A 72089-nucleotide genomic window follows, 5' to 3' on the forward strand; every position below is an offset into this window, starting at 1 on the left:
TAGGCGAGTGTGTACTTTATCGCACTCGACCTAAATAACTGTGCAATTTTCAAGGATTTAATGATTGAAATGTTACTTGCGCATGAATGTAAGCCTTTTGGGCTGAACTGGCCATTGCCCCTTGTTACCGGTCGTCTCGAGCCAGAAGCGGACTCGGTCGGTCGATTAGGGACTTGGGTGAACGTTTGGTATACTCGAGTATTACCCTGTAGGTTGGTGGAGACTGGCCAACGGCCAGGACGGGGGTGAATGAATGAATGAACGAACGAACGAACGAACGAGGGTTTATTGATAAACGAAAAATGCCTTTTCAAATGATTGGAGGAATAAGGGGAAATGTTAGGAGAACGAATGAATGAACGAACGAATTGCTCCTTGTGAGCCATATCCTTTTAATGAATGTTACTATTGCTTTCCATTATAAATGTTTCTTGAATTATTGATACTCCATGTTTAATGTATTGAATTGATTGTTTGATTGTTTGATTATCTGTTTGGAACCTCACTGAGCTTTTAGCTCACCCCTTTAGATTTGTTTTCCTTAACAGGGGACGGCGAGCAGGATGAGAGCATAGACTAGCCTAGTCAAGGTCTTTTGTTTCTTTTGTGATGGTTCTCGCCCTAGTGCTTGGCACGGGCTAGTTGTATGGCGAAGTGAGAACCTTTGTACATTTGATGGTTGTACTTTCTTTTGAGATAGCAATGTATATAAGTTCCACTTTAAGTTTGGATTGCTGCCCTATTTATTCTTGTGATTTGTTCTGGATTTGATTAAAGAACGACTGAGTCCCGGCGAGAGCTGGGCAGACGGCCCGCCGAACCCTCTGGTACGCCTTAGGGGGAGGTGGGGTCGTTACAAGTGGTATCAGAGCTTAGGCTTCAGATCTCTGTAGTGTATCCTAGATTAAAGATTAAGATACCGGACTGTGGGATTTGATTGGACTTGAAAGTTAAGCGATTGAGGGATAAAATTTATAGTTGCTTCGCGTGGTTTCTACGTGGAGTGACCCTGGACTAAGTGGTGAATAAGTATGAGGGACTACGTGAAGCTATGAATTGCGAATGTTATAGGCCTTAAATCTTTCTAATGGTATCTGAGGACCATAGATAGGTATGTCAGGTAGGAATTCCGATTGTAGATAGTTTACTCTTGGGACTGCAGCTCGAGATGTGAATTATCTTATTTCGGATTCTCGTGCCTGAGTACTCTATAGTTGAGGTGCTGCTAAATACTTGAGACTTACATTTTGGGAACATGAACAGGCTTTGTCTGACTAGAATGAGCATAAGAGATCAGGGACATCTAGTTTGGATAGTAAGTGACGTGAGAGACCGGACGGGCTGATACTGGGACGACTTCACCTTTTCCTTTTGATTTACCTGTATATTGTTACTACATGACGTTAGTATACCTGTATGTACATGGTTATCTGTCCAACTTGATATGTATTTGTGTATTTGCTTATCCGTCATCTTGGTATGGCGTGTTATGTGGGTATATGTTTATTTGAATATTTGGTGCCCTCAATAGTTACTTTAGTAACCTTATCGTGTTTATTTACTAAATTACCTTTTGGGGGAAAAGAAAAGAGAGGGAAAACATATATATGGACGGGAGACGTAGCCGTGGACGTGGACGTGGCCGTGGGAATGAACGAGCTCAAGAGCCAAGAGAGGAAAGAGAAACAACATCTGCACAAGAGTAAGGAACGAGGGTTGAAGCCGAAGACCAAATGGCAACGGTAATGCAACAAATGACAGATATCTTGGCAAGACTGGTGGATCAACAAGGCCAAATGGCCGTGAATCAACCCCGGAACCCTGAAATCGGAGAAGATAAGACTCTTGAGAGGTTTCAGAAGTTTACTCCTCCGAAATTTCTTGGAGGATCTGATCCGGATATAGCCGAACAATGGTTAGAGGCCATGATTAATATTTTCACCGTCTTGAACTACACCGAGCAAAGACAAGTAAACTTTGCGGTGTTCCAATTTGAAGGATCGGCCCGAGCGTGGTGGAACGTTATTAAAGCAAAATGGGAAAGAGAACAGACCGTATGGACATGGACGAATTTCATAAGGGAATTTAACGAGAAATACCTCCCTCCTTTAGTTCTAGAGAGGAGAGAGGAAGAGTTTATTGGACTACGCCAGGGAACGCTAAGTGTGGCCGAATATGAAACGAAATTTACGAAACTATCCAAGTTTGCTTCTGAATTGGTGGCCACAGAACGGCGAAGAGTAAGACGGTTTATACAGGGATTAAATTTGGAACTCCAAGAAGCATTAGCGGCAGTACAAGTGAATACGTTTACGGAGGCCCTTGAGAAAGCTCAAAGAATCGAGACTGCAAAGGCACAGATAAAAGCTTCCCAAACCTAGAAAAGGAGTGCATCGAGTAGTGTAGCGGAGGAATTAAGTGAAGCGAGAGTCCCTTCCAAAGTGCAAAAAGTGAACTTTTTGTCCCACCCACCATGGACATTAGGGACGATAGGTGAAGGATCTACAAAAGAAAGCCAAATCAGATTTGGGAAAAGTTTTCAAGAAAGCCAAAAGATGGCTTCTCACGTGGTCTGTGGGTACTGTGGAAAGGCAAATCATGTCGAAAGCGATTGTTGCAGAAAGGGGCGGAAATGTTTAATCTGTGGAAGTGGCGATCATCAAGTTAGCAACTGTCCGAGGAGACAGTCACGTGAAAGCAATACTCTGCAATTGGATGGAGCTAAATCACAAGTGAATGAAGGAGGGAAACGAACTAGCGGACCGGCAAAGGTTTATGCTTTAGACAACCGACAGGTTCCAGACTCGTCTGAGGCAACTGAAGGTAAAATTTCGAGGACGAAATTTTTTTAAGGGGGAGAGAATGTGAGGACTCGTAAATTTCTTGTATTTTTCTCAAAAATACCCTTTTATTTGAAAATTATTATTTGTCAAAGCCCACTACCCAATTATTTCACAATAAGTGTAAGTAAACCTAGAAAATAGGGTTTTACGCTTCGGTTTCAAGTTTGGAGCAAAATTAGGGTTTTCGCGATTTTTCGCCGGATGAATTTTCGGTACAGAGTAAGGATTAAATTTGAGGATTAAAAGTGACTTTTAAGTGAGAAATAATATGTGATTGGTAGCAATGATATAAGGTTAGTGAATGGGAAGTAAAAACCCTAGTACGTGAGTTTTTAAGAAAAACGGCGCGAACCGGCGGGTCCCGCGCACTACCGATTGAACGCACCACTTGACCACCACTTTCTTACCCTACAAGTTCATTGATACTTGAGCAAAATATCTTCTTATATTACAGCTAAGGCTGACCAAAACTAGTGGCTAGAAAAGAAGGAAAAGAAAGAGAAAAAAAAGAAAGGTGGTGGTGGCGACAAGTGTCGCCACCTAAGAGCATCTTGACCAAGACACTTTGGCATCTTACTTAACCAATTTTTTCACCTTTCCTCTCCATATTTCTGCTGCTGGCCGAACCAAAGAGTGTGAGAAAGTGAGAGCAAGAAAAAAAAACATTCCATCTTCTTGATTTGCTACAACTAAGTGAGGAATTCCAATTCCAAACCGATTAAAGTGGAGGTTGTGAGTTGGGAAGCTTGAGGAACCAAGAAATTTCAAAGGGAGTGAACTATCACTCATCCAAGTCTTCCTTTAGAGGTACAAATCTGGTCATGATCCTTGTTGCTTAAATTTTGGGTTTAAGATGATTTTTAGCTTAAGTTTTGGCTTAATTTCATGATTATGCAAGTGGTTGTGATGAATTTTGGGATGAATAAGCAAGCTAGGGTTTCATAGCTCTCTGCCTAAACTTGTTGTATGATTATAAATGTTGTAATTAAGGTTATATAAGGTTGTTTGGTGGTGATTAGAACCAGAAATTTGAGAAAATTCCACTAGAAACTGAAAATTTCAGAATTCTGGAAAATTGTTCTTCTATTCTGTCCGGTTTTGTAGCCCTATGTTAGAGGCTGAATTGGCCTTAGATCAAAGAATGAAAGTTGTAGCGAATGGTATTTTATAGGTGCAAACAAAATTTCAGCTCAATCGGAGCAATGTAGGGCATAAAAAGTTCAAAATACCCTTACTGTTTTAAGTATTTCCCAAGCAGTCCGTGTGATCAGTTAAGTCCAGTTTATCACATTTTTCGACTAGGATCCATTCTGATTTAGCATTTTTACAAAACATGAAAGTTGTAGTATTCTGAATTATCTTTCAAATGCCTCTAAGAACACCTGATTTGGACTTGTGTACTCTGAGATATGTCCATTACAGTGTTCTGCGTTTAAACAGCTGACGAATTGGTTTTTGGTTTAGTAATTTGAGAATTTGACTAAGTTATATTAGGAACTGGACTAAGTGACCTTCATGAATGTTGTAGCTCTGTGTCTTAGCTTCGAAACGGAATTGGTTTCGTCTCAATCCGATAAGCGTAGCTTCGGATATGTTATTTCCGTATTCGTACGTCAAATCTGTCTTGTGCTAAGTTGAATTTCTGTACTTGTGATTGTTGTAATTCTTATTCTTATGATATTGTGAGCCTATGGAATGGCTCTTGACTTGAATTGCTTATGTGTGATGTTGGGTTGTGGTTGAGAAAAATAATGAAGCCAAAATGGCTGGAAAATTAGGTAAACACAAAGGGCGTGCTGCCCAAATTTTCGCTCGAGGGCTAGGTTTCTATTTGAACTTGTATACTTTTGTTAGGCCAATACCATGACCGATTTTCCATTTTAAAACATGATTTTTCATCCTTGGGTTCAAATAACCCTCTTCTTATTTGAAAGTCATCTTTACACGTTTTACTCCTAATTAGTCGGGTTTCTTTGTTTCCCTTAAATGTTTTGCTCGATAAACTGTAATATGTTCTCTTGTTCAACCTTAGGTTTCATTGGTGACTAAGGGTAATATCCGGAAGGATTTTGCACGTTATTTTGCATATCTAGGTGAGTGTTCCTTATTTGACTTTATGGCTTGTTGTTATCATTTGCTAATGTGTTAATTGCTTTTAATGATTTTCAAAACGAGCTTTCTAGGCGAGTGTGTACTTTATCGCACTCGACCTAAATAACTGTGCAATTTTCAAGGATTTAATGATTGAAATGTTACTTGCGCATGAATGTAAGCCTTTTGGGCTGAACTGGCCATTGCCCCTTGTTACCGGTCGTCTCGAGCCAGAAGCGGACTCGGTCGGGCGATTAGGGACTTGGGTGAACGTTTGGTATACTCGAGTATTACCCAGTAGGTTGGTGGAGACTGGCCAACGGCCAGGACGGGGGTGAATGAATGAATGAACGAACGAACGAACGAACGAGGGTTTATTGATAGACGAAAAATGCCTTTTCAAATGATTGGAGGAATAAGGGGAAATGTCAGGAGAACGAATGAACGAACGAACGAATTGCTCCTTGTGAGCCGTATCCTTTTAATGAATGTTACTATTGCTTTCCATTATAAATGTTTCTTGAATTATTGATACTCCATGTTTAATGTATTGAATTGATTGTTTGATTATCTGTTTGGAACCTCACTGAGCTTTTAGCTCACCCCTTTAGATTTGCTTTCCTTAACAGGGGACGGCGAGCAGGATGAGAGCATAGACTAGCCTAGTCTAGGTCTTTTGTTTCTTTTGTGATGGTTCTCGTCCTAGTGCTTGGCACGGGCTAGTTGTATGGCGAAGTGAGAAACTTTGTACATTTGATGGTTGTACTTTCTTTTGAGATAGCAATGTATATAAGTTCCACTTTAAGTTTGGATTGCTGCCCTATTTATTCTTGTGATTTGTTCTGGATTTGATTAAAGAACGACTGAGTCCCGGCGAGAGCTGGGCAGACGGCCCGCCGAACTCTCTGGTACGCCTTAGGGGGAGGTGGGGTCGTTACAAGTGGTATCAGAGCTTAGGCTTCAGATCTCTGTAGTGTATCCTAGATTAAAGATTAAGATACCGGACTGTGGGATTTGATTGGACTTGAAAGTTAAGCGATTGAGGGATAAAATTTATAGTTGTTTCGCGTGGTTTCTACGTGGAGTGACCCTGGACTAAGTGGTGAATAAGTATGAGGGACTACGTAAAGCTATGAATTGCGAATGTTATAGGCCTTAAATCTTTCTAATGGTATCTGAGGACCATAGATAGGTATGTCAGGTAGGAATTCCGATTGTAGATAGTTTACTCTTGGGACTGCAGCTCGAGATGTGAATTATCTTATTTCGGATTCTCGTGCCTGAGTACTCTATAGTTGAGGTGCTGCTAAATACTTGAGACTTACATTTTGGGAACATGAACAGGCTTTGTCTGACTAGAATGAGCATAAGAGATCAGGGACATCTAGTTTGGATAGTAAGTGACGTGAGAGACCGGACGGGCTGATACTGGGACGACTTCACCTTTTCCTTTTGATTTACCTGTATATTGTTACTACATGACGTTAGTATACCTGTATGTACATGGTTATCTGTCCAACTTGATATGTATTTGTGTATTTGCTTATCCGTCATCTTGGTATGGCGTGTTATGTGGGTATATGTTTATTTGAATATTTGGTGCCCTCAATAGTTACTTTAGTAACCTTATCGTGTTTATTTACTAAATTACCTTTTGGGGGAAAAGAAAAGAGAGGGAAAACATATATATGGACGGGAGACGTAGCCGTGGACGTGGACGTGGCCGTGGGAATGAACGAGCTCAAGAGCCAAGAGAGGAAAGAGAAACAACATCTGCACAAGAGTAAGGAACGAGGGTTGAAGCCGAAGACCAAATGGCAACGGTAATGCAACAAATGACAGATATCTTGGCAAGACTGGTGGATCAACAAGGCCAAATGGCCGTGAATCAACCCCGGAACCCTGAAATCGGAGAAGATAAGACTCTTGAGAGGTTTCAGAAGTTTACTCCTCCGAAATTTCTTGGAGGATCTGATCCGGATATAGCCGAACAATGGTTAGAGGCCATGATTAATATTTTCACCGTCTTGAACTACACCGAGCAAAGACAAGTAAACTTTGCGGTGTTCCAATTTGAAGGATCGGCCCGAGCGTGGTGGAACGTTATTAAAGCAAAATGGGAAAGAGAACAGACCGTATGGACATGGACGAATTTCATAAGGGAATTTAACGAGAAATACCTCCCTCCTTTAGTTCTAGAGAGGAGAGAGGAAGAGTTTATTGGACTACGCCAGGGAACGCTAAGTGTGGCCGAATATGAAACGAAATTTACGAAACTATCCAAGTTTGCTTCTGAATTGGTGGCCACAGAACGGCGAAGAGTAAGACGGTTTATACAGGGATTAAATTTGGAACTCCAAGAAGCATTAGCGGCAGTACAAGTGAATACGTTTACGGAGGCCCTTGAGAAAGCTCAAAGAATCGAGACTGCAAAGGCACAGATAAAAGCTTCCCAAACCCAGAAAAGGAGTGCATCGAGTAGTGTAGCGGAGGAATTAAGTGAAGCGAGAGTCCCTTCCAAAGTGCAAAAAGTGAACTTTTTGTCCCACCCACCATGGACATTAGGGACGATAGGTGAAGGATCTACAAAAGAAAGCCAAATCAGATTTGGGAAAAGTTTTCAAGAAAGCCAAAAGATGGCTTCTCACGTGGTCTGTGGGTACTGTGGAAAGGCAAATCATGTCGAAAGCGATTGTTGCAGAAAGGGGCGGAAATGTTTAATCTGCGGAAGTGGCGATCATCAAGTTAGCAACTGTCCGAGGAGACAGTCACGTGAAAGCAATACTCTGCAATTGGATGGAGCTAAATCACAAGTGAATGAAGGAGGGAAACGAACTAGCGGACCGGCAAAGGTTTATGCTTTAGACAACCGACAGGTTCCAGACTCGTCTGAGGCAACTGAAGGTAAAATTTCGAGGACGAAATTTTTTTAAGGGGGAGAGAATGTGAGGACTCGTAAATTTCATGTATTTTTCTCAAAAATACCCTTTTATTTGAAAATTATTATTTGTCAAAGCCCACTACCCAATTATTTCACAATAAGTGTAAGTAAACCTAGAAAATAGGGTTTTACGCTTCGGTTTCAAGTTTGGAGCAAAATTAGGGTTTTCGCGATTTTTCGCCGGATGAATTTTCAGTACAGAGTAAGGATTAAATTTGAGGATTAAAAGTGACTTTTAAGTGAGAAATAATATGTGATTGGTAGCAATGATATAAGGTTAGTGAATGGGAAGTAAAAACCCTAGTACGTGAGTTTTTAAGAAAAACGGCGCGAACCGGCGGGTCCCGCGCACTACCGATTGAACGTACCACTTGACCACCACTTTCTTACCCTACAAGTTCATTGATACTTGAGCAAAATATCTTCTTATATTACAGCTAAGGCTGACCAAAACTAGTGGCTAGAAAAGAAGGAAAAGAAAGAGAAAAAAAAGAAAGGTGGTGGTGGCGACAAGTGTCGCCACCTAAGAGCATCTTGACCAAGACACTTTGGCATCTTACTTAACCAATTTTTTCACCTTTCCTCTCCATATTTCTGCTGCTGGCCGAACCAAAGAGTGTGAGAAAGTGAGAGCAAGAAAAAAAAACATTCCATCTTCTTGATTTGCTACAACTAAGTGAGGAATTCCAATTCCAAACCGATTAAAGTGGAGGTTGTGAGTTGGGAAGCTTGAGGAACCAAGAAATTTCAAAGGGAGTGAACTATCACTCATCCAAGTCTTCCTTTAGAGGTACAAATCTGGTCATGATCCTTGTTGCTTAAATTTTGGGTTTAAGATGATTTTTAGCTTAAGTTTTGGCTTAATTTCATGATTATGCAAGTGGTTGTGATGAATTTTGGGATGAATAAGCAAGCTAGGGTTTCATAGCTCTCTGCCTAAACTTGTTGTATGATTATAAATGTTGTAATTAAGGTTATATAAGGTTGTTTGGTGGTGATTAGAACCAGAAATTTGAGAAAATTCCACTAGAAACTGAAAATTTCAGAATTCTGGAAAATTGTTCTTCTATTCTGTCCGGTTTTGTAGCCCTATGTTAGAGGCTGAATTGGCCTTAGGTCAAAGAAGGAAAGTTGTAGAGAATGGTATTTTATAGGTGCATACAAAATTTCAGCTCAATCGGAGCAATGTAGGACATAAAAAGTTCAAAATACCCTTACTGTTTTAAGTATTTCCCAAGCAGTCCGTGTGATCAGTTAAGTCCAGTTTATCACATTTTGCGACTAGGATCCATTCTGATTTAGCATTTTGCCAAAACATGAAAGTTGTAGTATTCTGAATTAGCTTTCAAATGCCTCTAAGAACACCTGATTTGGACTTGTGTACTCTGAGATATGTCCATTACAGTGTTCTGCGTTTAAACAGCTGACGAATTGGTTTCTGGTTTAGTAATTTGAGAATTTGACTAAGTTATATTAGGAACTGGACTAAGTAACCTTCATGAATGTTGTAGCTCTGTGTCTTAGCTTCGAAACGGCATAGGTTTCGTCTCAATCCGATAAGCGTAGCTTCGGATATGTTATTTCCGTATTCGTACGTCAAATCTGTCTTGTGCTAAGTTGAATTTCTGTACTTGTGATTGTTGTAATTCTTATTCTTATGATATTGTGAGCCTATGGAACGGCTCTTGACTTGAATTGCTTATGTGTGATGTTGGGTTGTGGTTGAGAAAAAATAATGAAGCCAAAATGGCTGGAAAATTAGGTAAACACAAAGGGCGTGCTGCCCAAATTTTCGCTCGAGGGCTAGGTTTCTATTTGAACTTGTATACTTTTGTTAGGCAAATACCATGACCGATTTTCCATTTTAAAACATGATTTTTCATCCTTGGGTTCAAATAACCCTCTTCTTATTTGAAAGTCATCTTTACACGTTTTACGCCTAATTAGTCGGGTTTCTTTGTTTCCCTTAAATGTTTTGCTCGATAAACTGTAATATGTTCTCTTGTTCAACCTTAGGTTTCATTGGTGACTAAGGGTAATATCCGGAAGGATTTTGCACGTTATTTTGCATATCTAGGTGAGTGTTCCTTATTTGACTTTATGGCTTGTTGTTATCATTTGCTAATGTGTTAATTGCTTTTAATGATTTCCAAAACGAGCTTTCTAGGCGAGTGTGTACTTTATCGCACTCGACCTAAATAACTGTGCAATTTTCAAGGATTTAATGATTGAAATGTTACTTGCGCATGAATGTAAGCCTTTTGGGCTGAACTGGTCATTGCCCCTTGTTACCGGTCGTCTCGAGCCAGAAGCGGACTCGGTCGGGCGATTAGGGACTTGGGTGAACGTTTGGTATACTCGAGTATTACCCAGTAGGTTGGTGGAGACTGGCCAACGGCCAGGACGGGGGTGAATGAATGAATGAACGAACGAACGAACGAACGGGGGTTTATTGATAAACGAAAAATGCCTTTTCAAATGATTGGAGGAATAAGGGGAAATGTCAGGAGAACGAATGAACGAACGAACGAATTGCTCCTTGTGAGCCGTATCCTTTTAATGAATGTTACTATTGCTTTCCATTATAAATGTTTCTTGAATTATTGATACTCCATGTTTAATGTATTGAATTGATTGTTTGATTATCTGTTTGGAACCTCACTGAGCTTTTAGCTCACCCCTTTAGATTTGCTTTCCTTAACAGGGGACGGCGAGCAGGATGAGAGCATAGACTAGCCTAGTCTAGGTCTTTTGTTTCTTTTGTGATGGTTCTCGCCCTAGTGCTTGGCACGGGCTAGTTGTATGGCGAAGTGAGAACCTTTGTACATTTGATGGTTGTACTTTCTTTTGAGATAGCAATGTATATAAGTTCCACTTTAAGTTTGGATTGCTGCCCTATTTATTCTTGTGATTTGTTCTGGATTTGATTAAAGAACGACTGAGTCCCGGCGAGAGCTGGGCAGACGGCCCGCCGAACTCTCTGGTACGCCTTAGGGGGAGGTGGGGTCGTTACAAGTGGTATCAGAGCTTAGGCTTCAGATCTCTGTAGTGTATCCTAGATTAAAGATTAAGATACCGGACTGTGGGATTTGATTGGACTTGAAAGTTAAGCGATTGAGGGATAAAATTTATAGTTGTTTCGCGTGGTTTCTACGTGGAGTGACCCTGGACTAAGTGGTGAATAAGTATGAGGGACTACGTAAAGCTATGAATTGCGAATGTTATAGGCCTTAAATCTTTCTAATGGTATCTGAGGACCATAGATAGGTATGTCAGGTAGGAATTCCGATTGTAGATAGTTTACTCTTGGGACTGCAGCTCGAGATGTGAATTATCTTATTTCGGATTCTCGTGCCTGAGTACTCTATAGTTGAGGTGCTGCTAAATACTTGAGACTTACATTTTGGGAACATGAACAGGCTTTGTCTGACTAGAATGAGCATAAGAGATCAGGGACATCTAGTTTGGATAGTAAGTGACGTGAGAGACCGGACGGGCTGATACTGGGACGACTTCACCTTTTCCTTTTGATTTACCTGTATATTGTTACTACATGACGTTAGTATACCTGTATGTACATGGTTATCTGTCCAACTTGATATGTATTTGTGTATTTGCTTATCCGTCATCTTGGTATGGCGTGTTATGTGGGTATATGTTTATTTGAATATTTGGTGCCCTCAATAGTTACTTTAGTAACCTTATCGTGTTTATTTACTAAATTACCTTTTGGGGGAAAAGAAAAGAGAGGGAAAACATATATATGGACGGGAGACGTAGCCGTGGACGTGGACGTGGCCGTGGGAATGAACGAGCTCAAGAGCCAAGAGAGGAAAGAGAAACAACATCTGCACAAGAGTAAGGAACGAGGGTTGAAGCCGAAGACCAAATGGCAACGGTAATGCAACAAATGACAGATATCTTGGCAAGACTGGTGGATCAACAAGGCCAAATGGCCGTGAATCAACCCCGGAACCCTGAAATCGGAGAAGATAAGACTCTTGAGAGGTTTCAGAAGTTTACTCCTCCGAAATTTCTTGGAGGATCTGATCCGGATATAGCCGAACAATGGTTAGAGGCCATGATTAATATTTTCACCGTCTTGAACTACACCGAGCAAAGACAAGTAAACTTTGCGGTGTTCCAATTTGAAGGATCGGCCCGAGCGTGGTGGAACGTTATTAAAGCAAAATGGGAAAGAGAACAGACCGTATGGACATGGACGAATTTCATAAGGGAATTTAACGAGAAATACCTCCCTCCTTTAGTTCTAGAGAGGAGAGAGGAAGAGTTTATTGGACTACGCCAGGGAACGCTAAGTGTGGCCGAATATGAAACGAAATTTACGAAACTATCCAAGTTTGCTTCTGAATTGGTGGCCACAGAACGGCGAAGAGTAAGACGGTTTATACAGGGATTAAATTTGGAACTCCAAGAAGCATTAGCGGCAGTACAAGTGAATACGTTTACGGAGGCCCTTGAGAAAGCTCAAAGAATCGAGACTGCAAAGGCACAGATAAAAGCTTCCCAAACCCAGAAAAGGAGTGCATCGAGTAGTGTAGCGGAGGAATTAAGTGAAGCGAGAGTCCCTTCCAAAGTGCAAAAAGTGAACTTTTTGTCCCACCCACCATGGACATTAGGGACGATAGGTGAAGGATCTACAAAAGAAAGCCAAATCAGATTTGGGAAAAGTTTTCAAGAAAGCCAAAAGATGGCTTCTCACGTGGTCTGTGGGTACTGTGGAAAGGCAAATCATGTCGAAAGCGATTGTTGCAGAAAGGGGCGGAAATGTTTAATCTGCGGAAGTGGCGATCATCAAGTTAGCAACTGTCCGAGGAGACAGTCACGTGAAAGCAATACTCTGCAATTGGATGGAGCTAAATCACAAGTGAATGAAGGAGGGAAACGAACTAGCGGACCGGCAAAGGTTTATGCTTTAGACAACCGACAAGTTCCAGACTCGTCTGAGGCAACTGAAGGTAAAATTTCGAGGACGAAATTTTTTTAAGGGGGAGAGAATGTGAGGACTCGTAAATTTCATGTATTTTTCTCAAAAATACCCTTTTATTTGAAAATTATTATTTGTCAAAGCCCACTACCCAATTATTTCACAATAAGTGTAAGTAAACCTAGAAAATAGGGTTTTACGCTTCGGTTTCAAGTTTGGAGCAAAATTAGGGTTTTCGCGATTTTTCGCCGGATGAATTTTCAGTACAGAGTAAGGATTAAATTTGAGGATTAAAAGTGACTTTTAAGTGAGAAATAATATGTGATTGGTAGCAATGATATAAGGTTAGTGAATGGGAAGTAAAAACCCTAGTACGTGAGTTTTTAAGAAAAACGGCGCGAACCGGCGGGTCCCGCGCACTACCGATTGAACGTACCACTTGACCACCACTTTCTTACCCTACAAGTTCATTGATACTTGAGCAAAATATCTTCTTATATTACAGCTAAGGCTGACCAAAACTAGTGGCTAGAAAAGAAGGAAAAGAAAGAGAAAAAAAAGAAAGGTGGTGGTGGCGACAAGTGTCGCCACCTAAGAGCATCTTGACCAAGACACTTTGGCATCTTACTTAACCAATTTTTTCACCTTTCCTCTCCATATTTCTGCTGCTGGCCGAACCAAAGAGTGTGAGAAAGTGAGAGCAAGAAAAAAAAACATTCCATCTTCTTGATTTGCTACAACTAAGTGAGGAATTCCAATTCCAAACCGATTAAAGTGGAGGTTGTGAGTTGGGAAGCTTGAGGAACCAAGAAATTTCAAAGGGAGTGAACTATCACTCATCCAAGTCTTCCTTTAGAGGTACAAATCTGGTCATGATCCTTGTTGCTTAAATTTTGGGTTTAAGATGATTTTTAGCTTAAGTTTTGGCTTAATTTCATGATTATGCAAGTGGTTGTGATGAATTTTGGGATGAATAAGCAAGCTAGGGTTTCATAGCTCTCTGCCTAAACTTGTTGTATGATTATAAATGTTGTAATTAAGGTTATATAAGGTTGTTTGGTGGTGATTAGAACCAGAAATTTGAGAAAATTCCACTAGAAACTGAAAATTTCAGAATTCTGGAAAATTGTTCTTCTATTCTGTCCGGTTTTGTAGCCCTATGTTAGAGGCTGAATTGGCCTTAGGTCAAAGAAGGAAAGTTGTAGAGAATGGTATTTTATAGGTGCATACAAAATTTCAGCTCAATCGGAGCAATGTAGGGCATAAAAAGTTCAAAATACCCTTACTGTTTTAAGTATTTCCCAAGCAGTCCGTGTGATCAGTTAAGTCCAGTTTATCACATTTTGCGACTAGGATCCATTCTGATTTAGCATTTTGCCAAAACATGAAAGTTGTAGTATTCTGAATTAGCTTTCAAATGCCTCTAAGAACACCTGATTTGGACTTGTGTACTCTGAGATATGTCCATTACAGTGTTCTGCGTTTAAACAGCTGACGAATTGGTTTCTGGTTTAGTAATTTGAGAATTTGACTAAGTTATATTAGGAACTGGACTAAGTGACCTTCATGAATGTTGTAGCTCTGTGTCTTAGCTTCGAAACGGCATAGGTTTCGTCTCAATCCGATAAGCGTAGCTTCGGATATGTTATTTCCGTATTCGTACGTCAAATCTGTCTTGTGCTAAGTTGAATTTCTGTACTTGTGATTGTTGTAATTCTTATTCTTATGATATTGTGAGCCTATGGAACGGCTCTTGACTTGAATTGCTTATGTGTGATGTTGGGTTGTGGTTGAGAAAAAATAATGAAGCCAAAATGGCTGGAAAATTAGGTAAACACAAAGGGCGTGCTGCCCAAATTTTCGCTCGAGGGCTAGGTTTCTATTTGAACTTGTATACTTTTGTTAGGCAAATACCATGACCGATTTTCCATTTTAAAACATGATTTTTCATCCTTGGGTTCAAATAACCCTCTTCTTATTTGAAAGTCATCTTTACACGTTTTACGCCTAATTAGTCGGGTTTCTTTGTTTCCCTTAAATGTTTTGCTCGATAAACTGTAATATGTTCTCTTGTTCAACCTTAGGTTTCATTGGTGACTAAGGGTAATATCCGGAAGGATTTTGCACGTTATTTTGCATATCTAGGTGAGTGTTCCTTATTTGACTTTATGGCTTGTTGTTATCATTTGCTAATGTGTTAATTGCTTTTAATGATTTCCAAAACGAGCTTTCTAGGCGAGTGTGTACTTTATCGCACTCGACCTAAATAACTGTGCAATTTTCAAGGATTTAATGATTGAAATGTTACTTGCGCATGAATGTAAGCCTTTTGGGCTGAACTGGTCATTGCCCCTTGTTACCGGTCGTCTCGAGCCAGAAGCGGACTCGGTCGGGCGATTAGGGACATGGGTGAACGTTTGGTATACTCGAGTATTACCCAGTAGGTTGGTGGAGACTGGCCAACGGCCAGGACGGGGGTGAATGAATGAATGAACGAACGAACGAACGAACGGGGGTTTATTGATAAACGAAAAATGCCTTTTCAAATGATTGGAGGAATAAGGGGAAATGTCAGGAGAACGAATGAACGAACGAACGAATTGCTCCTTGTGAGCCGTATCCTTTTAATGAATGTTACTATTGCTTTCCATTATAAATGTTTCTTGAATTATTGATACTCCATGTTTAATGTATTGAATTGATTGTTTGATTATCTGTTTGGAACCTCACTGAGCTTTTAGCTCACCCCTTTAGATTTGCTTTCCTTAACAGGGGACGGCGAGCAGGATGAGAGCATAGACTAGCCTAGTCTAGGTCTTTTGTTTCTTTTGTGATGGTTCTCGCCCTAGTGCTTGGCACGGGCTAGTTGTATGGCGAAGTGAGAACCTTTGTACATTTGATGGTTGTACTTTCTTTTGAGATAGCAATGTATATAAGTTCCACTTTAAGTTTGGATTGCTGCCCTATTTATTCTTGTGATTTGTTCTGGATTTGATTAAAGAACGACTGAGTCCCGGCGAGAGCTGGGCAGACGGCCCGCCGAACCCTCTGGTACGCCTTAGGGGGAGGTGGGGTCGTTACACCCATCCTTGGTGTTTGTCCCAAAGAAACGTTTTCTTCTGCCTTTACTAAGGCTTATTTTGAAATTTGCTTGTGAATCTCCTGTATCTCATTGTGTATCTCATTGCTTTCTCAATCATTTCAAATTTGCTTGTGCCAACTGATGGTCATAGGACAGATGGCAATAAAATGGAGCTGTATCTTGTTTATTGTTTTCGAGAAAAAATTCGCATTGACTTTGGCTTTGTCATGTGCAAGTTTTTACTTCGCTTTACCACTGATTCTCGTAGAAAACTGTCTTATGGAAAATTTCTTCAGAAGATTTTTGAGTTTTACAAAGTACCCATCCTTGGTGTTTGTCCCAAAAAAACGTTTTCTTCTGCCTTTACTAAGGCTTATTTTGAGCGCAAGAATCTTGTCTTTAGGGATAATATGTGGGCTTATAAGGGGGCCACGTCTAATGAACCTAGATCTAAGGCTGCATATAATCCCCTTCACACTTCATCCTCTGTTGCACTGACCTCTATTCATCCTAGAAAGATTGCCACTAAGGCATCTTTTTCTTCAAATTCTGAAGTGGTTGAACTCCTTCGAGATCTTAAACAACATGTTCTACTTCTCAAACATGGTCTCATGCTCACCATGTCATCCGAGCAACAAGCAAACTTCTTGGATAAAAAGAATCTTCTCTTTCCCCCACCTGTGGTTGAGAAAGTTCCTCATGGTAAAGAGCCACGCTCTACTGATCCAAGTTCATCAGTTCCTATTCGCTCTATGAGTCCTGCTCCCATCGACCTCACCTCTACTCCCGTGGCACCTCATGATCCTTCCACACTGACAAAGGCAAGAAACCAGTTGGTGAAGATGCTGAAGATGATGAAGACACTGAGGAAGAGGATCTCTCTCAGTATCTGCTTACTCGAAGGATGCCTGGGTCCACTTAGTTTACCATTTAGGATCACTAGTCCTATTAGGATCATTTACATTTTGTTTAACTGTTTTCTATTTGCTGGATGTTAGATGGTTGCCTCGGACTTTTTTATTTCTTTGATTCTGGTGCCTGTAATGTTCAAAACTGGATATGTGGATGTAATGTTTGTGATGTTTTGTTATGAATGTTTAGTTCTTTTTCATGTTACTGGTTCTTGTAATGTCTCTTTACCTTTTGACTTTTGTGATGACAAAAAGGGGGAGAGATATGAAGATATGAATTTGGATATGTGTGTCGGTTGCTTAACTGTTTTTGGATGATTGAATAAATCTGTGAAGTAGCCAAGTGAGAGAGAGTTTTTCAATTTTTGTTCTTCGATTGACTAAGTAAGGGGAAGCTTTTGTCAATTGAGAAAGGGGGAGCTTATTTGTAATCATCAAATTTCATTTCAAACCATTGTTTTGTCATCATCAAAAAGGGGGAGAATGTTATTTTTGATTTTGATGATCACAAAGCACTTTGAAATGTTTATCTAATTCTTTTCAAATATAAGTGTTTTGCTTTTTAGAGAATCGGGTACAAAGGTGTCAAGGAAAGAAAATCAGCCAAAAGAAGAAGTAAAAACAAGGCACTCATGTTGGACGTCCGAAAAGAAGCTGTCGGACGTTCGAAAGGATGAAGAACATCAAGAAGGAAACTCTGTCGGATGCTCATGAGGAAGCATCGGACGTCCGAGAGGATCGGAGGCACGCTTCGGAGGCACATCGATCGTGTCGGACGTCCGAAAAATTTCGTAAAGTTTTGATGACTCTCTGACGACGTTCGGACGATAAAATCTCATTGGACGTCCGAACGACAACTTGGCTGATTTTCGGACAATGTGTTCGAACGATAAACAAGCTGTCGGACGTCCGACAGCCCCAACGACTAGCTGACTCTTCATCTGCCTTCTATCCGTTGGAAACATAAATGAAGCCCATTTTTGGTCCCCTTTAAATACAAACGATTCTGAACCAGGGAGTGACTTTTGTACACTTTGTTTACAAGATCTCAAGAGATATTTTAGCTAGAAAATAGTCTCCTAAGCAAGATTTGTTCTCCAAGTAGTGTGAAGTTCTTGTAAGCACTTCTCTTGTGTTTGAAATTTTCAATAGTGTAGCTTTGTTGAGGGTTATCTGAGTGATAGTAAAACTCTTAGCTTGACTAAGTGAGGCTTAGGGCAAGGAGGAAGTGATCCCTCCATTGTACATTGAGTTGATTATTTTTCATCAAAGAGAAGGTGCTCATCTTTGTGTTTGGTCTTCAAGTTTGAGGAAAGCTTGGTAGACAATCTGTAATAGCCCCACTTTCCCCTGAGGCGAACCAAAGGGGTGAGCGGACTGCCTGCCCAGCTCTCGCCAGGACTCGCGATGCAGACTAGAACTATCTATAGCGATCCGGAACTTACAAACGAGCGTAAACAAGTCAAAATGGTAAAATAACCCAAAATAAAAAAATGAAATCCGGAGTCGGCCATGAATAGTAACCGACCCGTCAGAACCCAACCGAAATAGCCAACAAACATTCACATCTAAACTTTAGCGTTTACAAATCAAAATGACATACAAAAGTTTTCAAAAGTTAACATATACACACGGTTTGCCAAATCAAAAGAGAAAACGCCCCAAAAGTACACTTAGGGTTTTAATACATGAGCTATACAAAAGATATGTTCAACTAGCTCAATTTGGCAGCCATTTGTCAAATCCAGACCAAAAGGGTTTATTTTCCTGTAAGGAAAACAAAAGGAACAGAAAGGGGTGAGCTTGCGCTCAATGAGGTACCAAACAGATAGCATTAAAATCATGGCATTTCACATTTAACAAATCAGATACACATGTCAGATGTAAAGCAAAGAAACCAATGATTCAAATCAGAAGGATACGGGTGGCTCTCAGGAGCCAAATTTCCCAGCGCAGTACTTGATCCAAACCGGTTGACTCTCCGTCAACGTATATAGAACCAACGCGTCCGTAAACCCCTCTTTACACCGAATTCCGTCCACCAAACACCCCTTTACCGGGCCCGCTCACCGTAACCGAACAGAAATGGTAATACTCGAGTATACCCGGAATCAAGGGTCTCTATACCCAAAATCTCCGAACAGACTACCGTGGTTCGTTATCTAATCGTCCAGACCCTTGCCGGCCCGAGTCGAATAACTTAGCCACAGGATTGAGCTCATAGGTCATAGAAATCCGAATAGATGCAGACACAGATAACAGATTCAGATACAGATACAGATACAGGATAGCAGATTCAGATAGCAGATTCAGACGGCAGATTTAGATAGGCACTCAAAATTGGCATATGAACAGATAAAAGAACGAGTGTGATAAAGTACACCCTCGCCTCCATTTTATCAAAACAGTATTTGGCTTCAATAGTCATAAATCAAGTATTCAGATATTCAGATATTTCACATAATGGGTAGCAGGTAGTGGAACACTCACCGGCTCAAATTCAAAAGTTTTCACTTCAGATTGGCCTTAATCGCCAAGAAACCCTAAAATAATCAAAATAAACCAATTGAAGGTTTTACTTCCAGAATCGAGTAAACAGAATGCACATGTGAGGCTCGACTTCTAGTCGTATGCCTCGCCAAATAATTACTAAAGCAAGGGTGCAAAACATGATTTTCTTGGAAACAAAAGGTAACATGAAGACTTAGGCGCAAACAACCCAAAAGCCTTTCATTTCCACCAAAAGGCAAATCCAACTTAAAGGAACCAAACGGCCCAGAAAATCGGGCAGCACCTCCCCTAAAATTCTTACTTTTCCAGCCATTAAGGCTTCATTATTTCCTCAAATCAGTCCCAACATTTCACACAAAAGTCATCTCATTTCCTAAAAGCCGTTCACTAGGCTCAAAGTAGTACAAGTACATAAGTTAGCTAAGAAATGACCGGAATAAGAGTAAGCCTTAAAACATGTAAGCAAGTACAATGAGACTCAATAACGAGTCATAAAGCCATGCCAACCACAACCCCAATAAGGTTTCATATGCATAATTAAGCATAATAACAAACCAGAAAATCAGGAAATGTAACTCATTTGACCCAACAACAAAAACAGTTTTGGCCTCCTAATACGGTAATGGCACAAAATGCGCTATGCTTATCGGATGAGGGTGTAAGATCCACCATCTCGAAGATAAAAGACAGGGCTACAACAATGTAGAAGGCCACTCAGCCCAAATCCTAGCACAACATGGTCAAAAATGCAGAATACCAAAACCTGAACCGCAATTGCAGGTTTACAAATCACACAAAACTGTAATCAGTATAACTCGGTCTATACAGGTCCAAATGCATTGATTCGAAAGGAATATGGTAGCTAAGACATCCCTCTACATTTCATCAGAAGACACCAACATCCAAATCCAAAGAAATTCCAGTCAAAATGGCCAATTACAAGTGCAGTTTTCGCATTCTGATCAACCCAGACAGCAACAGTAAAATCAACATATCTCACTCTACACTAATCCAAATGACCTGAAATTTTACAGGCCCCTCAATCACATCAATACCTACAACTTTCATGTTTTGAGGAAAGTCCAATTCGGCCTCTAATCCTATGATCCAAAACCGGACAGAATAAGGGTTATCAAACCCTAACTTTTCACAATTCACTCCAAACCCAAAATTAGTTGTTATTATCACCAATTCACACCCACATGAGTCATTACCCCTCATTATCAACCATCATAGATGACCACAACATCATATTCATATTAAACCAGAAAATTCTTCAAAAAGATAAAAACTTCACCAAATCACTTCAAATCAAGAAATAAATCCCAAATATCATCACTTTAGCCACTACTAAGCATAACTTAAGCATCAATAGGTGTAGGAGAAAGTTTAGCATCACTTACCAAGTAAACAAGAGAGAAGAAGTTGTAGACCACCTTAGCTCTCCAAGAAAACTTCACTAAAGCACTCACTAGCACCAAGTGGTAGGATTTTATGGAGTAGAATCTAATCTAGGCAATTGTTTTTGGAAGATTGAACCAAATGGAAGCTAAAATGGTGAAGTATTTCTTTCTTCTTTGCCCAAGGGAGAGCCAGCCATGGAGGAGAAAGAAAATGGTGAATTTTGGTGATTTTTGAAGATATTTAACAACTTGGTCAAAATGTCAAAAAGCATGAATAGTTGTCATAAGTCCTAGCCAATGTAGTGATGACACTTGTCACCTCTTAAATGCAATCTTATCTTTCTTTTCCTCCCACATCAATCATTTCACACACTCTACTTATCTCTTAACGCCCGATAAATTTTACACAGTATCCGAAACTTAACCTTATTGGCCGAATTTTTTCGAACTTTTCGCACTAGTGGGTCCCACGTCCATAATCTCTCCGTAATTTTTCAAAAACTCTCCAATACGAGAAAAAATCATCTAAAAACTATAATTACTCATAAAATTCACCAGGAAAATTTTTCTAAGCCAGAAAATGCAGAAAACATGGAATTAAAAGGGAAAAACCCTAGAAAAAATATTAGGGAAATACGGGTTCTCACACTCTCTCCCCCTTAAAAGAATTTCGTCCTCGAAATTCCTTATCAGCGGAATCCATCAAATCTAAGGTACCCAACGGATCATACCTTCTACGTCCTCAGACGAGTCAGGGACCTGATGATGCTCCAGGGAATATACTCGAGCCGGTACTTTCGCTCCAGTCCCTTCTCCTTTCGACTGTCCAGGGTTGGTCTTAGCTGGTTGCTGAGAATTAGTCTTGGTTGGTGACGGAGTCCCTCTCCCTTCGCGCAGTCGTGCTGGACAATTAGCAATTCGATGTTCGGCGCTACCACAGCGCAGGCATTTTCCTTCTTTCTTCCAACAATTTGCCTCCGTGTGCTTTGGCCCTCCGCAATATCCACAGGGACCTCGAGTAGCAGTGACCGATCCTCCCGGTGAGACACCACTGGCCACCCCCGGTTGTCGTACTCCCCCATTACCTTTTCCACTCTTAGGGGGTGTGCTTTTATCTTCCTGTTCCGAGCTGCTCCCAGGAAAGCCATTTTTCTTGGTTTGGAAGTTTCTAACTTGTAGCCTCGCATCTTCAACCCGTTGAGCTTTCTCCACAGCGTCACTAAAGGTACCAAGTTGAGCTACAACCAAATCCTTTTGAATCTCAACATTTAGCCCCTGAATAAAATGCCTTATCCGTCGTTGTTCGGTTATGATCAGTTCAGGCGCAAACTTAGACAACCGAGTGAATTGACTCTCATACTCGGCTACAGTTTGTGTTCCCTGGCGAAGCCGAATGAATTCATCTTCCTTCTTTTCTTGGATGAGAGGAGGGAAAAACTTGGCATTAAATTCTCTCATAAAGTTCGCCCACGTCCTCGGGGTTTGTTCTCTTTCCCATTTCATTCGAATAACATTCCACCAGGAATGGGCGGCTCCCTCTAGTTGAAAGACAGCAAATGTCACCTGTCTCTCCTCGGTATAGTGTAAGGCAGCGAAAATATCGATCATCTTCTCCAGCCACTTCTCAGCTACGTCAGGATCAGGGCCTCCAAGAAATTTGGGTGGGAAGAACTTCTGAAATCTCTCAAGTGCTCTATCCTCGCCCTCCATGTGATTACCAGGATTCCCAGGGTTAGGGTTAGGGTTTTGACCTTGTTGGTGCACCACTTGGGCTAGCAGAGCAGTCATTTGCTGCATGGCAGCAGCTATTTGAACGTTGGGGTCAACCCTAAGTTCAGGGTTTGGTCCAGATGAGGTTTCCCCAGTACCCCTTTCAGGTGTAGGTTGCCTATTTCCACGCCCACGGCCCCGTCCACTCCGTGTACCTTCCATGAGTTTTACTTGGTTTAGGCAATAATACTAAACCAAATTAAACACGATGCATGTAAGTAACACTCAAAACTTTTATGATGACACACATTTATACATTCCAAACAAGATCAAGCATATATACACAAACTGGTCAAAATTAGGCCGCACACATACATACAGCTAGTTAAGTCAAGTACAAACATAGACGATCCACCGAGGAAAGGCCTTTCTAGTTCACCAAATCCTTTCTAACCTAGGCCCTCACATCTTTCGTATCCGGGCGCAAGAATCCCATCTAAGATAATTCACAACTCGAGCCGGCCGGTCCCAAGAGTAAACCATCTTTATTAAGGATTCCTACCCGACATACATACCTAGCTTCCTCGAGTCCCATGATAATGATTCGTACACTTATCACATGCCCGGTTCATAACTTACGCTCAAACGAGCACTTAGACATATTCATGAAATTAGGACCACAACACCACTTGGCCCAGTCTCACTCCGCGCACAGACCAGGCGAAGTGGCTCTGATACCACTTGTAACAGCCCCACTTTCCCCTAAGGCGAACCAAAGGGGTGAGCGGACTGCCTGCCCAACTCTCGCCAGGACTCGCGATGCAGACTAGAACTATCTATAGCGATCCGGAACTTACAAACGAGCGTAAACAAGTCAAAATGGTAAAATAACCCAAAATAAAAAAAATGAAATCCGGAGTCGGCCATGAATAGTAACCGACCCGTCAAAACCCAACCGAAATAGCCAACAAACATTCACATCTGAACTTTAGCGTTTACAAATCAAAATGACATACAAAAGTTTTCAAAAGTTAACATATACACACGGTTTGCCAAATCAAAAGAGAAAACGCCCCAAAAGTACACTTAGGGTTTTAATACATGAGCTATACAAAAGATATGTTCAACTAGCTCAATTTGGCAGCCATTTGTCAAATCCAGACCAAAAGGGTTTATTTTCCTGTAAGGAAAACAAAAGGAACAGAAAGGGGTGAGCTTGCGCTCAATGAGGTACCAAACAGATAGCATTAAAATCATGGCATTTCACATTTAACAAATCAGATACACATGTCATATGTAAAGCAAAGGAACCAATGATTCAAATTAGAAGGATACGGGTGGCTCTCAGGAGCCAAATTTCCTAGCGCAGTACTTGATCCAAACCGGTTGACTCTCCGTCAACGTATATAGAACCAACGCGTCCGTAGACCCCTCTTTACACCGAATTCCGTCCACCAAACACCCCTTTACCGGGCCCGCTCACCGTAATCGAACAGAAATGGTAATACTCGAGTATACCCGGAATCAAGGGTCTCAATACCCAAAATCCCCGAACAAACTACCGTGGTTCGTTATCTAATCGTCCAGGCCCTTGTCGGCCCGAGTCGAATAACTTAGCCACAGGATTGAGCTCATAGGTCATAGAAATCCGAACAGATGCAGACACAGATAACAGATTCAGATACAGATACAGATACAGGATAGCAGATTCAGATAGCAGATTCAGACGGCAGATTTAGATAGGCACTCAAAATTGGCATATGAATAGATAAAAGAACGAGTGTGATAAAGTACACCCTCGCCTCCATTTTATTAAAACAGTATTTGGCTTCAATAGTCATAAATCAAGTATTCAGATATTCAGATATTTCACATAATGGGTAGCAGGTAGTGGAACACTCACCGGCTCAACTTCAAAAGTTTTCACTTCAGATTGGCCTTAATCGCCAAGAAACCCTAAAATAATCAAAATAAACCAATTGAAGGTTTTACTTCCAGAATCGAGTAAACAGAATGCACATGTGAGGCTCGACTTCTAGTCGTATGCCTCGCCAAATAATTACTAAAGCAAGGGTGCAAAACATGATTTTCTTGGAAACAAAAGGTAACATGAAGACTTAGGCGCAAACAACCCAAAAGCCTTTCATTTCCACCAAAAGGCAAATCCAACTTAAAGGAACCAAACGGCCCAGAAAATCGGGCAGCACCTCCCCTAAAATTCTTACTTTTCCAGCCATTAAGGCTTCATTATTTCCTCAAATCAGTCCCAACATTTCACACAAAAGTCATCTCATTTCCTAAAAGCCGTTCACTAGGCTCAAAGTAGTACAAGTACATAAGTTAGCTAAGAAATGACCGGAATAAGAGTAAGCCTTAAAACATGTAAGCAAGTACAATGAGACTCGATAACGAGTCATAAAGCCATGCCAACCACAACCCCAATAAGGTTTCATATGCATAATTAAGCATAATAACAAACCAGAAAATCAGGAAATGTAACTCATTTGACCCAACAACAAAAATAGTTTTGGCCTCCTAATGCGGTAATGGCACAAAATGCGCTACACTTATCGGATGAGGGTTTAAGACCCACCATCTCGAAGATAAAAGACAGGGTTACAACAATGTAGAAGGCCACTCAGTCCAAATCCTAGCACAACAAGGTCAAAAATGCAGAATACCACAACCTGAACCGCAATTGCAGGTTTACAAATCACACAAAACTGTAAACAGTATAACTCGGTCTATACAGGTCCAAATGCATTGATTCTAATGGCATATGGTAGCTAAGACATCCCTCTACATTTCAATAGAAGACACCAACATCCAAATCCAAAGTAATTCCAGTCAAAATGGCCAATTACAAGTGCAGTTTTCGCATTCTGATCAACCCAGACAGCAACAGTAAAATCGACATATCTCACTCTACACTAATCCAAATGACCTGAAATTTTACAGGCACCTCAATCACATCAATACCTACAACTTTCATGTTTTGAGCAAAGTCCAATTCGGCCTCTAACCCTATGATCCAAAACCGGACAGAATAAGGGTTATCAAACCCTAACTTTTCACAATTCACTCCAAACCCAAAATTAGTTGTTATTATCACCAATTCACACCCACATGAGTCATTACCCCTCATTATCAACCATCATAGATGACCACAACATCATATTCATATTAAACCAGAAAATTCTTCAAAAAGATAAAAACTTCACCAAATCACTTCAAATCAAGAAATAAATCCCAAATATCATCACTTTAGCCACTACTAAGCATAAATTAAGCATCAATAGGTGTAGGAGGAAGTTTAGCATCACTTACCATGTAAACAAGAGAGAAGAAGTTGTAGACCACCTTAGCTCTCCAAGAAAACTTCACTAAAGCACTCACTAGCACCAAGTGGTAGGATTTTATGGAGTAGAATCTAATCTAGGCAATTGTTTTTGGAAGATTGAACCAAATGGAAGCTAAAATGGTGAAGTATTTCTTTCTTCTTTGCCCAAGGGAGAGCCGGCCATGGAGGAGAAAGAAATGGTGAATTTTGGTGATTTTTGAAGATATTTAACAACTTGGTCAAAATGTCAAAAAGCATGAATAGTTGTCATAAGTCCTAGCCAATGTAGTGATGACACTTGTCACCTCTTAAATGCAATCTTATCTTTCTTTTCCTCCCACATCAATCATTTCACACACTCTACTTATCTCTTAACGCCTGATAAATTTTACACAGTATCCGAAACTTAACCTTATTGGCCGAATTTTTTCGAACTTTTCGCACTAGTGGGTCCCACGTCCATAATCTCTCCGTAATTTTTCAAAAACTCTCCAATACGAGAAAAAATCATCTAAAAACTATAATTACTCATAAAATTCACCAGGAAAATTTTTCTAAGCCAGAAAATGCAGAAAACATGCAATTAAAGGGGAAAAACCCTAGGAAAAATATTAGGGAAATACGGGTTCTCACACAATCGGTTTAATACTCTATCTTATTCTTTTTGTTTAATAAAATTCTCATTGCTTATATATACTCTTATTTCTTATCAACATTGCTCTCTTCTTTAAATTAACTTGGCTGATCACTACTAGACAAGAAGGTAAATTTTTATTAAAGAAAAGGTGCATAAACTCAATAAAGTATTTTTAATCAACCTAATTCACCCCCCCTCTTAGGTTGTCTTTGGGCCTTACAGCGGCCTACTAAAATGATAAATGTCTACCTATTAACTGTGATTACTTACCGTTTACCGATTTACTTGGTTACCTACTTACTTGATTACTTGACTACTTGATTACTTGATTATCGTAACTTACATGTTCATATGAAATTACCACATATTGCTTACGTGTTTAAGTGTTAAGTTTTACTGATAATTGCTCATATGAAATTGCCCACCGTTTTAAGGCGAGTGTGTACTTTATCTCACTCGACCTACTAAAATGACAAATTTTTACTGTTCACTAATTTACTTGATTACTTGTGCATGTTGTAAGCTCTAAGTTGAACTGGGCTCTGCCCTTGGTTACTAACCTACTTGAGCCAGCATTGGGTTCAGTCAGGTAGGTTGGAACCCTGGGACACCATTTCAGTATACTCGAGTACTACCACTGGAGGGATATGATGATGGCCAGACAGACCGAGGGGACTTGAAGTTATAAGGTGAAGTTGACCGAAATGGTTCCACTGGAACACCGTATCCTTTCAATGTGTGTTTATTATTGTACAATGATAATTGTCTAATGTTAATGTGCAATGCGAAACCTTGAATTGTATATGTGCTATGCTCAAATTACTTGATTTATTAGAACTGCTAGAATGTCTTAAAACCTCACTGGGCTGTGTAGCTCATTCCATGTTTTTGTTTTCCTTAACAGGGTTCAAGACTGAGAGTGCTCGGGAATAGTACTAAGATTGTTTTCTTTTGAAGACCTTAAGTTGTATTATAACGGATGGTTGTAGTACATATTCTTTTGGATTGTATTAATGTCGCGCCCCATTTTTTGATAAATAAATAAATGGTTTAAAAATATATTTTTGTTATTCAATTTGTGATTGGAGAAAGAAAAGTGGGTCTAAATGGGGGTTTGAGAATGCGACGATTTGACCCAAAATTATAGTTTAAAAGGGGTTTTTTGAAACAAAATACGGAGTCGCCACTTGGTATAGAATTAGGGTGTACCAAGTCACCCAAAAAATGAATTTTTTAAAGAAAAATAGGAAAAAGTAGTGAGAAACCCTTTTTAAACGACTCCTAACCCACGTAAACCAAAGAAAAAGGTTCGGGAGTCACATTTGACAAAGGGGAAGGCAAGGATAAAATCCAAGGCACCCCTTTGACCTAGCCAAGGCTAGTTGCATGATTTAATCAATGATTTTCTTGTTTTAACCAAAGAATTTATTACATTTGGATGCCTTACATGAATGCAAACCCTAGACCTAGGGGTATTGGGGGGTCGAAATGTATCTTCGGAGTTTACTTGGTACTAATCACATTAAATGTGACACCCAATAAAGACTCTTCGAAGAAGTCATGAATAATGCAAGTGGAATGCTCAAACAAGGAAAGAAAATATGCGAGGTGTGCAAATGAAGACAAAAGTGTTCGTGTGCAAATGAAAGGATAAAAAGGTGCATGTGAAGGGATAAAAAGGTGCATGTGAAGGGATAAAAAGGTGCATGTGTGCGAGTAAGACAAAAGTGTTCGTGTGTAAGTGAAGGGATAAAAAGGTGCATGTGAAGGGATAAAAAGGTGCGTGTGTGCGAGTAAGACAAAAGTGTTCGTGTGTAAGTGAAGGGATAAAAAGGTGCATGTGTGCGAATGAGACAAAAGTGTTCGTGTGTAAGTGAAAGGGAAAGTGAAAGTGTAATGATAGAGTGGATTCAGAATGCATGAGCCTAGGGAATTCATGCATATTGGGTACGGGGAGACCTAAATCGTGACTCAATTTGCCCTTTTATAGAGGGAATACAAGCGTGCTAAGGCTTAGAAAAAGCCACACTCGTCTATATCCCATATTTAAGGGGACTCTCAAGCAAATGAACCCTATAACTAGCATGAAATGCAAAAATCCTAAAATGGAGGGAAAAGGGGTTCGAGGGGCATGCAAAATGATAAAACTAAAAAGAATGCATGACATGTAATGAACATGCAAACATGTACTAACGAGGGGAAATCACTAAGGGTCTAGCGTTGGACTAGCCCATTCTATGAATTCCGACTAGCGTTGGACCAGTGGAAACGTACATTCATCCATCACATTCATTCAGGCTATGGAAAGCGAGTAGACATGCCAAACACTTATAAACACATAGCACATAACATTTAGCATGCTCGACTAGATGCAAGCCCCTAACAAAGCAAATTAACACGTAGTAACTAAGCATGCAAGACACATAAGACAATTAAAGCCCTAACTATTACATTTGCTAGCTAGGCACATGACTTCGATAGGTCTTCATTGAATGCTCCTCCAAGCCCTATCTACTACATTAGGGAGACCCTACTACAATCTAAAATGGGGAAAAGGAATAAAATAATTAAATCCCTAACTATTACAAGCCAAGAGGTGTACACATACCCCATAAAGAATAACTTAAATAAAAAGCAAAAGTAAATGAAGTAAATGAAAGGAATTAAAGAAAAACAAGGGAAGCAAGTAGACATGCAATTTTCACGTAGCACGTTGGATCACATAGGAGAGACAAAAAAAGATAAAAGAAATTATACCTCCCTTGAGTTGATGCCTTAAATGGAGTGAAATCACTTATTTATCCTCCAAAATAAAAGAAATGGTCAAGGTACCAATTTATTGGGGAAAATTAAAAGAAATGTGCAAATACAAAGCTCACTTAATCGTAAAGCCTCTAAAGTCATGACTTAAGTGCAATTGACAAAGCATGGTAATTATTTGAAGCAAACAAACAATAAAAATTGCAAAATTAAGGCTGCCAAGGACCAAGTTGAGGAGATTATTCAATGGTTGGGTCCTAGTGGCATAAGGGAAAACTTGAGGGGTCAAAGTGCTAAAACTGAAAGTTGTTTCATGCATGCATACGAATGGTTTCATTCATTTCTGATTGCTGAATTTCTGCCAAGGTTTTCTTTCCATTTCAATATGCAAATACGTTCACCACATGCCAAAATTCTGATTATCAATCATCAACTAAACATGTAAATTCATTGAAATGAGAAAACGGAGCTGATCATCAAGGCTAGAAAGAAACTTAAACAGCAAAAGAAGGAGGAAGATTGCTGCAATTTATAACTTCAGCAACTCCCTTTTCCCGCAACCAAGGTTCATGCCATTTCCTTACTCAATTTAAACACATTCATGCCAACAAACTAGGAAGAAACATGCTGGAATTATCATCTAAACCAAACACTATAGCTTGGGACCGAAAAAGGAAGAAAACAATAAAGCAGAGCCATGAGTTTCTGATTCGGCAAACTGAAATGCATTTTCCAGCAAAGTATTCGGCCATAGCTCAAGCATTTCAGACTTCAAAACATACAAACTCAAACTAAACCTTCTATTTCCTTTTTCTACACAAGTCCAGATAACAAATTAGAAGAAGCTAAAACCTGGTGGATGGTCACGGAAAAAAGAAAACAGCAGAGGTATAGGAACGAATGCAGCAGTTTTTCCTACTTCAGCCTAGATATGTTTGTGTGTGAGAACTCAAACAAACTCTACGCATTTGACAGCCCAAACCGAATGTAATTCGCACAAAACAATAAGCCACCACCTGATCTACTTGCTTTACAATGCAACAAAAGAATCAATCAAGCAAAAGGAGCCTGCGAAGTAACGAAGCAAATTTTCTGCTGCAACATTCATACAGAGTTATTTTTGCAACTTTTTGGATTTCTTGACATTATCTATTCTCTTTCAAACACAACTCATAACTCAACCATCTAAAACTTGAACCAAAGCAAGAAACAAACACCAAACCTTTCCACTTTTGCCATTTGTTTAAACCCAGATTCAGAGAAAAGAAATGTATGCAACATCTGGACAATGTCCACAACTTCCTACTTTCGGATTTCGGCTATTACACGCTGCAATCTTAACAAGAAACCCTTCTCAAGTACTTTTCAAACACCCGAAACCCCTTATCAAGATGCAATGCACACACAAAATCATATACAACATGGCAGACATTCCCCCCCAACCATATACTAGCAAACAACACGGCAATCGACTCAAAATCTCTGGTTTACTAAGCTTGAAGCTTCATGGGAATTGTATAAGACTAGCAAAAGGAAAGGCTAGGGTTACCTGAGGATGATTACGGGTTTCGTTGGGAGTGGAAAATGCCAGGAACCGCTGCTGATTCCAGAAATGAAGTCACGGACGTCGCCGCCGCAGAACTTCGCGCTGATGAAGCGGTCACTTTGGCTCTTGATTTAGCGGTCTTCCTGTGATCTTTTCCCAGAGATTTGTGAACGAGATTTCCTCTATGGCCTCCCAAGAGTGTGCAGAAATCAAAAGGTCCTTCAGAAAGCTTGAATCAAAACTGGAATCTGGTCCTAAAGTAGGCCAGTTCATCAGCCAGGCTGAACTTTTGCAGAAGGGATTCCTGTGATTTTCCTTCCGTCATTACCCGAAGCTTTCTTCTTCTTGTCCTGCAGCTCACGGCCTCCCTTCCTGCTTCTTCCATTTTTCTGTCTGCCCAGAAAGTCACGTTCTTGGTGAAGCTCTCGGCAACAATGGTGGCGGCGAGTTCCTCTTCTGTGGTCGCCACCAGTTCCAACCCTTTTAGCTCTCAACCCTTTCCCTTTGCAGTCTAGCCTACCCACAGCCCCAGCTCTCTTTACTCCAACCGTCCTTTTCCTCCTCGGTTTTTTTTCTTTCTTTAGCCGCTCTCCCCCGTAACCTCTCTCTCTATTTGCGGCTGTCCATCCTTTTTGCTATTTATATGGGAACTTCCAACCCTAAAACAACTCAGTCCTCTTTCCATCTTTGCAGCCAGGGGCTGCCCCAATACTTCCTTGCAAGCTGCGACAAAACGCAGCTTGCATGCCGCAAGACCCCCTTTTTTTTTAACTATTAATACAAAAAATTAATAAAATATAAATAATAACAAAATAACAGAATTGACATAAACCAGGTAATAATAATTGTAGACACCAAATTTTTGGTGTAATTTCATTTACTGTTTATTTTTAGTTTTTTATTTGTCGTGTTAGTTTTATTCGATTTTTAGTTTTTAGTTTATAGTTTTAGTTTTATTTTTAAGTTTTTAGCATAGAATTTCTTGGAAAAAAGAGAAAAGAAAAATGAATAAAAAAAAAAGAAAAAGGAAAATCATGAAAAAAAGAGAAAAAGGAAAATCATGAAAAAATGAAAAAAAGAAAAAATCATAAAGAAAAAAAAGGAAAAAGGAAAAAGGAAAAAATAGCAATTTTGTTTGGTTTTATTCATCTATTTTAGTCATTTCTACTTAATTTATCTTTTATTTTTGTTTGGTTCATTTAGAAAAAAAAGAAAAGAGCAAAAAACGATGAAAATAGGAAATGAAAAAAAAAGAATTGGATTTTATACTTTGTTGTTTCTAGTTTATGTGTTTTATCCAAGGTTAATTAAATTATTTTGTTATTTATTTTTTATTATTATCAATATTGTTTTAATTAATCTCAAAAAAAAAAAAACGGAAATACGGCATGCAAGCTGCGTATTGCCGCAGCTTGCAAACAAGAGGGCCAAGCAGCCCTTCAGCTGCAATTTGAGGAAAGATGTTTAGGGTTGTGGTGCCCTATATAAATAGAAAAGGAAGGGTAGCCGCAAATGGGGCTGGGCAGGAGGATTGAGAACTAGCAGCGAAAGAAAAAGAAAAGGAAGAAGGAAAGGGTTTGAACCGTGAGGATTTGGTGAGAGAAATGAAGCAAGGGAAAGCAAAAGAAGGGCTTCATCTGAGGAGTTGACGGCTGGAGAAGGAGGAAAAATTTGAACCAAAGTCCGATAGAGAAAAGAAAAGAGTGTCGGCTGCAAACTAGATAGGGAAAAACATCAAAGGGGAAAGGAAAGGCTGGGAGATAGCAAGGGTTGGGGGAGAAAAAGAAAACAGCGGCTGAGAGAAGAAGGAAAAAATGAAAACTGGGCAAGGAGCTTCATCTGAGAGTTTGACGGCTAAGGCTGAGAAGAAAACTAGAAAAACAAGAGAATGAAAGGAAGGGTTGGGGGCTAGTGAACATAAAAAGGAAAATACAGCAAAGAAACGAAACCGAGAGGGAGGTTTGAAGAGGATAAAGCTGGTCAGGTGATAATGTTCAAAGAGCAAAGGAACTTCTTAAACCGCTGATCCTCACACTGCTGCGTTCTTAGTCGAGAAGGTTTCCATCATCATTACTTTGTGGCTGCGTGTATGTTGAACTGAGGAACTTAATCACTTCTCAAGGTAACCTTTTCTTTTATCCTTTTCTGTAATCAAAAGTTCCGTTATTTGTTTTGTTCCCATAGTCTATGTTGTTGTTTTAGTAATAAAAGTGCAAGCTTTGACCCGGTTGTATGGTTTTTGTTATTAAATGATTATGGCCATGATTTGCTAAGTTCAAGCTGCACTTTGTTGCAAAAGGGAAGACCGGATATGAAGTGCGATTAGATTCAGGCTCCTTAGTTACGCTTTGTCTGTCGTCCTCATTGTTTTAGTTTCTGTTTTGTCATGTTCACTGGTCTACCCGAGAAGCTGTTGCCTTCAAATTGAGGTCATGGTTGTTATTGATATATTGGATGATTTTGCTATGAACCTTAATTGAGACTTGATTTGTTTGCTTTGGTTTTTTCTCACGGTGACAAATTTGCAAATGGTTGGCTTGTTGAATGAAATGTTTTAGGGAACCAGAAAAAGTTTTTCAAAGCAGTATGAGAATTGCAGAAATGAAACCATTTATGAGGAAAGATAGATGATAGTGTTTTGGTGAGGATGATGACTTTGGGTTAGTGAAGTTTGTTTGAGTTCTCATTGCACAAACTTGTCTGGGCCCAAGTAGAAAAAGCTGCTGCATTTCTTATGTTTTTGTTGTTTTCCTCTACACAACAGCTCATCAAAGGAGTTTTGCCACATAATGGGCTAGTCAATATTGTTTCGAAAAGGGAAATTAGAAGAGTGGTGTTGAGTCTGCATATTTACATGTTTGGATCATGATTGAACAATTTGCTGATAAGCAAACAAGCAGGCTGCCGAAACCATTTCTGCATAAATTTTAGAATTTTGGCATGATATATTTCCATGTTTTCTGGTCATCTGGATTGTGATCATTATGTAGCCGGTTACTTGGCTTAAGTTGTGATGTTGGATAGGAACATATCTAGTCAAAGCTGCGTGTTTGAATCAAAAATCTGGTTTGCATGATGAAAAAGAAAAGAAATGCCGTGGCTGGAATCTGCTGAATGCATGAGCTTCCTTGTGTCTTTGCATCAGTTTTCTTCTATATTTGAGTTTGTTTGAATTCTGAATGTGTGTGTTATGATGTTTAGATTAACTTTGAATTTTTGGTTGAAAGATTTTTGATCAAAATTAGTGTTGAGGTTGATATCTGCTTGTGAGAATGCAAGTTGCGATGGTTTCTTGGCTGCAGAAATATTTGTTTTGGTTGCAGAATGTTTGCTCACGTAGCTTGCATGAACCTGCATGGAAATTGTTTCAAAATTGCCTTTGAACCCCCCCAAGTCCCTTTTTGTTCTACTAAGGCCCAAGTAATTGGAACATTTAATCAATTTGATCCCTCTAAGTTTCTCTTTGTGCCACAATAGCCCAAGCATGTTTTAGTATCCTGTAATTAATTCCTAAAATCATTGCAACTTCAATCATTGTTTGGCTCTTTCTTTATTTTTGGAATCTTTGAAGTGCTTAAACGATTTATTTGGACTTGAATGTTTGAATAATGCTTGTTTTGGGTCTTTAGTAGATGCTATATTTGGAAATTGAACGGGTTATTCCGTTTTCTTGGTCTTTAAGCATTTTTTGAGCTCATTCAAGTTGCAATTAGGTGGGTTTTGGTGTTTTTGCTTATACTTTACTTTTAAATTGATGCCTTGACCCCTTTATTGTTTTGAAGCCATTTTCCTTCATTTGCTTACCATTAGGGGAAGGTATAATTTCTTTTATCTTTGTTTATCTCTCCTATATGATCCAATGTGCTAAGTGAATTGCATGTCTACTTTGCTTTCTTTACATTTCTTTAATTCCTTTCATTCCTTTCATTTACTTTTGCTTTATTAAGTTTTTTTTTCTTTTTATGGGGTATGTGTACACCTCTTGGCTTGTAATAGATAGGGCTTTGGCGAGCAATTTGGTCCATTTTCCCCTTCCCCCTTTTTGTTTTAGTTAGTGAATGTAATAGATAGGGCTTGGAGGAGCATTCAATGAAGACCTATCGAAGACGTGTGCCTAGCTAGCAAATGTAATAGCTAGGGGTTTAATTGTCTTATGTGTCTTGCATGCTTAGTTGCTACGTGTTAATTTGCTTTGTTAGGGCCTTGCATCTAGTCGAGCATGCTAAATGTTATGTGCTATGTGTTTACAAGTGTTTGGTGTAACGCCCCCACTTCTCCCTAAGGCGAACCAAAGGGTATCCGCGGGACGCCTGCCCAGCTCTCGCCAGGACTCACTACAATCCATCATTCAAAAGCTCGAAATACTTTAAGTAACTTCAATACATAATTAAAGTACTCCAAATATCTCACACTTACAATTATGCAGCTTCCAAGCTTAAATACAACCCAACGGAAAAGGGTACAATAGCCATCCGTTATAATATAACTTAAAGTTTTCAAAAGAAAACAATCTAGTACTACTCACGAGCACCCTTGGTCTCGAACCCTGTAAAAGAAAACCACAACGTGGGATGAGCTACACAGCCCAGTGAGGTTCCAAGACACTCTAACAGTTCAAATAAATCAAGTAAGTTGGGCATATCATATGCATGGTTCAATGTTACACAATGGCGTGTTATCATGAGGTGATAATCATTGTACGAGTAATTTGAGACATTTATCACGGTATGAGACATTTATCATGAGACAGGTATCATGATATAAGTACATTGGTCAGGTAACAGGTATGGAGCATATCACAGGCATAGTTCAGGATTTCATGTTGACATTTTAGCATGAAACAATTATCATGATACAAGGTAAACATATACGGTAGGATACGGTGTTCCAGTGGAACTCTGTCGGTCATCTGCACCTTATGACTTCCGATCCCCACGGTACGGTCTGGCCATCGCCTTATCCCTCCAGTGGTAATACTCGAGTATACCGAAACGGTGGCCCAGGGTTCCAACCTACCCGACCGAGCCCAGTCCTGGCTCGAGTAGGTCAGTAACCAAGGGCAGGGCCCAAGTTCAGCTTAGAGCTTACAACATGCACAGGTAACCAAGTAATTCGACAAAAGGTAAAGTTCATCATTTGAGTAGGTCGAGTGAGGTAAAGTACACACTCGCCTAATAATGATGGACAGCTTCATATAACATGTGATTCATGATAATCAAGTAATCAGGTGGTCAAGTAACCAAGTAAGTTGGTGATCACGTAAGCAGATAACCAAGTAAGCAAGTAACCAAATAGATTAGAAAACGGTAAGTAAACACGGTTAACGGTAAATGGTAAACGGTTAACGGTAGTAATTACGGTTAATTGGTAGACATATGTCATTTCAATAGGCCGCCATTGGCCGTTTTTCACTTTCACCACGTAAGAGTCGAGGAGATTCACTCCAACCGACTTATGCTTCCATAGCATAATTAATCATTTAAACACATCATGTAAATATGCTCTCCAAACATTTCATATCTAGTATTTCAAGTAATCACATAAGTATGCTCTTTAAGCATTTCATATCGAATAGTTCAAGTAGTCACGTAAATATGCTCTTCAAGGGTTTCATATCGAATAGTTCAAATATACATACTTCAGGTGTTTCATGTCGAGTAATTCAAGTATACATTATTCAAATATGCATGAGTGTGGTAAATACTTAACATATAGCACTTAACACTTAATAATCATGACATAAGCGTGTCCTAGACTTATTCGATTACGTATTCCTATATGGAACACTCACCTAGTCAAAACAAGCGAGTAGTTCTCAAACAAGCATTTTAGATGTCCGCTCCGAGATCCTCTTGAATGTCCCCTCGAGTGCCTGAGCAAACAATAATCAACTACCACTCAATATCATTCTAATTATCGAGGAAAATTGTACACTAGTACAATCTAAGAAATTAACGCGGAGACGAGTCTAAGAGTTCGTGTAACTCGAGGTTCAAAAGTGGGTTTTAAAACACAAGACAAATATGATTTCTATCTCTGGAATCAAATATAAAATGATCAAATGATATTGAAGGAAAATGGAGGGTTCGAAACCCTTAGTTTCCTCTAAGTTAGAAAAATTCCAGATTTAACAAGCAATCTTTGAAAAATCATATCTCACTCTCTACAAGTCCAAAATTAGAAAAATTGATACTGTTGGAAACCCCTTTGTAAGTACTAAAAGTTCTTAGAAGACACTTTTCCATGAATGCAAGTGAAAGGCACTCAAATTTTGGCTCAAAGTTGGTAACTTGAATTACCAAGACAGATTTAAGTTGGTTTTTGGCCAACTTTAGAAATTCGGCAAAATTCACTTGTTTTGAACTAACCTTTGAAATTTGGAAATCAATTAGTGTTGCAATCCAAGAGTATAACAAAACAAGCGGAACGAGAAACGGAGTTTCGAGCACCAAGATATAGTAGCTCCAAGTTGCTGAAAAAGTCAAGACTGTTGGGCTATTTTCCAGGTTTAAAAACTAGATTCGAGGTATCATTTGGTCATCGAGTTAGCATTGGAAATACATCAAACTTGGTACACTAAATCTTCCATGTGTGAACAACATTTCTACTAAGTTTCGTACAAAAACTCTCACGGTAAGGTAGTCATTAAAACAACCAAAGTTTATGAAGAGTTTCAAGGCTAAACTACCTTCTCACTTTTCTTTTGTTTACAAACTTTTTGTACCATGAAATCAGTTCCAAATCTCTCCATTATTGAAACCAAGAGTTCATAAACATCCACTGAGCAATTTAAAGACCATTGACATCCAAATTCTAGAAATAAAACTCTCCAAATCAGATTTGACCATTTGGCTAAGAGAAAACGAAAAGTTTTCCAGATTCGATGAGCGAATTTTGTGACATCATTTGCATATCAAAATGGTCTTAGAATATTACCAAATTTTGTACAATTAAACCTCCATATGAGGATTACTCTTCTATCAAATTTCATTTGAAAATTCACACGGGAAGGTAGTTAACTAAACCATCAAAGTTCAAGAAATTTTCCAAGGTAAAACTGTCTTCTAGCTCTTCTTTCCTTTTTAAACATTTTGTCCAAAGCAACCGACCCAAATCTGGTTTATTTGTAAAACAAAGTCCAAGGAACATCTAATATAAAGTTTGGTAGATGTCGGACATCAAAGTTTCCAAAACAACAAGTCCCAAATCATTGTTAGTTACAAATCTGTCCAAGTGGAAAATTCTATCACTGTAGCAGTTTCAAACTTTGGCCACAACTCACTCAATTCAACTTGGAATTGGGCGTGGTTAATGGCGTTGGAAAGCTATCTTATAAAGCTGAATTTTCTCTGAAGAAACCATTTTCAAATTCCATTCACAAACAGCTCGTTTTTGAGCATCAAGATACAAGTCTTGTCCTGTCTCCTGGAGAGGAACGAAACAGGACAGTGATTTTCAATCGAATGGTGTGGCTCACTCGAGTGGAACCAGAACGTGCATTTGGTACCAATGGAAAGCTGGGAATGTCTAGTTTCCAATGCCACAAACGGCACTTGATTTCGACATTGGAGCAAAGAGTTATGGCCGATACAAAATGACTGCCTGGGCAATACGGGATTCATTTTCCAGTTTTGCTAACTTTGGAAATCAACTCATTTGACCAACCAAATCATGTTATTTTTCAATGAAATTTTGTACACACTTACAATAATAGATAAACAACATAATCAATTCATTAGAATCTCAAAATCTGGCACGAAAACGGTCGGACAAGGCAGGGGTAAAACGGTCACTTTTGCTCCAAGCACCTCCTTTGATTTTCTACCAACAATACAACATTAATCTACTAATATAAGCACTAAACCACCATTAATTTCATCATCCAACATCAAATCAGCAACAACCCAAGAGTGGGAGTTCATAGAGCCCACACACACAAATCCACCATAAACAAGACCACCCACATGCATGCAAGAGTTTATACGTGTAATAGAGCTTCCGTAAACTAAGATTCAAGGAGTTGATCGTCCATTACCTCTCTTGATGAACTAGGACAGAATTTCGGCCCCTTAGATGCTCAAGAAAACCGTGGATAGCAGCCCTCTTTCTTAGCTTGATGTAATCTCCAAGTAATTAGCTAAGAGTGGTTGAAATTTGAAGTGAAATGGAGAAGATTTGGTGAAGAAATTTGGATGGAATTTGAGTTGTTTTTCTCCTTTGTTAGCCGGCCAAATGAGGGAGCAAGAGAGAGAGTGTGGTCAGATTTCTAAGCTTCCAAGAGAAGACAATAACTTGTGGCCACAAATCACCCATTAGTCAACTCACATTAGGGTGCGTTTGGCGCGATTCGGTTCGATTCCTCTTGCGTTTGTTTCACTAGTGTACTAAACTTCTAATGCATTTATATTCATATAAATATTATTCACTCTTAATTGTCCCAAAATAAGGGTCTAAAGTTCCTCAATTTAAATTGCGCGTGTGAAAACGCGTATCTCCAATTTAAGCGCAATAACGCGAAACTTCCGAGAAATTCTTATAACGATAGTACTAATAACTATCCCTTGAGTATTTAAACATTAAAATGCCTAATTTAGGTCCATTGTACATGTCTCCAATATTTCAAACCTATTGTACTCTCAATCGATCAAGATTTCCAAAGACGTGTTCACTATTTTTACAAAACGAGCTTCCGAAAATTAATTTTTGAAACAAGTCATTTTAAAAATATAATGAAACTATATTTCCATGTAATTAGGTCTCAAGAGCTTAGAAAATAATATTCGGTGTAAAAGGCCAAATAAATAATTAAATAAGCTAGAAATAGGAGATTAAATAAGTAAATTTTGCGAGTCCTCACATTTGGCATGTCTACTCGCTTTCCATGGCCATGAATGAATGTGATGGATGAATGTACGTTTCCACTAGTCCAACGCTAGTCGGAATTCATAGAATGGGCTAGTCCAACGCTAGACCCTTAGGGATTTCCCCTCGTTAGTACATGTTTGCATGTTCATTACATGTCATGCATTCTTTTTAGTTCTGTCATTTTTGCATGCCCCCGACCCCCTTTCCCCTCACTTTAGGTCTTGCATCTCATGCTAGTTAGGGTACATTTGCCTGAAGAGTCCCCTTTTGATAAGGGAAACGAGCGAGTGTGGCTACTCGATAGCCTTAGCACGCTAGTTTTGCTTTCTAATCAAAGGGGAAATCGAAGTCGAAAAAGTTAGGAGTCATTCCCACACCCGACCTGATGCATTCCTTTAGGTTCATTCATTCTCATTTATCACTTACTCATTTTTTTCAATTCACATTTCCTCATCACTTTTCCTTTCCTTATTATTCATTTTGATTTCTACTTCACAAAATTGCACTTAATTACACCTATATGCACTTATCACTATATTTTATACACTTGCACACAAACACTTGGATTTTTCATACAAATTCACACATGCACCTTTCCATACACTTGCACACAAACACTTGGACTTTTCATACAATTTCACACGTGCACCTTTTTATACACTTGCACACTTGCACTTTAGCCATCATTTGCATTAATCAACCTCTATAAGGTTTTCCTTTATTGGCCGCCACAATTCATGTGGTTGCGACCAAAAACCTTACAAGAGACATTTTAGAATTTAGATTTGCATTTTTTCTTTCCTTTTGCATTCATGTAGTGCATCCAAATGTAATAAATTCTTTGGTTAAAATAAGAAAAACTTTGATTAAATCACGCAACTAGCCTTGGCTAGGTCGAAGGGGTGCCTTGGATTTTTATCCTTGCCTTCCCCTTCGTCAAATGGACTCCCGAACCCTTTTTTTGGTTTACGTGGATTAGGAGTCGTTTAAAAGGGGTTTCTTACAACTTTTTCCTAAAAAATCCATTTTTAGGTGACTTGGTACACCTTAACTCATTACCAAGTGGCGACTCCCATTTTTTTTAAAAACCCTTTTTAAACTATAATTTTGGGTCAAATCGTCGCATTTTCAAACCCCCATTTAGACCCATTTTTCTTTTAAATCACAATTCATTTTCCAAATCATAAATTAAATCAAAATACATTTTTAAACCATTTTATTTATTTATCAAAAAATGGGGCGCGACAATAATAATAGTAATGAACACAATTTAAAACAACTAAACAAAGTGGCCATTTTCAATCTTTTCTACATTTTTCTTTTCCTTCTTTTTTCTTTTCCATTGTTTTTCTTTTCTCATTTTTTCATGATTTTCCTTTTTCTCTTTTTTTCATGATTTTCCTTTTTTCATTTTTTTTTCGAAGAAATTCTATGCTAAAACTTAAAAATAAAACTATAAACTAAAAACTAAAAATCGAATAAAACTAACATGACAAATAAAACTAAAAATAAACAGTAAATGAAATTACACCAAAAATTTGGTGTCTACAATTAAGCTTGAAAGCTAACTAATTGTAAGCATGCAATATTTTGGAGTACTTTAATTATATGTTGAAGTTATTTGAAGTATCTCGAGTTTTTGAACTATGGATTGTAGTGAGTCCTGGTGAGAGCTGGGCAGGCGTTCCGCGGATACCCTCTGGTTCGCCTTAGGAAGAAGTGGTGGCATCTCAGATTTGGGTGATAGTCGACCGATTAACTAAGACTGCACATTTCCTGCCAGTTAATATGAAATATTCTTTGGAGAACTTGCCAAACTCTAGATGGATGAAGTAGTGAGATTACATGGGGTACCAGTGAGTATCGTATCCGATAGAGACCCCAGATTTGTATTTCGATTTTGGTAGAAATTGCAAGAGGCTCTATGAACTAAGTTGAACTATACTATAGCGTATCATCCTCAAACCGATGGTCAATCTGAGAGAACCATTCAAACTCTTGAAGATATGCTGAGAGCCTGTATTGTAGATTTTGGAGGGAGTTGGAGCCAATATTTAACCCTGGTTGAGTTCACGTATAATAATAGTTATCACTCTTTTATTCAAATGGCCCCATATGAAGCATTGTATGGCCGAAGGTGTCGATCACCAATTCATTGGAATGAAATAGGAGAGAGGAAGATTATAGATCCGGGTATAATACCATGTGTTGAGGAAGCCTACAAAAGGGTAAAGGTGATTCGTCAGAGGCTTCAAACTATCCAAAGCCAACAAAAGAGCTATGCTGATCATCGAAGGAAAGATTTGAAGTTTGAGCTAGGAGATAAAGTGCTTCTTAGGGTTACTGTGACGACCCCACTTCTCCCAAGGGCGAACCCAAGGGTATCGGCGGGCCGCCTGCCTAGCTCGCGCCAGGACTCAAACCTTAAAGCGATAAAAACCAGAAAATCCAAAAGAGTACCTTACATACTATATACAAATCCCAAAAAGGTTATAATTACATTCTCCAAAAGTACCTGCTCAAACTATTACACCCTTATAATTACAACCAAAACTAAAAGGTAGACCCTAAGGAGGGTCCTTATACAAACCACCACAATAAAAACAAACACCCTAATTGTCCAACTATGACAAACCAATACTAGTGTAAGTGCCCATAAGTCCCCGCGTCGGCCCCTGCTAAGGAAAACAAAAGGAACGGGGTAAGCTATATGCTTAGTAAGTAAACAGGGGCAAAAGCGTAAATGTCACGTAACCACAGTTACTCAATAAGAGTAAAGCAAAAGCAGAAAAGTAACATCACATAATAAGGATACAGGTGGCTCCAAAGCCAAGTCGTTGCCATGCGTGACCTCCTGTCGACACTCCGTCGACCATACATAAGGTCCGTAGAACTCCACTTGTACACCCACCGAACACCTTATCACCCTCACTGGCCAGTCACCTCACAAACTTGCCCAGGCGAACGAAATCACAAACTTGAGCTTGAGTCACAAGCTCGGGTCACAAAATTGGTTCACATACTCAGCGAACCGGGTTCACAAACTTGGTGACCTCAAACCAAGTTGGACTGACTTCGACCAAGCCCTAACCGGCTCGAATAGTCCATCTAGGTATTGAGTTCAACCTCAAACTCACAAAATTCACAAAATTATTCAAAAGTCACCCTGAGCCACCAGCTCAAGGGTTTTAGTTCCAAAATTGCTCATATACATAAGCCATGTACAAATATGTGTGCAAATTAGGGTTTAGAGCGAGTGCGATAAAGTACACCCTCGTCTAAGTACCCTCTTCATACATATCGAAACACATAAGCAACTAACATACAAAAGCGGCCTGAATACTTACTCCAAATACAAAAGTAGTACAAAAGCGGAAATCACTTCGTTGGTTGGCTAGTAGTGGGCCCCACCGGCTCCGCCTAGTTCACCACCGTCTGAAATCGAAGATTGTGTCACAATATATCACAAACAGCTACTCACACACGTAAAACAAGCAAAACGGCAAAATTGGCACGCGCAAGTGCGAAAACAGCAAAAAGGGGCACACGCGCGCGCGCGGAACGGCAAACGGGACGGCCAAATCGGCCATCTTAAACCGTTTTAGTCGAAAGTTAGGCTAGGAGTGTCGGATCAAGGTGAACGAGATACCGTTTCGAAGCTAAGAGGAAGGGCTACAATTCTCATGAAGACATCTAAACCCAGATCTCAATAGGTATAGGTCAAAAAGGCACGAAATAGTGCCAGCTGTTTTATGGCAAGTTACCAAACATGCCCTGTTTGCAAGGCCGTAACTCACGGCTCAGAAATTGAAATCAAGAAATTTCAAAGGCGTTAGAAAGCTGAGACATAAGGGTAAAACTTTGATGTTTTGGCCAAGACCTGAATCCACTCAGAACAGAACGAAAATCGAGTATCAACGTACCCGTCAGAACTGTCCAAATACAAGGCAGTTCTGACGAGCGTTATTGTTTTGATCATAACAGGAGATACGGAACTCGGTTTTCGACGTAATTTATACCGTTTCGAAGCTGAGATCAAGATCTAAATTTCTTATGAAGGAGTGGACACCCAGATCGTATGGAATCAGAACGGAAAAATGCACGGCAGAAACTGAAATGCAAAACGTACACAAACGGACGTCTAAAACAGGTCTGAGGGTTTTGTCTATAACTCGGAATACATTAATCCGTTTGACCTGCAATTTTACAGGTAGATTCAGCACTTAAAAGGCTACAACGTTGAAGAAGGCCACTTAACCCAGTTTCGAGTGTAACTAGGTCAAAACTGTAAGATACTAAACCAGAATCATAAAACAGGTGAACAAACCGCAACCTGGTGCAAACAGCATAACTCAGCCCACTTAAGTCCAAATTCAGAAATTTCAAAGGCATACGAAAGCTTAGAAACAGGGCTACATTTCATCAGAAGACTAGAACAACCAATTCTGAAGTAATCCTATCCAAAATCACCAATTACAAGTGCAGTTCTTACATTCGGACAAAACCAGAACAGCAAGGGTATTTTCGACTTTTCTCACTCTACGGTACTCCGATTGACCTGAAATGTTACAGGAATCTATAAAATGTCATTTCCTACAACTTTCATGTTTTAAGCCAAGGCCAATTCGGCCTCTATATAGGACCAAAATATTCGGACAGAATGAAGAACCAAGAAACCCCAATTTTCCAGATTTCATTCAAAACAGAAATCACTTGCAATCTTCCACTTTTTCCACCATCTAGCATCATTACATACCATTTCCAACCATCATATATAGCCACACAATCATGCTTATATTAAAACAGGAAAAATCCCAATAAATATAAAACTTCACTAAATCATCCACAAATCAAGATATAAACCATAATTTTTCATCTCTTAACACCACTAAGCATGAATTAAGCTTCATTAGGTGAAGGAGAGAGTTCATTCATTACTCACCTAGTAAAACAAGAGAGAGGGAGTTGCTTGTCACCTTAGCTTCCACAAACACTTCACCAATCAACTTACTAATACCAAATGAAGAGGTTTTATGGAAGGAATTCAAGATTAACCGGTTAGTTTATGAGATTGAGCAAGATTAGGACAAGGAATTGAGAGAGATTTTTCTTTCTTCCTTTGGAGAGAATTTCGGCCAAGAGAGAGAAAAGAATGAGGAAGATTAAGCTTCATTTGTCTTATAAGAAGGTTGGAAAAAATAAGAATTAATTCTAGCCACAAGTTTGGTTAACACTTGGTTGAATCACAACCACACAATTTTCTCTCTCTTGTTGCATTTTGAACCACTAATTTTCGGCCAATAAGAAGCTAAGAGGGGGGGGGAAGATATTTTGCTCTATTAGTGGTAAACTTGCATGGCAAGTAAGTGGTGGTCAATTGGTGCGTTCAATCGGTAATGCGCGGGACTCGCCGGTTCGCGCCGTTTTTTCTTAAAACACACGTACTAGGGTTTTTACTTCCTATTCACTAATCTTATCTTATTGCTCCTAATTACATATTATTTCTCACTTAAAAGTCACTTTTAATCACCAAATTTGATCCTTTTTCCGTACCAAAATTTCATCCGGCGAAAATCACAAAAACCCTAATTTTGCTCCAATGCTGAAACCGAAGAGTGAAACCCTACTTTCTAGGCTCACTTGCACTTATTATGGAATAATTGGATAGTAGGGCTTTAAATCTTAATCCCTACATAGGGTTTTCGAAATACTCCTAAAACCAAACGTTACCGCCCAGCTAATGAATATATCAACGTAGAACGGACTGGGGCCTCACAGTTACTCCATTGAAAGGAAAGATTAAATTAGGAAAAGGGAAAAAGTTGCAACCGAGGTACATAGGACCTTTCAGTATACTCCAGCGAATAGGAAATGTGGCTTATCGACTTGAGTTACCAGCTAGTTTGTCTTGGATCCATGATAGTTTTCATGTTTCTTTACTTAAAAAATATCATTTGGATCCGACTCACATTTTGCCACCAGAAGATATTGAACTGGACAAGTCTTTAACTTATGAGAAACGACCCATTCGAGTACTGGATAGGAAGGTGAAGGACTTGAGAAACAAGAAAATTCCATTAGTGAAGGTTCTATGGAAACACCATGAGGTGGAGGAAGCAACCTGGGAGCTAGAGAAGGACATGCAAGAAAAGTATCCAGACTTGTTTATAGCAAAAGGTATGAATTTTGAGGTCGAAATTCTCTTAAGGGGGAGAGAGTGTGAGGACGTGTAAAATCCCTTATATTTTCTTTAAAATTCCCTTATATTTATTCCTTTCTAATAGCCTTACTACTCATTCACCCCACAATAAGTGCAATAAACATAGAATCAAGGGTTTTTCCTTTCGTTTACTCGTTAGCATAAATTAGGATTTTTACGTCTTTTGGAAGTGTAATTATTCGGTACGGAGTGTGTATTAAATTTAGTGATTCAGAGTCAGTTTTAGATGATATTAAGAGTGTGATTAGAAGGAATAATAATAAGTTAGTAAATGGTAAGTAAAAAAAACGTAGTACGTGTGAGTTGAGAAAAAACGGTGTGAACCGGCATGTACCGTTCACTACCAATTGAACACACCACTTGACCACCACTTTATTAACTTAATCTCATTGTCATTAGTACCAAAATATCAACCCTAATTACCCCAGAGAGACAGCCAAAATTTTTTACCATAAAACAAAAGGAAAAAGAAAAAATTCAAGATGCATTCTTGAGGTGACAAGTGGCGAACATCCCAAGGTTGTTGACCAACCAATTTCTTTCATATTTATCACCAAAAATCACTTCATTTGCTCTTCATTTCTGCCATTCCAGTCGAATCTTGAGGGAGAAAAAAGAGAGAGAAGAAACTTCATTTTCATCTTGGGGTTTAGCTTAGTTTGAGTGAAAATCAAGAATCTAAACCGATTAATCTCTTCTTTGGGCACTTGGGAAAGCTTGGTGTGTTAAAAGTTTGGGAAGGAAAGGTGAAGGATTTCTCTTGCAAGCATCTTAGAGAGGTACATGGTTGCCTTTCCTTTATTTCTTCCTTAAACTTGAGTAAGTTTGGATAATAACTCCTACTGGTGCCAATGATAGTTATTTAAGTGGTTTGGATGGATGTGGTGGAAGTTTTTGAGTTAGGGTTGAGTTGTTCAATTGTATTTCTTATTGTTTAGATAGCATATGATGTCTATATCTTGTACAGAAAGTTGAAGTAGTAGTTCAAGCTAGAAATGTGAAGGTTAGACCTTGAATGCATTAAATTCCAGATTAAGGATTGAAACTACTCTGTTCTGACCAGCTTTATTTGTGTATATTAGAAGCCGAATTAGGCTTAGATTGAAACATGAAAGTTGTAGGAAATGATGTTATATAGCTATATGTAAACTTTCAGCTCGATTGGAGCACTGTATGAGGTGAAATGACTAAAATACCCCTGACTGCCAAAAGCCTCATTTTGCGGACAGTTTTGTGATTCACACTTTTGGCTTCATTTTTCACCTTGATCCGTATCAAATCAGCCTTTGGCCAAAACACGAAAATTTTAGCCCTATGTTTCAGCTTTCAAACGTATTTGAAAATGCCTCAAATGGAATTGTGTAGCCTGAGCTATTGTCATTTGAATTCAGTACTGACAACCGTACTGACAAGGACATTCTGGTTCTGTAATTTGTAATTTTGACCTGGAACAATTGTGAACAGGGTTGGGTTGACTTCAAGAAAGTTGTAACCCTTTGTCTTAGCTTCGAAACGGTATAAAGTGTACCCCAATTCGATAAACGTAGCTCCAATTGTGACCAAAATACTATAAGATGTTAAATCTGTTGTTTAGCCGTTTGTCCTCAAAACTGATTTTTGGTTGTTTTATTAGACGTGTGTTGTAACTGAATGATTTTGAGCCTATTGAAAGGCTAATTGTAGGGCTATTTGGTAACATTGCTTGTGTATATTTTGGGGCTGAATTGAGAAAAATAATGAAGCGATAAATGGCTGGAAAATAGGTAAAAACAAAGGGCACGCTGCCCAACTTTTCACTCGAGGGCTAGGGGATGTACGCTCGACTTGAGTAGGAATTGAGAACGAGTTTCACTTGAATCGCCTAGGGTATTCAAGCCTTTTTTCATAGAGGTATATAAATTAGAATTCGGCTGAAACTTGTACCCTTGAAAAGTGAAAGTAATGACTAAAAAGAATACATTTTCCTAGTCACTTCAACTCAAATAGAGATTTCAAAGTCTAATTACTTCAAAGTGTCAAAGTTTAAGGGCGAGCATGAGTTTACAAATATTCTCCAAATAAATTTCAATTACTTGATTCTCGTTAAACGAAATGTTTAAGTTTTGAACCTTAGTTGGCTTTCAAAGCTCTTAAACAATGTTTTCTCACAGATTTGGACTCCAAACACGGAGTAAGACCCGAACGTGACCTCGTAAAGGCACTACATCTTTTGGTGACTGCTTCTAAATATCTCATTGAACTTGACACTTGTGTTTCATACTTGACCAATGTGATTACATGTTATCTGAGTGGATTGATAGGGCAAGAGTGTACTTTATCGCACTTGCCCTAATGTGATTTGTTCTTGTTCATTGATTTCAATTGAATCGATATACACGCATTTATCTTGTCTGGAGTTCCAGAAACCCTGTGGCTAGTTAATCGAGTTGAGCCGGCAAAGGCCTGGTCGATTAGATAACGAACCCTGGGTAGTTAGTGATGTCGAGTGAAGTGTTATCTCCTCAACTAATCGGTATACTCGAGTATTACTACCAGTGTTTATCTTGAACTTCGAGTCCGGTAAGGGGTTTGGTTGGTGGACGGAGATTGGAGTTAAGTGGTATACTACTGGACTAGTTACCTTACTTGAAAGTTGACGGAGTGTCAACTACTATAAGATCAAGCTATGGTGGAACTGGTTTACAAAAGCAATTGTATCCTTTTACGTGAAATACTAAATATGGAATGTTGGCTATACAAAGTGTATTGCTCATTTGCTTGACTTGTTATGCACTATTTCACTAATATGATACATTTACTGTTAATTAATGGTCAATTTGCTATTTGGAACATCACTGAGTTTTAGCTCACTATATTAGTTTTGTTTTCCTTACAGGGGTACGAGCGAGACGTAAGACTTGTAAAGACTAGTGTAGTCTAGTATTTTGAATTTTGTAATTGTACTTATGCTAGCACCCGACTAGGGTTGATTGTACTTGAATTGTACCCACTTTAAAGTATTTTGGTGTATAGAAGCTTTGTATCTGGGTTTGTGCATCAATGTATATAATAAGTTTTGAATTGTTGTGTTATTTATTTTCTATGGATGTAAGTTAATTTCTCAAGATACGAGTGAGTGAGTCCTGGCGAGAACTGGGCAGGCGACTCGCTAAACCTAGGGTACGCCCTAGGGGAAGATGGGTCGTCACAATTTCGTGGACGGAATTCTTTTAAGGGGGAGAGTGTGTGAGGACCTGAATTTTTTTTATTTTATCTTATTTTTTTGCATACATTTTCTTTACTTTACTTTATTTCCTTAATTTCTCATATATTTTTAGAAGGGAGCCAAGATTGTAATCATTTTTCTGCTATAAGTTAGTGCATGATAAGTTTGTGGTGCATTATGGATGTAGGACCCACTAGTGAAGTATGTGTGATAAATTTTTGAAGATCAAGAGAAGTTTTGTGCAAAGAGATATTATTTTGTAAGGTGCTAAGGGATAATTAGAAGTTGGCAAGATATTTTAGCATTTGGGAGATAATAGGATGAGGATTATGTGAGGACCTGAATTTTTATTTGCTTACTTTTATTTTATTTTACTGGCTTATTTAATTATTTATTTACTCGTTTACTCTGAATAATTTATTTCATTCATTTTAAATCCATTTGTATGCAACAATGTCTTATTTATATTTTTAAAACGTTTCGTTAGCGAATTTAATTTTTCTGCAGCTCATTTAGCAAGAAATAGTGAATGCACGTATTTCGAGACAAGTTCGATCCGAGAGTACAATAATCTTGGAGAATTAAGAATGATCAATAGTAGACTAAGAAAAGTTAATTGAGAGATTAGAAGTAAGTGAGTTAAGTTAAGCTCAATTAGAAGCACTAATTTCTCACTAACCAGTAGTTGACTTTTGGGGTTTCATGACACCTTTATGTCATTTCTTCTTACACACCATTACATCACCCAACTACCACCCAACTACCACCCAAAACCTTTCTTCTTCCTCTTGCTTTGGCCGATTCTCCCCTCCCTTATTTCCCCTCAAAATTTCAGCTCTCTTATCTTCCATTTTCCTCCAAATTTGCTTTTTTCTTGGTTCTTCAAACAAGCTTGGAAGGTGGCTTGAACAAGGAAGAAACTTGGGTGATTTAAGAGCTCAAACACTAGTGATTAGTCTTCATCATGGCAGCAAGGTAATCATCCAAAACACTCAACTTGTTCCTCTCAAGTTCTAGTAATTAGTTAGTTGTTGGGTTATTGATGGGTTCACAAGAACCTTGACATTAGGTAGTGGACTTGAGGTGGATTTGTAGGTAGAGGTCTTGAGGATTTCGTATGTTTAATTGCTTGTTAACATATGGTTTAGTTTTAGTTGGAGAGTTAGAAAAGAAAGCCAGAAGATGAAAGTTGCATGCTGTCTGAATTTTGGTTTGTTGATACACCCTCATGTTAATTTCGAATTTTGATGCTATTCTGGTGCAATAATGCTTGATACATGTTAGTGGTTATGTGTATTGAATATCTTCCAAAAATCTTTTCAATTGGTTGAGTTAAAGTAGGGTTTAAGTGAGGAAGAAATCTGAAAAATTTTCTGATCAGGAGCCCTGACTAGTGTTCACGTTTTGGGTCATAACTTTGTGTCTGGAGTTGAAATCAAGTACCGTTTGTGGCATCTGAAACTAGACTCCGAGAGCTTTCTGTCGGTATAAAATGCACCTCCAAATTCATTTCATATGAGCCATAGTGAACCGGTAAAAATGACTAAATTTCCTCGCTATTTCCATTCGAGAAACAAGCCTGGTGGCAGTTTGTAACTCAATTTCACCTATCTTGCAAAACGAATTTTGAGATAGTTCCTTCCAGTGAATTGTAGCCTGTTTTGCTTTGTCCTGTCTGGAACAGTGACTTTGAGCTAAAATTTGAATGATTTTGAATTGGATTATGAGTAAAGTGTCTTCTAGAGAGTTTTAGTGCATTGAGTCTAGTTTTCAATTTTTGGACTTCCGGAACTCAAGATACGATTTTTCCAAGTAGTGTCGCACTAAGCTGGAAATTTCTTGTTTTCAAACAAATACTCCTTTTAAGCACTCTTAACCTTCCTTTGAGATTGTTGGTCCATTTTAGGACTAATTTCATGGTTGGACACAAGGTTCTTTTAGAACTTTAAACTTTCATTTTGAATCTTGGTTTCAAAGGATTAAACCTCTCTTAATATGTTTTCTTGGTTGTTCAACTTCCTTGGTTGATGGCAGCTCTTTTCACATTTGAAAAATGAACTTCAATCCCTATTCTTATGCCCTCGATTTCCATGAGTTCGAACTCTAAAAAGAAAGCATTTTGACTAGAGTAAGTCTTGGTGAATTTCACTAGTTTATACTCGAAACTTGAAGCCTTTAGCTTTAACATTTGCTATGAAAATGAGCGGAGTTTTGGATGGATTTTGACTCCATTGGTTTGGAAAATGTGAACATTCTTTATATTTTAACTTTTGGGACATTAGATTAGAAGTTTTGGGGAGATGAACCATCTACCCTTTTTCCTCGATTTTTGTGCCGAAAGTGAAAATGGCATTTTCTCTTAGATTGAGATTTACTTACCACGACTTGAATCAAAAACAACATTTCAGTTCTTTTTGAGCATTATTTCAATGATCTAGTGAGAAAAGTTTTTTAAACTCGACTCGACTTGTGACTTGAGAGTAGGTAGCATGAAAATGTTTTTTCTTTATAACCTTGGTCGAGTACCTAGGTAATCATGATTGTACATGTCTCAGGTGATCACGAGAACGCCGAAGAGCTTATCTGACTCTCGCTTTGCTCTTGTTTTGCCTTGACTTGTGATGAGTGTCAAGTGCATGACTTGTTGTATAATACTTGGATCACTTCTTGTTGATTATGTGAATTAAATTTGTCGAGGCGAGTGTGTAATTTATCTCACTCGTCCTTTCTTGTTTGACTTGATAATTGACTTGCTTGTACTCACAATTATACTCGTGCTTGTGCGTGACTTGGCGTCGATTTGAGCATTGTCTCATCGACCACTCATACTCGTAGGGACGCCTAAATCCCATTGGCTAACCTTGTAACTCGAGCCGGCATGGGCTTGGTCGAGAAGCTTGGTGAACCGTGGGAAATCATAAAACTTGATCTTTTGAGACCTTGCTTGGCATACTCAAGTAGTATTGGCCTTTTGTGCGTGTTTGGTTCCGGATCTAAGAGGGTGTTATGTTAGATGAAGGAAGTAAGTGGAGCACTACGGTCAAGTTACTACTTGAGTTGATGGAGAGTCAATCCCAGATGGCTTGAAGCGGTCGAGACGTGGAAATAGCTCCTGAGAGCTCCTGTATCCTCCTTGCGTGTTAATTCCTACTTGTATACTTAAATGAAATGTCATGTTTTAAGTTGCTTTTAAGCATGCTATTCGATTAATTGGTTCTACATGCTTGTTTTCTTGGCCTGACTGAGCGTTAGCTCATCTCTTTAAGTTTGTCCTTCCTTAACAGGCTTTGGAGGTAGAAATTGGAGTTCCTAGACTAGCGACTTAGTTGAAGTTAGGATACTTTTGTATGTTATTGGAGACCATTAAAGTGTAAATTTTGTATACTTGGATTTTGTGGTTTGTAATCATAAATGGTATGCTTGGGAGTTTCGAGCTTGTATATTTGAAGTACTTCTTAATTAAGTCGATGGTTAATTTGTAATCCTTTATTAAGCTTGAATGAGTGCGTGAGTCCTGACAAGAGTTGGGCAGACGTTCCGCTGATACCCTAAGGTTCGCCCTAGTGAGAGGTGGGGGCGTCACAGATTAACCATAGAAAGCCACTTGTCACAAAAGCCTTGGACCTTTGACTTTGACTAATACCTTTCTTAACCTTTTATTAACAAAAAAATTGACCAAAATCCTATCATCTTCCACCTTCCCTTGACCGAAATTCATGAGAGGAAAAGAGGGAGAGAGACTTCATCTTCAACCTCAAATTCTTACTTAAATCCTTTCGTTTTCACCATAAACTTGCAATCTACTCCATAAAAGTTGACCTTTAGGAAGGATTAAGGGCTTTGGTGAACAGATTTTGGAGAAAGAAACTCTTGGCTTCCATTTCTTCTTAGGGTTTCAAGGTAACCATATTAATAAGCCATCTTCTTTTTTATTACTTGAATATGAGTAGATTTAGAGATTGATTTTGGTAGTTTACATGGAAAATTTCATGGTCTAAGTGGTGGTTGGAAAATTCCAGTTTTAAGTCAGAAATTTCAGCCATGACATGATGGTTTGAGTTTGTCTATGATCTAGTAGCTTTACCATGTGAATTTTCCAGCTTTTATAAGTTATTTTGGCTTGATTATAGGAAATTTCAGCTTGTAGTTGAAAATTTCAGTTTAGGGTTTCAAATTTCAGCTTTGTTGTGGTTGATTTTGAGCTAGATAAATTGGCTATTTTGGATGGTTTTGTGGCCTTAAACAAGTGTACTTTATAGCCTATAACTTGTAGTCGTAATAGAGGTTGGATTGAGATGAATATAGGTGTTGAGTTTGGATGGAAAAGTTAAGAAAATAAGGGGAAGTGCTGTTGAAATTTTATTTACTTCCTTTCTTGTGAAATAAGTGATGTTAGAGGGGTGATTTTGGATTGGTTTGGACTTAAGTTACATGTGATTGTTTGAGTTCACTTTGATGGTGGTGTATAAGTTGAAATTTTGACAAAACCATGTGTAAAGCAAGAGGAAAGGTAATGGTTCTTCTATCGTTTGCCCAATTTTAGACTCAAGATTAGTTGTTTCTTCTAATAATGGTGCGTATGTCTTGCTAAACTTCATGAGTTATATATATATAATTTTTCTCTTTTGGTTTCTTGCACCTTTTGAATCCAAGTGTTTTTGTGAGAACCCGTAAAACCCTAATTATTTTCCTAGGGTTTATTTCCTCTTAATTGCATGTTTTCTGCATTTTCTGGCTTAGAAATATTTTCTTAGTGGATTTTATGAGCAATTATAGTTTTAAGATGATTTTTCTAGCATTGGAGAAATTTTAGAATATTAAGAGTAAATAGTGGACGTGGGACCCACTAGTGCGAAAAGTTCGGAAAAATTCGGCCGATAAGGTTAAGTTTCGGATACTGTTTAAAATTTATCGGGTGTTAAGAGATAAGTAGTGTGTGTGAAGTGATTGATGTGAGAGAGAAAAGAAAGATAAGAATGCATTTATGAAGGTGACAAGTGTCACCTTCTTATTGGATGCCTTTTAAGAAACACTATTCACCTTTTGACAATTTTTTTTGACTTTTGACCACTTAAGTAAATATTCGAAAAATTCACAAAAAACACCATTTTCTTACCTTGTGTTGGCCGGCCCTTCTAGCAAGAAGAAAGAAGAAACTTCATCAACTTCAAGCTTCCAATTGGTCCAAAATCCACCAAATCAAGTGTTTAGTTAGATTTCACTCCATAAAACCTTACCTTCTAGTGCTAGTAAGGGTTGTAGTGAAGTTTGTTTGAAGAGCAAAGGTGTCCACAATCCCTCTCTCTCTTGATTTCTTGGTAAGTGTTGCTTGAACACCCTACTACCTCTAATAATGGTTATATGATGCTTAGAAGTGGCTTGAGTGTTTGAAAATGTGATTTATCTCTTGATTTGGCTTGTTTTGGTGAAGTTTTTATTTTATTGGGAATTTTTCTGGTTTAATATGATCTTGATGTTGGGGGCTTGTATGATGAATTGTAATGGTTGGAAATGGCTCTAGTGGATGTGAAATGTGGATAAATGCAACCAATTTTGGATTTGGTGTGAAAATTGAAAAGCTAGGGTTCTTAAATCCCCAATTCTGTCCGGTTTTGGATCATAGGGTTAGAGGCCGAATTTGACTTTTCTCAAAACATGAAAGTTGTAGGTATTGATGTGATTGAGATGCCTGCAAAATTTCAGGTCATTTAGATTAATGTAGAATGAGTTATGACGAAATTACTGTAGCTGTTCTGCTTTGGACAGAATGCGAAAACTGCGATAGTAATTGGCCATTTTGACTGGTTTTAGTTTGGATTTTGAAGTTGGTGTCTTCTGATGGAATGTAGCAGGATGTCTTAGCTAACATATGCCTTTGGAATTTCAGCATTTGGACTTGTATAGACTAAGTTATAGTAATTACAGTTTTGTGTGATTTGCAAACCTGTTTTGGTAATTCTGGTATAGTATTTGGCATTTTCGACCTAGTTAAGCTAGGAACTGGATTGAGTGACCTTTTAAATTGTTGTATCCCTGTTTCATAGCTTCGAAACGGTGGGTCTTACACCCCCATCCGATAACCGTAGTGAAATTGACGCCATTACCGCATAATAAGTGTAAAACAGTTTTCTATTTGGGGGCCAAGACTAAGGCCATTTTCTAATTTCTGGTTTGCTATTATGCACATTTATGCATATGAAACCCTATTGGGGTTGTGTTTAGCATTGCTATATGACTCGTTATCGAGTCTCATTGCATTTGTTGCGTGATTCTAGGGCGTGACGGTAGTTCACGACGTCTTGGTGACCACGGTGTATGAAACACCACTTTCTCACTTGGTGAGTATACCACTCACTAAATTGTTACTATGTGGCTTTGTTAAATGTTATGTGATGCCTTGATGGCTTACTTGGATATTGAAATTGATTAAGGTGAGGGTGTACTTGACCGCCCTCACCTCTTTTGATATTGTCACTGATTGGTTACCGTTTTATTGCATTACTGAACTTGATATATTGGTTGGTGAATTCCATTTCATGGAAACTGAATTGGTGTCGTTTGGACGATGTCCAACGGCCTTACTGTATTACTGAGCTCAACCCCGTTTGGTAGTCAATTGGATCGAGCCGGCGAGGGCTTGGTCGTGAAGATTGAATTGCCACGGGGACTGTACTGGGGAACCTTGTGGTAATGAGACCCTTGGTTCCGGTAAACTCGAGTATTACCAAAAACTACTGAAATGAAGTGCGGGCCCGGTTGGGGTATGTTAGGTGGAAGGATTGGAAGTAAAGGGTGGTCTACGGTTTGGTACTTTTAACATTGACGGAGAGTCAATGAGGTTGGATCAAGATTGCAAGCGTGGAAATGGGCTCTTGAGAGCGGACCGTATCCTTTTACCGTTTTGCTTCATTGCTTATTTGTGCACTTTAAATGAAAGTTCATTCTTATATGACTTTGATTGCTTATTGGGTGGTATACCACTGGGCTTTAGCTCATTCCGTGTTATTTGTTTTCCTTACAGGGTTATAATTACTTTTGAGAATGGATTGGATAGTCAATTGCCGAATTGAGCATGTAAATGTCTTTTGTATTGCTCTTGAAGTGAAACCCTAATGTATAACGGGTTCATTTCCTTTTGATCGGCAAATCGAATGTGTACTTCCTTAGTGAATGGTTTTGGCTTGCCGTTGTGGCTTGTAAATGGTTAATTTTATGTTGTATATGTATTTCGATGCTTGGTTGGGTTTCGGACGGGTCGGTTACTATTCATGGCCGACTCTGGAGTTCGTTCGTTTTTTTTTTGGGATATTTTGCCCTTTCGCCTTGTTGCGCGCGTTATAAGTTTCAAAACGTGATAGATCGCTTTATACTGCACCGTTAGTCCTGGCGAGAGCTGGGCAGGCAGTCCGCTAACCTCTTTGGTTCGCCTTAGGGGAAGGTGGGGCTGTCACAAGTGGTATCAGAGCCTAGGTTTGAATTAGCCTGGGTGTAATAGAAGTGCTCGATTTGAGGATTCCATTGTTTATGTCCATTAAGTGTATTTATGTTATTTCTTCCTTTGCTATAGGATGGATGCGAGTGGAGATCCGAGTAACCGCCCGGCGGGAGATCGTCCTCGTAGCACGTTGCCGTCAATTAAGTATCAACTTAGGCAAAAGGGGGCCGTGGTGCGTTGGAGCCCGGCCAGCCGCATTCGACAGTGCGAGTGCCGTAGCAACTACGCCTATCCGAACGCCCTAGTGTTGGCGGTGGCTAAGGAACGTGAGGAGTTTGCTAAGGATAACACTAAGCTTGAAGCTGTGGTTGCTACGCTGGAAGCCGAGGTGACTCAGGCTAAGGCAACCAATGAGAAGCAAGCCGCACGTATCATGGAGTTAGAGTATGACGTGCATGAGGCCGAGGATCGAGTCGATGACCTATGTGATCAATTGAGAGATGCACGCAAGCGCGAGGTTAAGCGAGCTCGCAAGGTCAGGGGTCGTGCTGAGGCGATCCTTAACCTGTGCGACGACGGGCTCGAGGAGTCTAGTGATGAGGCCTCGTATGCTGGGGCCGAGGCCGGGGAGGAGTCTACCCCATCGCCTGGGTCCCAGACCCCAGCGACTGATTAGGCCTTGACTATTAGGCCTCTTTTGGATAGTGGTGGTTTTGAATGTACATAGGGATAGGGATAGAGCCTTAGCTAACCGTTTTGGATGTAGAGTTAGCTACGTGTAAATTTCTTTTGATAGGCCTATCCTCGGGAGGATCGTTTATGTACGTACGTGCCTTGGCCGTACTTGACTGACTGCTTGTATATATATGTTTGGCTTGTATATATGTGTGCTTGTGACCCTGTGTGAAATGTATCAATATGTGATATGTGAAAAGTTATGTGTTACTTACATGTTTTGTTACCGCTTTGGTTTAGTACTCTTGCCTAGACAAAGTATACCCTATGGAAGGAACACGAAGTGGTCGGGGACGCGGGCGCGGAACTAGACAAACCGCACCGGTTAGGGAAACGGGGGAACCCTCTACTGGACCTAACCCTGGACCGCAATTAGACCCCAATGTACAAATAGCTGCTGCCATGCAGCAAATGACCAACCTACTCGCACAAGTAGTGCAACAACAGGGCCAAAACCCAAACCCTAACCCTGGGAACCCTGGTAACCACGTTGAGAGCGAAGATAGAGCACTAGAACGTTTCCAAAAGTTCTCTCCGCCGAAGTTTATTGGGGGACCCGACCCTGACGTCGCTGAGAAGTGGCTTGAGAAAATGGTTGATATATTCGCGGCCCTACACTACCCAGAGGAACGGCAGGTGACATTTGCCGTGTTTCAACTCGAGGGAGCTGCCCGTTCCTGGTGGAACGTAATTAGGCAGAAATGGGAGCGGGAACAGACACTGAGAACTTGGGTGAACTTCATCCGAGAATTTAATGCTAAGTTTTTCCCTCCTCTAGTCCAGGAGAGGAAGGAGGACGAGTTTATCCGGCTCCGGCAAGGGGCTCAGACTGTGGCGGAGTACGAGAGCCAGTTTACCCGCCTGTCCGAATTCGCGCCTGAATTAATCATGACCGAGCAACGACGCGTGAGACGCTTTATTCAGGGCTTGAACATTGAGATCCAGAAAGACCTCGCGGCGGCTCAAATCACTACGTTTAGCGAGGCTATGGAAAAAGCCCAACGAGTTGAGAGTGCACGGCTTCAGGTCCGAAACTTCCAGGCTAAGAAGCGTGGTTTTCCTGGGAGTACGTCCGGACAAGGTGAGAAGAGCACTCCCTCCAAGTTTGGACGAGGAACTGGAGGTGGTCGTCATTCTGGGTCAGGCAGAGGGACTCCGTTCCGGGGTGGCCAAGCTGGGCGAGGACAAAGGGGAAACGCTCAGGGTGGCTCGGCTTCGGCACCTCGTGGGCCCTGTGGGCACTGTGGAAAGCTGAACCACACCGAAGACAACTGCTGGAGGAAACAGGGGAAATGCCTGCGGTGTGGAAGTGCGGACCATCAGCTGGCTACATGTCCGGTCCTGAAACAAGACGGAAAGGGGAGCCAACTACCGTCGAGGACCAATACTGGATCGGCCAAGAGAGACGGATCCAAACCAAAAGTTCCGGCTAGGGTATATTCCTTAGAGCCCCACCAGATCCCAGAGTCTTCCGAGGTGGTGGAAGGTACGATCCCTATTTTCCACCGCTTTGCCAAAGTTTTAATTGATCCTGGTGCCACTCATTCGTTTGTTAACCCTGATTTCATGTGTGGCATCGATATAAAACCTACTAGCTTACCATATGACTTAGAGGTTAGTACACCTACGGGGAATCAACGTTTGGTGACTAGTATGGTTTATAGGGATTGCGATGTATGGGTAGGTGAAAGGAGATTTCTAGGAGACCTGATTAGTTTGTCCATTAAGGGGTACGACGTGATTTTGGGTATGGACTGGTTAGCCAAATATAACGCCCAACTGGACTGTAAAACGAAAATAGTTGAATTTCGCATTCCTGGCGAGGCAACCTTAAGGTTAGATATAAGGGGTAGGTTAGCCTCATCTGCTCTCATTTCGGGCATTCGAGCTAGGAAACTGATAAGTAAAGGGGCGCAAGGATTTTTGGCCTTCTTAATTAACACCCCTACGGATAAGTTAAAAGTAGAAGATGTAGCCATAGTGAGGGACTTTCCGGATGTTTTCCCTGATGAGTTAGTGGCCTTACCTCCGGAAAGGGAGATAGAATTCCGAATAGATCTTTTACCTGGAACCGCACCTATCTCCAAAACCCCTTACCGAATGGCGCCTGCAGAACTTAAAGAGCTTAAGTTGCAATTACAAGATCTTTTGGAGCGGGGATTCATCCACGAGAGTGAGTCTCCTTGGGGAGCTCCGGTCCTATTTGTGAAGAAAAAGGACGGAACGTTGAGGATGTGTATTGATTATAGGGGGTTGAACAACGTTACGATCAAGAACAAGTATCCACTGCCCCACATCGACGAGTTGTTTGACCAGCTGCAAGGAGCAGTGGTCTTCTCGAAGTTGGATCTCCGACAGGGATACTACCAGTTGCTAATAAGGAAGGAGGACATTCCGAAAACTGCCTTCAACTCGAGATACGGGCATTACGAGTTCGCCGTTATGCCCTTTGGACTGACCAATGCTCCCGCCGCTTTTATGGACTTAATGCATAGGGTTTTCAAACCCTATCTAGACCGATTTGTCGTGGTATTCATTGATGACATTTTGGTCTACTCTAAGACACGCGAGGAGCATGAGGAGCATTTGAGAGTGGTGTTGCAGACCTTGAAGGGACATCAACTGTACGCCAAGTTTAGCAAATGCGAGTTCTGGTTGGAGAAAGTAGCGTTTCTAGGGCACGTGATCTCCCACGAAGGTATTTCGGTGGACCCGACGAAGGTTGAGGCCGTGACAAATTGGAAGAGGCCAGAAACCCCCACGGAAATTCGTAGCTTTCTAGGGCTGGCTGGATATTACCGACGGTTTATTAAGGATTTTTCCAAACTGGCAGGACCTTTAACTGACCTAACAAAGAAGCATGGCCAGTTTATCTGGAACGGCCGATGCGAAACGAATTTTCAGGAATTAAAGAAAAGATTAACCATGGCTCCGGTACTGGTCTTGCCAAATGGAGTGGACGGGTTTGCAGTATATGCAGACGCATCGCGAGAAGGATTGGGATGCGTTTTGATGCAGAACCGGAATGTGATTGCTTTTGCCTCTAGGAAATTGAAGCTTCACGAGCAGAACTACCCGACTCACGATCTAGAATTAGCTGCAGTTGTGTTTGCACTGAAAAAGTGGAGGCATTACCTATATGGGGTGACTTTCGAAGTGTATTCGGATCACAAAAGTCTTAGATACCTCTTCTCCCAGAAGGAACTGAACATGAGGCAACGAAGGTGGATGGAATTCCTGGAAGATTACGACTGTACAATCAATTACCATCCGGGAAAGACAAATGTGGTGGCAGATGCCTTGAGTCGTAAGGTGCAAGTAGCAGGACTAATGATCAAGGAATGGGATTTGCTAGAATCTGTGTGCGAGTGGAAACCCTGTCTTGGGAGTCATAAGGTAATATTTAGCAATGTATGGGTGACCTCCACTCTACTGGAACGTATAAAAGAGGCGCAAGGCGAGGATTTGATGGTACGGAAGTGGAGAGAGAAAGTGGAAAAGGGAGAAACAACGGACTTCAATCTGAGTCCTGAGGGTATGTTGAAATATCGAGATCGAATAGTGGTACCAAAGGATGAATCGTTGAAAGCAGAAATTTTGGAGGAAGCTCATAGGTCCAAGTATACAATCCATCCGGGTAGCAGCAAGATGTATCAAGACCTGAAAGGAACCTATTGGTGGGACAATATGAAGAGGGAAATCGCGCAGTACGTGCAGAAATGTCTCATTTGCCAGCAAGTGAAGGCGGAGCATCAAAAGCCATCGGGTTTGTTACAACCCTTGGAGATACCCGAGTGGAAGTGGGAAAACATCACCATGGACTTCGTTTCAGGTTTACCAAGGACGCAAAGAGGACACGATGCCGTTTGGGTGATCGTTGATCGATTAACCAAGTCGGCCCATTTCTTGCCAGTGAACATGAAATATTCAATGGACAAATTGACCCGACTGTACATGGATGAAATTGTAAGGTTACACGGCGTGCCGGTGAGCATTGTCTCTGATCGGGATCCACGGTTCGTATCTCGGTTTTGGCAGAAGTTCCAAGAAACCCTAGGGACGAAACTCAATTTAAGCACTACCTATCATCCTCAAACGGATGGCCAGTCGGAACGGACGATTCAGACGCTAGAAGACATGCTACGAACCTGTATTCTGGACTTTGGAGGCAACTGGGGTCAGCACATGACCTTAGTCGAATTTGCATATAACAATAGCTTCCATTCGTCAATTCAAATGGCTCCGTACGAAGCTCTCTACGGACGCAAGTGCCACTCACCGATTTATTGGGATGAAGTAGGTGAAAAGAAAGCACTAGATCCGACAACTATTCCATGGATGGAAGAGGCTCACGGGAAGGTCAAGTTGATACGACAACAGCTTCAAACCGCCCAAAGTCGCCAAAAGAGCTATGCGGATAACCGAAGAAAAGACTTGGAGTTTGAAGTTGGGGATTACGTATTTCTCAAGATCACACCCTTACGAAGTCTTACAACGGGTAAAGGAAAGAAGCTTCAACCACGGTACGTCGGACCCTACAAGATCCTTCAGAGGGTTGGAGTGGTCGCGTATCGATTGGAGCTACCATCCAGTCTCTCTCGAATCCACGATGTATTTCACGTCTCGATGCTAAAGAAGTACCATCCTGACCCATCTCATGTTTTACAACCGGAGGATATCGAAGTAGATGAATCACTGGCCTATGAAGAGAAACCGGTTCAAGTACTCGATCGAAAAGTCAAAGAGCTCCGAAACAAACGGATTCCACTAGTGAAGGTGCTATGGAGAAACCACGGAGTTGAGGAAGCCACCTGGGAGATGGAAGAGGAAATGCGAAAGAAATACCCAAACCTTTTCGGGAATTAAGGTGAGAAATTTCGAGGACGAAATTCTTTTAAGGGGGGGAGAGTGTGAGAACCCGTAAAACCCTAATTATTTTCCTAGGGTTTATTTCCCCTTAATTGCATGTTTTCTGCATTTTCTGGCTTAGAAATATTTTCTTAGTGGATTTTATGAGCAATTATAGTTTTAAGATGATTTTTCTAGCATTGGAGAAATTTTAGAATATTAAGAGTAAATAGTGGACGTGGGACCCACTAGTGCGAAAAGTTCGGAAAAATTCGGCCGATAAGGTTAAGTTTCGGATACTGTTTAAAATTTATCGGGTGTTAAGAGATAAGTAGTGTGTGTGAAGTGATTGATGTGAGAGAGAAAAGAAAGATAAGAATGCATTTATGAAGGTGACAAGTGTCACCTTCTTATTGGATGCCTTTTAAGAAACACTATTCACCTTTTGACAATTTTTTTTGACTTTTGACCACTTAAGTAAATATTCGAAAAATTCACAAAAAACACCATTTTCTTACCTTGTGTTGGCCGGCCCTTCTAGCAAGAAGAAAGAAGAAACTTCATCAACTTCAAGCTTCCAATTGGTCCAAAATCCACCAAATCAAGTGTTTAGTTAGATTTCACTCCATAAAACCTTACCTTCTAGTGCTAGTAAGGGTTGTAGTGAAGTTTGTTTGAAGAGCAAAGGTGTCCACAATCCCTCTCTCTCTTGATTTCTTGGTAAGTGTTGCTTGAACACCCTACTACCTCTAATAATGGTTATATGATGCTTAGAAGTGGCTTGAGTGTTTGAAAATGTGATTTATCTCTTGATTTGGCTTGTTTTGGTGAAGTTTTTATTTTATTGGGAATTTTTCTGGTTTAATATGATCTTGATGTTGGGGGCTTGTATGATGAATTGTAATGGTTGGAAATGGCTCTAGTGGATGTGAAATGTGGATAAATGCAACCAATTTTGGATTTGGTGTGAAAATTGAAAAGCTAGGGTTCTTAAATCCCCAATTCTGTCCGGTTTTGGATCATAGGGATAGAGGCCGAATTTGACTTTGCTCAAAACATGAAAGTTGTAGGTATTGATGTGATTGAGATTCCTGCAAAATTTCAGGTCATTTGGATTAATGTAGAATGAGTTATGACGAAATTACTGTAGCTGTTCTGCTTTGGACAGAATGCGAAAACTGCGATAGTAATTGGCCATTTTGACTGGTTTTGGTTTGGATTTTGAAGTTTGTGTCTTCTGATGAAATGTAGCAGGATGTCTTAGCTAACATATGCCTGTGGAATGTCGGCATTTGGACTTGTATAGACTAAGTTATAGTAATTACAGTTTTGTGTGATTTGCAAACCTGTTTTGGTAATTCTGGTATAGTATTTGGCATTTTCGACCTAGTTAAGCTAGGAACTGGATTGAGTGACCTTCTACATTGTTGTAGCCCTGTTTCATAGCTTCGAAACGGTGGGTCTTACACCCCCATCCGATAACCGTAGTGAAATTGACGCCATTACCGCATAATAAGTGTAAAACAGTTTTCTATTTGGGGGCCAAGACTAAGGCCATTTTCTAATTTCTGGTTTGCTATTATGCACATTTATGCATATGAAACCCTATTGGGGTTGTGTTTAGCATTGCTATATGACTCGTTATCGAGTCTCATTGCATTTGTTGCGTGATTCTAGGGCGTGACGGTAGCTCACGACGTCTTGGTGACCACGGTGTATGAAACACCACTTTCTCACTTGGTGAGTATACCACTCACTAAATTGTTACTATGTGGCTTTGTTAAATGTTATGTGATGCCTTGATGGCTTACTTGGATATTGAAATTGATTAAGGTGAGGGTGTACTTGACCGCCCTCACCTCTTTTGATATTGTCACTGATTGGTTACCGTTTTATTGCATTACTGAACTTGATATATTGGTTGGTGAATTCCATTTCATGGAAACTGAATTGGTGTCGTTTGGATGATGTCCAACGGCCTTACTGTATTACTGAGCTCAACCCCGTTTGGTAGTCAATTGGATCGAGCCGGCAAGGGCTTGGTCGTGAAGATTGAATTGCCACGGGGACTGTACTGGGGAACCTTGTGGTAATGAGACCCTTGGTTCCGGTAAACTCGAGTATTACCAAAAACTACTGAAATGAAGTGCGGGCCCGGTTGGGGTATGTTAGGTGGAAGGATTGGAAGTAAAGGGTGGTCTACGGTTTGGTACTTTTAACATTGACGGAGAGTCAATGAGGTTGGATCAAGATTGCAAGCGTGGAAATGGGCTCTTGAGAGCGGACCGTATCCTTTTACCGTTTTGCTTCATTGCTTATTTGTGCACTTTAAATGAAAGTTCATTCTTATATGACTTTGATTGCTTATTGGGTGGTATACCACTGGGCTTTAGCTCATTCCGTGTTATTTGTTTTCCTTACAGGGTTATAATTACTTTTGAGAATGGATTGGATAGTCAATTGCCGAATTGAGCATGTAAATGTCTTTTGTATTGCTCTTGAAGTGAAACCCTAATGTATAACGGGTTCATTTCCTTTTGATCGGCAAATCGAATGTGTACTTCCTTAGTGAATGGTTTTGGCTTGCCGTTGTGGCTTGTAAATGGTTAATTTTATGTTGTATATGTATTTCGATGCTTGGTTGGGTTTCGGACGGGTCGGTTACTATTCATGGCCGACTCTGGAGTTCGTTCGTTTTTTTTTTGGGATATTTTGCCCTTTCGCCTTGTTGCGCGCGTTATAAGTTTCAAAACGTGATAGATCGCTTTATACTGCACCGTTAGTCCTGGCGAGAACTGGGCAGGCAGTCCGTTAACCTCTTTGGTTCGCCTTAGGGGAAGGTGGGGCTGTCACAGTTTTCTTTTCATATTAATAACTTACTTGAATTATTGATACGGATACGGGTGTGCAATAAATAACTTCAGCCTTGGGTCAAGGATCCTTTGATCAACATTGGTGGTCCGATGACAAGATCAAGATCCAAGAAGGTGAAGGAAGCTTTACGAGCCTTGATCATTCACCATACAAGCAAGGAGTAAGCTAAGTTTGAAGATTTGATGGACCATGAAGTTACCTTGTTCACTTGTACGTTTGAAGTGAAAGAATGATCTCATACTTGTTAGCTTAGTTGGTAGTTGTTTTAAGACTGCCTAGTTTAGTAGTTGTTAGTCGTTGAGTATTTTATTACTTATTGGGCCTTATCGGGAAGCCTTAAAGAGCTGGCTCTTTATGCGGACCGAAATTCTATTCCAGGTTTGTTTGGGCCGGAATTTGCCCTAGTTTTAGCCTATAAAAGGCACCTATTGTATGAGTGAGAGATAGAATATTTTACAACCAGAAATCGTGAGGAATTTTCCTTTCAAGTTCTTAATCGAACTTACTCTTGAATTCTTGAGTTCTTTGCTTAGGATTCAAATCTGACTTTATCGATTAGTTTGTTCCCTAATCGTGGTGTCTCTGCATCCATCTTTATTTGCTTAAGGTTGCTGATTGCCTTTGTGTGTCAGAGGTCTTGAGTTCATGAGAACAATCGAGTTCAATTTCCATTGGGAGAAAAGGTCCAACTATGATAATTACAAGGTTGGGAGGTTCTAGGAGGGTCTTCCCCTAGGGTTGCCTTATCAGTTGGTATCAGAGCATCAGGTTAATTCTCTTTCAATTGAAGTTGTTCATATCTTATTAGTTTGTGTCTTTTGTCAAAAAAAAACTGTAGCGATTACTGTTCATCGTTACTGTTCCGAAATACTGTTCATCGTTTACTGTAGCGTACTGTTCACGTTACTGTTCATCCGAAAAAAAAAACTGATTGGGTATTGTCTTTTTGTGTTTTCTGTTCAACTTTTGTTCTTGAGTCTGTTATACTTTTGTTCGGGTTGTTAGGGTTTAAAGACAAAAAAAAAAAAAAAGAGTCACGTACCTTATATTGTTTTTAGTGTCCAAGTTGCTAGAGTATTGCTGGAATTTTCTTTTGAGTATTGCTGAAATTCTGTTTTGCCTATTTCTTGAGTATTGGTTGTTGTTCTTGCAAACCCTAGACACCACAACATAATTTGGGGAAGTTCTTGAGTTCCTTAAACAAAATTCTTGAAGTTCTTGAACCACCAAGTCTTGTTTCGAAAGTTCTTGAACAATAAATCAAGAACTAGGGCCTTCTTGAAATTTGCATAACCTTTCATCCGTTTTTCTTGAACTTGTTGGTGTGACCTGAATTTGTGTTCCTTGAAGAGCCGAAGCAAAAAAAAAAAAAAAAAAAAGAGAACAAAAAAAAAAGGAAGAAGAGAAGGAATTGGCTCTCACACAAAGGAAATCAAGTTTCCCAAATCTTGAGTTTCCAATTCTTGATTGGTCTCCAATTCTTGATTAGTCTCCAAAATCTTGATTGGTTCCCAAAAAAAAAAAAAAAAAAACTTGAGTCTCCAAATCTTGATTGGTTTCTAATTCTTGAGTTTCCAATCTTAATTGAATTTCAACGACCCCAAACTGCCTAACTAGACCCCAAGCACCCCAAAATCAGTTTCCAAAACCACACCTAAACCGCCACCAACACCTTAGCCACACCGCCTTTCAATTCTTGGGTTTCTAAAATCGGTTGAGCTAGTCTTTGCGAGCCGATTTCCCTGAAATTTGAGGACTGGTTCGTCCGTTATTTGAACATCCCAAAAGCACCACTTACCTTACAAAATACTGACCAGAAACTCAGCAAAACAGCCGCTCAAAAAAAAAAGAGGTTCTAGCTTCGGGTAGTGTTTCTAGGATTTACAAAATTCTGTTTTGTGTCTTATTACTTGCTTATAGGGTAATTAATTCTGAAATTTTTTAGAGTTTGAGTTGTTTTAAGAACTTTGAGAAAGAAAATTGAGAGTGAGTGTGTTTCTGTGACAGCCCCACTTTCCCCTAAGGCGAACCAAAGGAGTTAGCGGACTGCCTGCCCAGCTCTCGCCAGGACTACGGATCAGATTAGAGCTATCCGCTTCAATCCGGAACTTACAAACTCGCGTAAACAAATCAAAATAGTAAAACAACCCAAGATAAAATGAAAAGAAATCCGGAGCCGGCCATGAATAGTAACCGACCCGTCAGAACCCAACCGAAATAGCTAACAAACATTTACATCTGAACTTTAGCGTTTACAAATCAAAATGACATACAAAAGCTTTCAAAAGATAATACATATACACGGTTTGCCAAATCAAAAGAGAAACGCCCCAAAAGTACACTTAGGGTTTTAATACATGAGCTATACAAAAGATATGTTCAACTAGCTCAAATCGGCAACCGATTATCAAGTCCAGTCCAAAAGTATTTATTTTCCTGTAAGGAAAACAAAAGGGACAGAACGGGGTGAGCTTGCGCTCAATGAGGTACCAAACAGATAGCAGAAAAAAAATCATGGCATTTCACATTTTCAAATCAGATACACATGCCAGATGTAAAGCAAAGGAACCAATGATTCAAATCAAAAGGATACGGGTGGCTCTCAGGAGCCAAATTTCCAGCGCAGTACTTGATCCAAATTGGTTGACTCTCCGTCAACGTATATAGAACCAAAACGTCCGTAGACCCCTCTTTACACCGAATTCCGTCCACCAAACACCCCTTTACCGGGCCCGCTCACCGTAACCGAACAGAAATAGTAATACTCGAGTATACCGGAATCAAGGGTCTCAATACCCAAAAATCCCCGAACAGACTACCGTGGTTCGTTATCTAATCGTCCAGGCCCTTGCCGGCCCGACTCGAATAACTTAGCCACAGAATTGAGCTCATAGGTCATAGAAATCCGAACAGATGCAGACACAGATAACAGATTCAAATTTTGCATAGTAAATTGGCATATGAACAGACTAGAGAACGAGTGTGATAAAGTACACCCCCGTCTCGAACAAATAAACAGATTGCAGAGCAGAAATCAAGTTAAACAGCAATGGAGGGGAGTGGTACACTCACCGGCTCAACTTCAAAAGTTTTCACTTCAGATTGGCCTTAATCGCCAAGAAACCCTAAAATAATCAAAATAAACCAATTGAAGGTTTTACTTCCAGAATCGAGTAAACAGAATGCACATGTGAGGCTCGACTACTAGTCGTATGCCTCGCCAAATAATTACTAATGCAAGGGTGCAAAACATGATTTTCTTGGAAACGAAAAGGTAGCATGAAGACCTAGGCGCAAACAACCCAAAAGCCTTTCATTCTACCAAAAGGCAAATCCAACTTAAAGGAACCAAACGGCCTAGAAAATCGGGCAGCACTTCCCCTAAATTTCTTACTTTTCCCAGCCATTAAGGCTTCACTATATCCTCAAATCAGTCCCAACATTTCACACAAGAGTCACCTTATTTCCCAAAAGCCGTTCACTAGGCTCAAAGCAGTACAAGTACAAAAGTTAGCTAGGAAACAACCGAAATGAAAGCAAGCCCTAAAAGAGACTCGATAACGAGTCATATAGCAATGCTAAACACAACCCCAATAGGGTTTCATATGCATAAATGAGCATAATAGCAAACCAGAAATTAGAAAATGGCCTTAGTCTTGGCCCCAAATAGAAAACTGTTTTGCCCTTATTATGCGGTAATGGTGTAAAATTCTCTACGGTTATCGGATGGGGGTGCAAGATGCACCGTTTCGAAGCTATGAAACAGAGCTACAATAATGTAGAAGGCCACTCAATCCAGTTCCTAACACAACTAGGTCAAATATGCCAAATACTAACCCAGAATTCCCAAAACAGGTTTGCAAAACACAGAAAACTGTAATCGGTATATCTCAGTCCATACAAGTCCAAATGCCGAAATTCCAAAGGCATAAGTTAGCTAAGACATCCAGTTACATTTCATCAGAAGACACCAACTTCAAAATCCAAACCAATTCCAGTCAAAATAGACAATTACTATCGCAGTTCGCACATTCTGTTCACCCAGAACAGCAACAGTAAAAACGGCATAACTCACTCTACACTACTCCAAATGCCCTGAAATTTTGCAGGAACTTCAAACTCATCAGTACCTACAACTTTCATGTTTTGAACAAAGTCCAATTCGGCCTCTATCTATGACCTAAAATTTCGGACAGAATGTTCAACCAAGAACCCTAATTTTCCAGAAATTCTTCCAAATTCAAAATTGATTGCATTTTCCTATCATATGCACCTACTAGAGCCAAAGCCCCTTATTACCAACCATCAAAAACAACCACACCATCAAGATCATATGAAACCAGAAAATTCCTCAAAAAATAAAAAAACTCAACCAAATCACTTCAAACCAAGAAATAATCCACAATTTCTAGCACAATAGCCACCATTAGGCATAAAATAAGCATCATTAGATATAAGGAAGTAGTAAAACATCACTTACCTAAGAACAAGAGATGTAGAGAGGTTGGCCACCTTAGAGGTTCAAACAAACTTCACTACAACACTTACTAGCACTAGAAGAAAGGTTTTTATGGAGTAGAATCTACTCTAGGCTTTTGTTTGTGGGAGATTGAAGCAAATGGAGCTTGAAAGTTGAAGAAATGCACTTCCTTCTTAAGCTAGGGAGATCCGGCCACCAAGAGAAGAAAATGGTGATTTTTGTGCATTTTTTTGATATTTAATCCTTTGGTCAAAAAAAGTCAAGAAAGTGAATAGTAATTCTTAAAGTCCAACCAATGAGAATGTGACACTTGTCACCTCATTAAATGCATTCCTATCATTTCTTTCTTCTCTCACATCAATCATTTCACACACTCTACTTGTCTATTAACACCCGATAAATTTTACACAGTATCCGGAATTTAACCTAATTGGCCGAATTTTTCCGAACTTTTCGCACTAGTGGGTCCCACGTCCAATATATATGCTTAATTTTTTAAGAACTCACTAATGCTAGAAAAATCATCTAAAAACTATAATTGCTCATAAAATCCACCAAGAAAATATTTCTAAGTCAGAAAATACAGAAAACATGCAATTAAGGAAACTAAAACCCTAGGAAAAGATTAGGGTTTCTACGGGTTCTCACAGTTTCCTTGAGTGATACACGAGTGCTTTGCAAGGTAGACTAGGATACACTTGTTTTGCAGGTTTGACAATATGTCTCAAGAGGGGAACATGCCTGAGCCGTCTGAAACCGACGTGTCACTCAAATTGGTACTCCAAGATCTTCTAAAACAAGCGGAGAGACAAGAATTTGTGATGACACAATTATCCGACAGGTTGGCTGCCATTGAGATGCGAGGTACCGGAAATACACATAATAGGGCTTCAAGTGCTCAGAGTGTTGAGCATGATGCGGATGATGAGAGGTATCATTCTAACACCTCATTCCGATCAAGGAAAAGCCACAGGGAAGTGAGGGAAGGCCGAGACCGACCTAGGGGAACCAATGACAATCTTGGTTCCATCAAGACTAAGATGCCTACCTTTCATGGGAAAAATGACCCTGAAGCTTACTTGGATTGGGTTAGACGAGTTGAGCAAGTGTTTGAAGTCCACAACTACTCTGAAGAGAAAAAGATGAAACTTGCAGCTATTGAATTTCAAGAGTATGCATTTATTTGGTGGGAGCAAGTATGTGCCACAAGGAGGAGAAATAGGGAACAACCGATTGACACTTGGACTGAAATGAAGCAAGTGATGAGAAAACGATTTGTACCCTCCCATTATACTACGGACTTGTACGATCGGCTCCAACGAGAGAACGAATCTCTCAAGAGGAGGGGTTCCATGCAATCTACCTCTTTAAAGCCGGTTTATACAAGAGATGACAAGAAGGTTCATTCAACATTTTCTAGGACTAAACCTAGAGTTGAACCACCTCATGCGGAGTCATTTTGGGAGACATATCAACGTCTTCTACACCAAAAACAAATGGAGTCAAATGGATGCTATCAAAGTGACCCTATTCCCAACAAAGGAGTATCTCATCCTATTGAACCATTTGTTGAGGAGGTTGATAATGAGAAAACAATTGAGAGCGTTAAGCTAGATAAAGAGATGGAAAAATCTGATGAGATGAGTGGTAAAAAGGAAGAAAAAAGAGAAAGTGAGCTGATTTTGAGCAAAAATGTGAGGGCTTATTGTTTTTCTAACGAACTTACCTTTGCTTTATTTAGTGTTTCTTCATTTGTGCAGATTAAGCAAAGTCAAGTGAAGTTAGTCATGCCATGCTCCATTCCAAAGTCACTTGTACAATTCGCTAGTTTCCATGGAGTTTGTCTTTTAGGAATTAAATCTATTTGGGATCACCTCATGGAACAATTTCAATTCAAATTTGTCCATACCAAAGGGGAATCAATTCAAACCAACCATGAAGGGAGAATTCCAAACTTTGACTCTTATTTACTACCTATGGTTCATTCATCATCTTTACCTTCTTTTGAGTATAATTTCCATCCTAACACTTGTATTTCTGATGCAGATTTTGAAGGAAAGTGTAAAAGGCTAGCAATGCCTTCTCAAGTTGAATCAATTGGTGGAAGGAATAATGAAGTGGCAAAGGGAGTATTCACACTTAAAACTTGTTCTATACCTTCTTACCATTTAGTTGATGAAGTACCATTACTTCTTTATCCAATTTCTAATTTGTTTCAGGTTGAAGGTTATTTTGTTTTTGTAGGTTGTAAAGCTGTCCAAAATTTTTCAGTTTTGATTAAAGACTTACAACCTGATTTCGTGCTTATTCCAACTAAAGGTAGTGATCTTTCATGCTTATTCACTCGGCCAAAAGCTGGTGGCCAAGTGCTCAATTTGTCAACTTTAACTTGTGCTAGTTCGAGTAACCCTCATGAAGTGGAATTCAATTGTTTGCTACCTTATATGTTGGAAGATGAGAAATTGTGTGTCACGCAAGATCCCAAAGCTGTCCTCCACGAGTTGTTTAGTGCCTCATCCGTGCAACAAGTTGCTTTCAATTTATCCATGCAAGATGATTCAAGTCAATATCAACTAGTGTTGGATTTTACACCTTTGCACAATCAAGGTGTCAATGTGAAGATTCATGACCAAAGGCTAATTAGAGAGTTTTGGATTGCCACTTGGGATTTTCACACGCCTTACACAAGCTCTTTCCTACCTTG

This window comes from Coffea arabica, chromosome 5c (assembly GCF_036785885.1).
Source record: "Coffea arabica cultivar ET-39 chromosome 5c, Coffea Arabica ET-39 HiFi, whole genome shotgun sequence".
In the NCBI taxonomy this organism is placed as follows: Eukaryota; Viridiplantae; Streptophyta; class Magnoliopsida; order Gentianales; family Rubiaceae; genus Coffea; species Coffea arabica.